At 43.0% G+C, this 60,948-nt stretch overlaps 1 protein-coding gene and 3 long non-coding RNA genes across 4 annotated transcripts; 3 read left to right on the plus strand and 1 right to left on the minus strand.

Moving 5' to 3' along the window:
• The first annotated feature begins 11,506 nt into the window (after nucleotides 1-11,506).
• On the plus strand, nucleotides 11,507-13,157 carry LOC120711615. Its single transcript, XR_005690358.1, has 3 exons — nucleotides 11,507-12,551; nucleotides 12,752-12,883; nucleotides 13,057-13,157. It is a non-coding gene; the product is annotated as an uncharacterized LOC120711615 (long non-coding RNA).
• A 22,061-nt stretch (nucleotides 13,158-35,218) lies between these two features.
• LOC120713205 lies at nucleotides 35,219-36,102 on the minus strand. The gene is made up of 5 exons (XM_039999210.1): nucleotides 36,052-36,102; nucleotides 35,857-35,968; nucleotides 35,650-35,765; nucleotides 35,494-35,575; nucleotides 35,219-35,405 (listed from the first exon to the last, which is right to left on the minus strand). The coding sequence occupies exons 2-5, from the start codon at nucleotides 35,916-35,918 to the stop codon at nucleotides 35,219-35,221; spliced, it is 447 nt and encodes a 148-aa protein (XP_039855144.1). The 5' UTR covers nucleotides 35,919-35,968; nucleotides 36,052-36,102.
• Nucleotides 36,103-50,987: 14,885 nt separating this feature from the next.
• Nucleotides 50,988-52,100, plus strand: LOC120711616. Its single transcript, XR_005690359.1, has 3 exons — nucleotides 50,988-50,997; nucleotides 51,094-51,306; nucleotides 51,420-52,100. It is a non-coding gene; the product is annotated as an uncharacterized LOC120711616 (long non-coding RNA).
• A 129-nt stretch (nucleotides 52,101-52,229) lies between these two features.
• On the plus strand, nucleotides 52,230-56,480 carry LOC120711617. The gene is made up of 4 exons (XR_005690360.1): nucleotides 52,230-52,405; nucleotides 55,775-55,822; nucleotides 56,023-56,154; nucleotides 56,328-56,480. It is a non-coding gene; the product is annotated as an uncharacterized LOC120711617 (long non-coding RNA).
• The last annotated feature ends 4,468 nt before the right edge of the window (nucleotides 56,481-60,948 follow it).

Raw genomic sequence — 60,948 nt, forward strand, 5'->3', positions numbered from 1 at the left:
TCCGTGGCGTGGTCGCCTGTATTTAAACCGGCGTCCCATCTCGCCTCCCTCCACGCCCCGATCGAATCCCCAGCTAGCCACTATCCGCCGGATCCGGCTGCACGGCGAAGCCTCCGGCTAATGGCCGCCTACAACAACTCCAGGGACGAGGACGCGGCGGTGGCGCTCCTCTGCCCCGGCGCCGGCGCGCGCACCGCCAACGCAGCGGCGAACAACAGCGGCGCGGCGTACAATTTTACCTTCTCGGCCGGCGGGCGCACGGCGACCCGGAGGAACGACGGCGCCGCGGACACCGCTGCTGCGCCCACCAAGAACGGCGCGCCGCCGTGCATCTCCTCCGGCGTGCGCACCACCGCGGCCCAGGACGAGGACGGCACGGTGTACCTCGACTACGACACGCCCGCCGAGGCAGCTAGGAACAGCAGGCACGGCGCGGCGGTGGCGCTACACCGTCTTGTCGCCGATGAGGTCCTCCCGGTCGCTTCTCAGGTGAGAACGTGAGAGCCCAAACTCTAGTACTCAATGCGCGCTGCTGCTTCCTGCCCGCCTGCTCTGTTCTTGCTCTCTGTTTTCTTTGCATCGCACAGCCGCTTGTTCCCCCAGTATAAAAGACAAGAAATGCTTGCAGGTTTCCGGCGACAAGACGGCGAGCGTGGTCCCGGCCGTTGCCGTCGGCCAGGGAAAGGTCGCCGGAGCGTTCACTGAACTTCTGCGCCGGGGGCTACCCGTCCTCGGGCTTTCTGTTGCTTCCCTGGCGGTGGCCGGCCTCGCCGCGGGCGAACCTACGCCGGCGGCGGGCTTTGGGCTGTTCCTGATGCTCATCGTTGGCCTGTCCGGCGTCACCATCCGTGCGATCCGCGCCTAGGAGAGCGTATGGATTCATGCCGCGGGATCGTAGTATACAGTTTTTTTCCCCCCGAATATGTCCTCAGAATATCGATGCCAACGGTCTATCGTTTTGGTTGCATCGTACGTATGTTGGTGTCAGCAAATGAGTATCTAGTGTTGCTTTTCGTTTATCGACTTCAGTAACTCGACAGTGTAAAATTTGCCGTTTCAGATGAATGGGAGATCCCAAGAAAAAGCTGAGGATTTACTGAGTTTTATATCTCGAGCTATCTGATTATTTTGTTCATTTTAATAATGGAACAAATAGAGGGTGAAAAAAAAGAAAGAGAAAAAATGGGAAAAAATATACAAAATAATGCATTCTTCCCTAACGATGTTTCACAAAATTTTTTGTACTGATATAATAGCTAGTTCCCTCAATTCCCTGTCTCATGTGTTGGGGTGCCACTTGTGTACTTGGTTATGTCCTTTTGTTAACCTGGATGTTGGTGGTCACTGTCAAGTGTCAAAGCAGATAAATTGTGACTTGTGAGAAGTCATGCTTGAAATTCTTTTTTGGCACATTGTGCTGAGCTTTCATCAGTTTCATGTTCACAAAAAAACAATCAATCAGGTGCCTTGTCCGCAAATGCATTCATCACAGAATCATTCTATATTGTCAAGCGATTGGGAGAACATGTTGGTTGGGATCCGTGCAAATATGAAACGTTGACAAGCCCTTTCCTTCTTGTTCTTTTCCAACTCTGGTCTTCCGCAATGTGCAAGTGAAGCTCAAAAAATATTGGGCCCCATCGTGAAAAACAGTTCACAAGCTGCCACGTGCAGGCATCGCTATAGGGTCCACATGGGTAATAAACAAAAGATATACACAAGCAAAATCAGCTCATCTCCCTTGGCTCACTGACGTCTGGACAGACACAAAAGCACGCAAAGCAATTCTTGTTTAATGCGTGGCCTTAGAAGTAGCTTTCTGTTCGACCAATATTGTCAGCGTGTCATCAAAAAGAAAATATTGTCAGCGCGGTTGATCCGAAACATGATCAAACTAGGGGCTCGTTCGGTGAGACGAATAAGGTTCAACCTGTCGTTTTCAGAAAAAAAAAGGGGTTCGATCAGTCCACGCTGGACCCTGACAAGCAGCAAGTCGACATGCGTGCGTGTCCTCTTCAGACAGCGACGGGTTTGATAGCTCCCGGACCTCGGGGAGTTGGTTTCTTTTCTTCTTCTTTGATAGCAGCAGATCAGGGAGTTTGTTTACTCCAACATCTCCGAGACCGAGATACACGCACGCCGTGGGAAGTAGAAACAGGATTAAATTTATTTAACGATAAAAATTTAATCTTTTTTACTACTGCTCCAGGTTCCTGCGATTTCAGCTCAGACGCGCGCACGTGGTCATCTATGACTCGATGACCTCGCTCGTTCGGTGAGACGAATAAGGTTCAATCTATCGTTTTCAGAAAAAAAAAGGGGTTCGATCAGTCCACGCAGGACCCTGACAAGCAGCAAGTCGACATGTGTGCGTGTCCTCTTCAGACAGCGACGGGTTTGATGACTAATCGACCCGGCGCAGCAGCAGCAGCTGAGCTGGTAGTAGGAGAGGAGGGAATCAGGGAAGAACAGCGACGGTTTGGCGGACTCGAGGACTAGACGACGCCGCGCATGCGGAACCAAGACTTGCACCGGTGGTTCTGAATGTTTGATCTCTCAGACGTGTTTCTCATCTCTGGCAGGACGGCGATCATGGCGAAGGACGCCTTGGCCTTACAGGCGCAAGACTTGACTCTCCCCTCTTCTCTCCTCTCGCTGTTTGTCTCGTACTCCTGTTGTTGGACCCCAGCACATGGACGGGCTACCCAACTTTACAAGCGACATGTGGGCCCTGTTTGGTTTCCTATCATACCTATCGCACACGATTTTCGAGAAAAAAATCTCACATGCATGGAGTACTAAATATGCATGGAGTACTAAACGAAGTTTATTTGTAAAATCTTTTCCCGGATGGGTGTAACTTTTCACAACGAATCTAATGATAGGAATTAATCGATGATTGGCTACAGTGATGCTACATTACCATCCTCTAATCGTACGGTCAAAGACCTCATTAGTTTCGTCTCGCGAAGTAGCGCAGAGTTGTGGAGTTAGTTTTGTAAATTATCTTTATTTAGTACTCATAATTATTGGTCAAAATTTTTATAGTACTTATGCTACTTCAAACCAAACAGGCCGTGTTCGGCAGCAGGTTCGTCGAGAGCACGCGGGTGTTGACTGTTGAGCAGATAGAGGCCGGGGGATGGAGACCACCGGCGGGATGCCGCCATACACGATCCTTTCCGTAAAAAAAGAAAAGAAAAACAGAGGTGATATAATAATCTAACTCCAAATCCTATGTTAAGACGGCACTTGTGCCTTTGATCGAGCTTGTTGTACATGTGCATTTGTTATTTGTCCAAGTATCTCTCCGGAAGACACCTGTGCGGCTATTTTATTTGCGAGCCCAGACTCGCTCGTACGCTGCATCTGTCTGGCAGGTCAGACGTGTCCTGTTCATTGGATTACAAAAGAGTAAAATGTGCGCCTGGAGATTCCGTGCTTGACTCCCGGTGAAAGCGACGGCCGGCGGGCATGTCGACCGAGGGCCGGTGGATTTTCTTCCAAGTTGCGGAGTACTTCGGGCACAAGGGATGATAGGAAACGGGGAGATCTATTTACCGCATATTCGAGCTCGCGTTGATCCATCGTACAAAGTTTCTTCTTGCTTTGACTTTGTGATGGGGATGGCCGCCGGGGTTGGGTGGTTGGATGGGTGGAGGGGTTGCGAGCTAAGGCAGGGCGGAGGGGGTGGAATAGGAGGTCGACCGCGACGGTTCTCCTTGGACCAGGCGATCGACGCGCTTAGGGTAGGTACAGCAATCGGCGAATCGCCGAACACATCAGCTGCCTGACTGAGCTGGAGGAGAGTCTGCGCCGAGCAGGGCCGTCCCGCAAAATATATGGGCCCTGTGCCACATTTCAATTTAGGCCCTAACTATAGAAATAATATAACTAAGGTTTATTTTATAGCCACTTCAATCAAATAGTTTAATATAATGATTGTGTATGTTGCTTAATTGAATCCATTTGTTCAACGTCTTATGTTAGATAGGCTATTTTTTAAGCTAAAAGAATCTCAAAATCTAAATTTTGGAGTGAGATGAAGATTCTTTAATAATAAACCTACAGCTCCTTTCTGAGATTTAGTCCGCTCCTCTACTATTTTCTTATTTTTACTCTTTTTCTGGAGTAATATTTCCTAATGCGACTAATTAAATACTGGTGAAAAGTATAAAAAAGGTCAAATTAACATGGCCATTTCAAGAAGAAAACCATAATTTACAGTCATATCCATTCTGTACTAGTACGGAGGCCCTGAGATGCTATTGCTCTTGATGGGCCCGATCTAATACAATCTGATCCCTTTGGATTAAATGAAATGTTGGACCAAGACGTAAGAAACAAAAAATAGAGGAAGACTATGCCTAGAGCTCACGCGCACACAAAAAAAATGCTAGATTGGATTGGCGGCGATTTATGGTCCACAGGTCCAGGTGATCTTCTATGGGTGAACTCAGGGATTAATTAGGGGAGGAGAATTATGCGCACGGCTGTTGATCTAAAGCAGATTGTTTGTATGCTGCAGGAAAAATTGGAAGAGATTTAGGAAGAGGAAGAAAAGTTATCAAATGCTAAGGTTGTAGAGTACTAGCACTAGTAGTTTTTTTTTTGAGAAATAGCACTAGTAGTTAGCACATAGTTTAATTTGGGGGCCCTGTGCAGGTGCACCGGTTGCACACCCTTGGGGACGGGCCTGGCGCCGAGCTTGTCGCCGCTTCCGTCGCTGAGCGTGTCCACTGTCCATATCACTGTTCATTGTACTATTCACTGTCCATATCACCTTGAGTATATCTCTCAGACTTTTGTCTAGTGCCTCAAAGCAATTCCTGTTTGCCATTGGAGCTTCATCCCAAATAATTATTGAGGTTTTCTTTAGCAGCTCTGCGAGATGGGTTCCTTGTTTGATTTCACATGTGGATTCTTCTGTTATGTTAAGTGGAATTTTGAATCTGGAGTGTGCTGTTCTTCCGCCTGGTATGTAAGGCGGCTATAGCGCATGATGCCACAGCAAGTACTATCTTTCCTTCAGATCGTAGCTTTGTTGTAATGGCTTTCCATAGGTATGTCTTTCCTGTACCACCATGGCCTTCGACAAATATTTGCTTTCCAAGTCCATTTTCTACCGACTCCATTATCGTATCGTATGCTTTTTTTTTTTGCTCAATATTTATGTTTTTGAGTATTGTTTGTAGTTCTTCTTTCAAGCTGTCCCTGTCATAGTTTAGCTCTTCATTTATCAATCTGTTCCCAAGTTCTTGTAGCTCATCTGCATTTGGCAATTCTATATCTGGGTAATTTTTTAGGGACCTTCCTGCTTGTTGCATCAGCTTCTCTATTTCAATCAAAGTGTATGTCTTTTTCTGAGATGCAGTTAACTGCAGTGTCGGGAAGTTTAGGATTAATCTTCTCTTGTGTTGTATGTCTTCGGATAATGCCTCCCAGGTTGACTCCCAAAATCTTTTTGGTTCAGTTACTTCACAGTGGCACAAAATGGTCGCGAATGGCAGTCTTAATTGGATTCTAGTAGCCCAGTTAGCTGCTTCGTTCACACACTCGATCCATTCATTTTCATCATCAAGAAAACCCATGGCCTGGCATGCTGCTTTAAATGTTGCATGTACAACTCCAGCCACTGTTCTTATTTCTTCATATGACGTGCATCCTTTGACAATGTTCAGCAGCATCCGGAGGTAGTACCTTTCTCCACTTGTTGGATGTGCATAGTAGATCCATCCGATTGCATATCCTTGTTTTCTCTTTTCCCATTTTTTTTCTTTTGCTTTCCATACCCATCTATTAGGGAAATCTGCATATGTCAATTCTCTTGCTTCTTCGTGATGTTTATTTGCCTTCATCCATTCAGTGAACTTAGTTTCCTTGACTCCCTCCTTTCTGACTATGTTTCTTATATCGGTAGAGTCAGGAAGATAATCTGTTGTTCATTCTCGAGATGGAAATTGAGCCTCTCAACAGGCGGATCTCGATAGTTGAGATCAAATTGGAATAGCCTCCAGCATGCCTCTGTTGCTGATATGTATCTCATCTCTAAGTATTTCTTGATCTCGTCAGTTTCATTTTTTGACGTGTTTTCCTTGAGTAATCCAACTACATAGTTGTAACACCCCTGTGTTAATCGTCCCGCTAATCACGATTTATCTCGCTAATCGTGGACTCAAGTTTGTCGTTAGCGCTAATCGCGTTCGTTTAGTAACTTTCGACTTAGCGATGTTCGTCTACGTTTTTCTCCTTGATCCGAGCTCCAAATCAACTTTAGCCCAAAACGAAAGTTGTAGATTTTCTTTTCCTCTACAACTTTTGTTTTGGCCAAATTTCATGTTTCCATATGGAATTTGGAGTTTCAGTTAGTCAGTTTTGAGTCAAAATCATTCAAACGAAGAAACAGTGTCTCCACTGTGTTCGTCACTGTGACGCCCCCGACGCCATACCGGCGACTGTGGCCGGCGGTGAGCTTCCACGCATCGGCCATCGCGTCTGAGCGCCGCTCTTCACCTCGCGGACGCCCTCGAAGCTTCCGTCCAGTCCTCTCCTTTCCCATCCTCGCGTTCGCATCGCGCAGAGGCGAGTTCGAGCCGCCGTCGCTCGTCGCACCGGCCAACCCTCACCACCCCGCCTCGATTCGTCGCGCCCGGAGCCGCGCAGACTCGTCGTCCACCCACTCCGACCATCCGCGAGCGCGGCCGTGCACAAATCCGGCCGAAATCAAGCTCAGACCGCCGCTCGCCATCACAGTCCGACCGCCGGAGTTCGCTCTCTTGTCGACGACCCATCTCCGGTCCTTCCCCGCCCAAAACGAGCCCCCGGTGAGATCCCCTACGACCTCCTCTCGCTCCCCGACCCTCTCCCCACCCGAATCCGTGGCCGCCGCCGCCGTTTTGCAGCCGCGCCGCCGCGGACGCACTGAGCGCCGCCCGCGTGCGCCGCCGGGCCTCCCTGTGCCCGCCCGCGGGCCAACACCGCGTGCCCCGCCGCCGCTTGACCTCCCTGGTGCTCGCCCCGCCCCGCCTTGCCGCCGGAACGCAGCAGCCGCCGCCCGTGGCCATGCGCCGCCGTGAGCCGCCGCGCAAGCCCCCCTGCGCCTCCCCATGCGCCGCCGGCCGCCCTGCCCCCTGGCCGCCTGGGGACTCGGCTCGGCCGCCGCAGCGCCAGCCAGCGCGCGCCGCCCTGCGACCGAAGCAGGGGAGCGGGAGCAGCTGGGCCGGCGCCCACTGTCCAGTGGGGCCCGGCTGTCAGCACCCCCCCCTTTTACCTTTTATGTTTTCCATTTTATTCCTTTATTTTCTGCTGAAAGTTCATAATTGTGTAATAAATCACAGAAAAATCCTAAAAATGCAAACCCAATTTTGTTAGGTTTCTAAAATCATGATCTTTAGAGGAAAAATACTTAAGCATGCATTTTATCACTTTTGCTCTGGTGAAAATTCAATTTGTGTTTAACCTAGTTTATTTTATACCATTTGTTCTATAACTCTAAAAATTATGAAAAATTCACAGTGGCTTACTTCTTGTATGTGCAGTCCACTGTAAAAGTTTTAGATGCATGGCCTAAGCGCTTGGTTGTGGATCTGTTAGTGTTTGTTTTCCTTTCCTAGGGCTAGTAGAAATGTGTTTCTATATCAGTAAATGTTGGAAAAATTTGTGAGGCATGTCTTACTGCTTTCACTTTGAGCTGGTTAATTTTGTGTTGCTAGGTCTTGTATGCAAGTTAAGTTTTTACTTATAATTGCCCTAGCTTTGCTCTTTTCTTTATGCAATGTTGTTAGTTGTTTGTTTCATGCATGCAAAACAAACTCCGGTTTTAATCCATGCTGCTCTAAGCAAAGTTAGTAGTTGTTTTTGGTAGGAAACACTTCAGGCTAATTTGAGTTGAATTTTGGAATCGCATCATAAGCACTCGTGCATTGCACTGTGTTCTAATTGTTGCATGGCATATTTTATTCGTGTAGACGCCGCGAACAAAGCTATCCACGAGCTAGTTGCTGAGCCGGTCCGGGAGCCACGAGCAAAGGAGCAGCAGGAGGTCGCCGTTGAGCCCGCTCCAGAAGACTTCGTTAATCCCGCTGACCTGCAAGGCAAGCCCCGGTGCATAACCATAATTTAAATTATTCAATGTTTATTTAAGTATTGTGCATTTATGTTCTAGGAGTTGAATGGAACCATAGTATGTATGTTTTCCCTAGGTACCGTGGGCCTATACTAGTATGCAGGTGTCGATAGAAATGCTCTGCTAAATAGGATTTCGGTAGAAGTCGAGTGATTACTGTCACTCGCGAGTTTAGGATCTTGAATCCTTAGTTTTGGCTTGAAATGAATTGTTGAATAAAGAGAAATGGAGACCGGGCGGAAATGAGTTGGATTAATGGTATAGAATGGATGAAAAGAAATCATCGCCTGTGTCGATTGAGGACCGTTCCGTTGTTGACAGTGATGACTGAGTTTGAACAGTACTAACCACATGCCGGAAGTAGGAGGTAGTCGAAACCAGTAAGCTAATTACCTGATTTGCAACGATACTTTGAATCGCGACCTGCTACTCTGGGAGTGGAATGATGGCGGGTGTGGGATAGTATGTCGCCTCCGGGTTCTCTGGGAGTTCGCCGTGAGGGACCCTTCACCCGGGTTTGGGCAGGCATGATTCAGACATCGGGGTGATGATGGGAACAGTTGACGTGTGTGGCCCGACGGGGTTTACGCGTGTCGTGTGAGTTAGGTCCACCTTGCAAGGTTAAATCGGATCGATTCGCCGTCTCTCTCGGTTAAGAGAACCTTGGTCACTTTGTCACATCGTAGTAAGAAAGTGAATTGAAAACGGAATGGAAAAGGCTGGTTTGTGAGTTCTGAAAGATAATCTGCTCCACCATGCGTGCTCTAGATGATTAGGCGAATTTAGTTAATACTTGGTATACTAAAGGGAGCTAAAATATTGAAAGTAAAGATTCACTTCTAGCGGCCTTTCAGCAAAAGAACTCCAGAGCCAAAAAGCTTTGCATGTCTAGGTAATGGGCTAAGTATACCCAGAGTCGGGTAAGCCTTGCTGAGTATTAGTATACTCAGGGTTGTTTTTGAATCCTTTTAAGCAGGTTGTGTCCCCGCTGACTTCGAGGAGATCTGTGCGTCCTGGATTGAACAGCCGCTTCCTCCGGGTTGGATCGTCGAGTGGGCCCCATCTTCCCTGTGAAGACCGGGCAGGTTGGCATCACATCGGTGGGCAGGATGTGGAGCTCACCTTTTATCGTCGTCGTGGCTATCGTATTGTATTTCGAACTCAGTTTTCAACTTCCGCTGTGCGTTTGAACTCTGTTGTTTGTATTTAAACCTTTTATGTAAAACCTGTGTTGTAAATTAATTTGAAGATTTCTGTTTGCTGGTATCACCTATGCTCGTTTTCGTACGGGTCTAAGTGCAATTGTGATCCTGGAGTACAGTAGTTTTATCGGGATTTTACCCGACAGCCTGTCAGGTTACACCGTTTTAAGTGCACAGTAACTTGATTAAGTATTAAGATGATGGTTAGTGCATTTAAGCTAGTTTAATTTGGACGGTGCTGCTACAATAGTCAACTCCTTTATGAATGTACTTGAATAGGTATTTGATAGACCTAGATCTGTTGCACCATTCCACATTAATGTGAGCTTAGAATTTGACCAGGAGATCCCTATTATATGGTACGACAAATCTGTTGTCTAGTGTAGCTTTTCCCTTTTTGATTTGTCTCCCATCGTCTCTCCTCTTGTACACTGGAAACCCTTCTTCATCAATTGTTGTTTCTGAGTTGTATTTTTTTGGAAAATGTTTGGTGCATCTGTTTTCTACCATGCATGGAGATTTTGTGTTTGCCTCTCCGTGCATCATATAATTTTCCACAGCTGCATATGCTTCAGGGTCCTCATCCTTGTCTGGTATCTCTGCACATATTATATCATCTATCTGCGATGGATCATGGCATTTGCTTTTGTCCTTAAGAAATATCAATATATGTGCATGCGGGAGACCTCTTTTTTGGAACTCAATTGTGTACAGGACTGCATTAGAATTTAAAATTTTTGTTAGTTTTCTAACATTCAATTATATAGATAACATAAAACATAGTAGTATATTAATATTTTATTGGATCTCACCTGATGTAGTTTCTCCGAATCTTTTTCCTTGCACTATGTCCCGTAGTAGCTCCTTTAGTTTAATCATGAACACTCGGTCTACAATATCGGGCCGTTCAGTTGGTTTTTGTTTGCTTCCTGTTTCATCTAGCATGTACTGGATTTCTGGCCATTTTGCGTTGCTAGTGAATGTGATAAATAGGTTTGGGTATCCAGCCCAACGGCAGATGGCCATCGCATCTTGGAAGTTTTGCATCTTGATTCGTATACTCCCTGTGAAACTTGAAGGTAGCAGTATCCTCTTTTCAACATATTCTGCTCTGGTGTCACCCCTTTCAATTGCGTCTTGCAATCCGTTGTAGAGTTCAGTACGTAATTTCCCTTGATTGTGCCTTATCCAGTTTAGAGTATTCTACTCGATGCATGTGTAAGCAGCAGCAACAACAACAACGACATAGCCTTTTTTCCCAAGCAAGTTGGGGTAGGCTAGAGATGAAACCCGAAAGAAATAAGTACAAGGTTCAGGCACATTGATAGCTAGACTCCAAGCGCTCCTATCCAAAGCTATCTCTTTAGAGATATTCCAATCCTTAAGGTCTCTCTTAACCAACTCATCCCACGTCAGTTTAGGTCTACCTCTACCCCTATTTACATTATCGACCCGTTCAAGAACCCCACTACGCATATGCGCCTCGGGAGGCCTTCGTTGGACATGTCCAAACCATCTCAGCCGATGCTGGATCAGTTTCTCCTCAATTGGTGCCACCCCGACCCTATCCCGAATAACTTCGTTCCGGACTCTATCCCTCCTTGTGTGCCCGCAAAACCACCGCAACATCCGCATCTCTGTTACACTCAGTTGCTGGACATGTCGCCTTTTTATAGGCCAACATTCAACACCGTATAACATCGCCGGACGAATTGCTGTCCTATAGAACTTGCCTTTTAGCTTTTGTGGCACCCTCTTGTCCGATGCATGTGTAAGCATCGACCCAAAATTGCAGAGATAAGTGTCCAGACATCAGCAATGACATAGATTGGTTAGGGCGATGGTGCAGGTAGTATGCGCGAAATTCAAGCGTAGATACTTTGTTCCTTTTGTATGTTATTCCATCTTTTTGTTGATATGGTATTTTAATGTTGAATCCATCTTCTCCGTATGGGAATAGCAGTGGGTATTGCAGAGACATGAATTTTGGGTGGATTTCTGATATCCGTTAGGCCCCATATCTTTGTACTCAATGATGATGTCACGCCCTTTGGCTTCATCTGTTGGATCTTTTATGACCAGTGCTGCAACCTCATCTGCTCCTGGCAAACCGTGTGTCCCGTTTCTATTTCGATATGCTATTAGCTTTAGAGTGTAATCATGGTAGTCTAGGTTTTTTAATCTTTCCTTTGCCATTCGGAATGATTGAGCTAGGACATTGTTCTCATCTAGCATGCTCTGAAGACCAGCCACAATAGTAGGGTTAATCAGTGTTTTTCCATTGGTACTTCTCGATGCGTCTATCCTGTTTTGTACCTCATTCTCTGTATCATAGATGTATAGCTGTGCCCAGCGTGGCTTGCTACCTTCTTCTAGCAGCAGAGTTCCAATATGATGATCGTTTTGGCCATGCATGCGGAATACGTATGGCCCATGGCCTTTGTTTATGTCTTTGTCTACAACCCCTCCTGTGGATGTGAATGAGAACATTGAGTTGTAAGACCGGATGTTTTCTCTGAAGTTTTTAGAATCTTCTCCTTCACCATTCAAAAGATTGTCGAGATAATTCGGTGGATTTTTGCGTGGAGGCAGTCTGATTTTTCCTTGCTTGCAGCACATTCCGAAAGCTGGTTTTTTTAGTTTTGACTTTGGGTCTTAGTCTTTCCTCGTACCATAGGAGAGCATCGCAGTGTTCACATCTGTATTTTGGCTTTCCGAAGTTCCATATATTACTTTCAGCATCGCCCCTCTTCTATGTTTCGCCAGATGCATTGCTACTGTTATCTTGATTTGCATCTTCATTGCATGTTCTTGAACGCTTTGGTTTTCTCTTTTCTTTAAGTATTTCTTTTCTCATCAGTCTTGCCAGTCGATATTTCATCTTGGTCGTTTCCTCTATAGTGCATCCTCTTTTTTTTTGCCCCTTTTAAGGTTTAGTTGTTCTTTCCTCCTCTTTCTGTTTTGCGATGCTTCTTCCTTTCGATGGTTCTCCATTAGTTTTTTTGCCTGTTTCAGATGTAAAATTAAGGCAACATGAAAGAGAACATGTTTCTTGTTATAGACTTCAATGTGTAGTAGCAGGCATTAAAGAAAATTAAATTTTGATGTATTTTAAATTTATATGTAGTAATTTTATTGTTTCGACTAACATAATTATGCATGATATGTATATGCACTGCACTAAAGGCATGAAAGAGAAGAGGTCCGCATGATACTTGCCAGAGGTACATTCCAGTTTAGATTTTTGTCTCCCACGAACTGTTGTGCTTCCCGATGCTTTTTTTAATGAACTGTAATGCTACAAATAAATATGTTCGCATAAGCAGCCAGTAAAGAATATGGTTTTTGATTCTTGGAGCAGAATGTATAATAAAGGATGTTTGATAATTCATTGTCCTTATGGTAACTCCTCTCTGTTATGCAGGATGCAATTGAAGAATGCAGAAAGCTCTGTGGTGGACATGGTTACTTGAACAGCAGTGGGCTTCCTGAATTATTTGCCGTCTATGTTCCTGCATGCACTTATAAAGGAGACAATGTTGTTCTGCTTTTGCAGGTTTGTATGGTACCGATGATACTAATCAACATAAGTACTTTTGGCTACTGTTATTGGTTGAGTATGTGTGGCATGGCATATTGTATTCCATAGAAGCGGTTTTTGCCTTTGCCTCTACTACATTTTGGCTAATGGTGTATTAATAGGCAGCCTTCTGATGGTGATACCTGCAGGTTGCAAGGATTCTAATGAAGACTGTTTCTTAATTGATTTCAGATGTAAAATTAAGGCAACATGAAAGAGAACATGTAAATATTTTCTTGTTATAGGCTTCTAGCAGTTGCCGCCAAGGTATTAATAGAATTTTCTTTAACCTGTTTTAGATTGAGTAAAAATACTAAGTACCAGAGCTAACTGAGCTAACAGAGCTTTCACATTGACAGCTAAGGACTGGCCTGATAATAATCATGATTTAATTCTTAAGCTTTTTTATCCTAAGTTGTCCATGTAGATTCATAATTTTTATTGAATATGTAATGTGTGGTTGCGTGGACCCAGATACACTAGAACACAATATTATTATGATGTTTATAACTTAGAGCCTAGTGCTCGTGTAATCTTTTGTTTCTTTAATTATGTCTGTAAATTGGTTAATTTGCTGGATTTAAAAATTTCCTGTATCATGTTATTTATCCGGATGTATCCGAGCTTTATATTAGGAGGTTTTGATTTGTTATTTTGTTTCGGCAGGGTGTCGCTGACAGCTCGTTGGATAGGCTGTGGCAGAAGAGGAAGGCTGACTAACAAAATTATGCATGATATGTATATGTAGTGCACTAAAGGCATGAAAGAGAAGAGGTCCGCATGATACTTGCCAGAGGTACATTCCAGTTTAGATTTTTGTCTCCCACGAACTGTTGTGCTTCCCGATGCTTTTTTTTAATGAACTGTAATGCTACAAATAAATATGTTCGCATAAGCAGCCAGTAAAGAATATAGTTTTTGATTCTTGGAGCAGAATGTATAATAAAGGATGTTTGACAATTCATACACTCTAGTTTAGATTTTTGTCTCCCACGAACTGTTGTGTTTCCCGATGCTTTTTTTAATGAATTGTAATGCTACAAATAAATATGTTCGCATAAGCAGCCAGTAAAGAATATGGTTTTTGATTCTTGGAGCAGAAGAGGAACATGGAAAATACCTGTCTTTGATCGTTTGTTGATGGTTGAATCTATTTTTTCAAAAAGGCTACGGAATTAGATTAGTATATGTAAATATTGGGAGAAAGCATGAACTGAGGTTTGAGTTATATAGTTTCTATTATAATAATGTTTTGTATCTGTTTTGTTTACAACTTTACATAAAGTTGTCCGTTTTGAACACGTATTGACTTTAAAGAGTGTTGTTAGCCCAATGTGTACATCTTTTGTCAAAAATAATTAAACCTGATCCGTTACTGATATGATTATATCCTCCTAGCTTTACACTGTCGGAGAATGGTTTATTAGTGCCGGTCACAGAACGTGTTAGTGCCGATCCCTGTGACCGGCACTAAATGGCCGGCACTAACGTGACAACACGTTAGTGCCGGCTACTGTGACCGGCACCAACGTGCGCTGCCATGCCACGCCACGCCCACCCAGACATCCACTTTAGTGCCGGCTGGTATTACTAGCCGGCAATAAATATTTTTTTTCTTTTTCTTTTTATATAAATTGCTGTGGGTATTTGTATCGTATTAGGACCGTATTACAGACTAATATTAGGACCGTATTAGTACCGTATTGCACACTAATATTAGGACCGTATTAGTAACTTATTGCACACTAATATTAGGATCGCATCACACTAATATAATATTATATATATATATATAATATATGTACATACATATAGAGTTCATATATGGAACACTGCGGAGTTCAAAAGTACTTGAGATATTACAAATTATTAAGCATCAACTATAGTAACGTATCAGCTTCCTCGTCGTCGGATCTTCTTTGGCGACGCTTGTACGGAGATCGCCATGAAATTCGCCCTTAGGATTTATGACTTCATCGAGTAGGAATCCGCATATAGCTTCTTGAATTGCCCTGACCCGAGCCATTTCAATGAGTTCTTCTTTCATCCACCAACGCTGTCACATTTTCCGATGAAGTCATGAGAATAAAAAATAATGAATTAAAATAATGAGCAGATGTGATTGTGCTCACGTACATTGAATGCCTCCACTGTCATTTGACTTTTTTCACTTGCAAAAGAGTTGATCCACTCGCATAGGTAGTATCCACATAAGTTGTTTCCTTGGTCCTGTCTCCAACACTATGGACAAATGTGGGTTACGATATAGAATTTTTCTGATGTTTATTGCGAATGACATTAGTAGCGAGAGTATATTCATACCGGAAAATCAGTGAACCAACGAAGAGGCTCGATTTCACCTATGGGCAAGCCTATGTGTTTGCAGAGGTAGCGACTCCATGCAATATTTACCACCTCGATGAGATTTTGGTACTTTGATTTATCTTGTCTTAACGAGTTGTACACCAATGAAAGCTGTGCATATACATACGCACAACCAATTAATGTAAATTATAATAGTTATTAAATAGTATTATTAATATGAAGGGATTGAAAAAAAGAGGCTAACAAAGAACAACTCACTGATGGTTGTATGGCAAGAGAATGAAGGGACACATGCTATTCTTACGCAATCCCATGTATATAACATTGACTATGTCTTCAGGCTTTTGCGCTACCGATTGCTCGTGTATAATATCGGGGTCGAAGAACCCGACGTTATGGAAGTTCTTCTTTCGGCAAATTTGAATTTTTGACCTACGGGACACAAGAAAAACAGAGATCAGTCAACACACAAGGCTAAAATAATGAAACGAGAGACAATACTTACATGCACCATACACTGACGAGGGACTTGTGATGGGCATCTTGATGGTATAAATCGTAAAGTGCTGCAAACTCGATATATACATCATCTGCCCCCCGCCAGAAATGCTCATCTTTAATCCGAGCTGGGAACATCTCTAATTCATTAGCTTTAGATTGCACGGCATACCATTTGTGTAACTCGGCCATTCTCGTTGGTAGGAATGGTAGAAACTCTGGCCATACCAAAGGTTCACCAAGTACAAACTTTTTCTTGCCGCGGGCATTCTGTAGGGCCTCCCCAAGCAATTGAACCCTTGTTAGATCAGTTTGCAATATCATCCCAGCCATGGTCAATGGAACTCTTGATTCATCGGGACATTCTTCACGCGGCACTATCAACGGAGGGATCGATTGTTTGGACTGCTCTCCGAGCTGGGGAACAGTCTTTGCATTAATCCGCCGATTCTTGGGGTTGCTGTAGCACTTTCTGATCTGCCGATCATAATCCGACTCCCTTTCTTTCTCCTTGGTGGGATCTTTAATGAAGTGTTTGATGAAGTGTGCCTTTGCAACCGGATCTATTTCTGGCTTCTTGTTCGCAGCCTCCCTCAGTAGGTTGCGCTTTAGCAAGAAGGTTTGAAACGATTCTTCTGCCTCTTCCTCTTCTAGAGCATTCGCTTTCTTCTTTCTTTGCTGCTTATGAGATGGCTGGACCGAAGGTGCCGTGTATGCCTTCTGTCGCTGACTCTGATTCTGTTGTGCGGCTGGTGATGATGCCGGAATTGGCTCGCTTTGTGCGGCTGGTGATGGCGGATCCATGCTGGGGTCCCGTGCAGGCGGTGGAGAAGGTGGGCCATCACTAGGATTCCTGTCAGCTGGCGTTGGTGATCTTTGCCTTGAGCACCGAGCGGAATCTGTGGCTGCTTGCACCAATCTTATGTCGCGCTTTGGCCACGCGATCCATGTGTGTACGGCATGTTGTAGTTCTGTTTCTTCAGGACCTACAGGGATCGGGAGGTCCATGTCTTCCCAGCGTTCTTCAATAATTCGGTCAACAAAGACTCTGGCGAATCCTTCAGGAATCGGCTGGCAATGTATTGCCCCGCCTTCTTCTTGGACTTCCGCATAACCCTCAGCACAAACTTTGAGCTTTTTCCCATAAAGAACTAGAAGCTCACATTGGGTCCTAACGGTGATGTCGTCAATGGGGTCCCTCGGCCTGTCGGCACCCAAATTAGGGAGCTCTGTGGAAGTAACACTGCTACGACACTGAGATGGGGGGCTGATCTCCACATTGGTAGCTGGTTGGTCCGAGCGTTGCCCAACTGTTGCCTCAAGTGACATTATCCGGTTTTCTAGGCTACGGATCTTCTCTGCCACTACTGCCTTGCTTCTACATCGGCTTCGGTAGGTTTCGAGATCTCCGGAAAAGCCATATTTCCATGGAACTATGTCCACGCCTCGGGTCCATCCAGTGTGTTCCGCATTCCCAAGAGCGTAAGTCAGCTCGTCATTCTCTCTGTTGGGCTGGAAGGTTCCTTCTTCCGTACGCCTCATTGCGTCGTCGAGTCTTTGGGCAGCCTCTCTTCGTTTATGTTAGGAGTCTAGTGTGCCTCCATGAGCATAGAAGTAATACCTTGCTCGTTTGGGCCAACTCAAGGTCTGCGGTACGATTCCTTTTACAATTAAATTATTTTCCATCTTTTCCCATTTCGGAACAACAACCTTATAACCTCCAGGCCCAAGTCTATGGAAGTTTGTCTTTTTGCTAGCATTCATTTTGCCTTGAATCGAGGCTGCTATGCTGTCAGCACTGTGCTTGTAATTCACGAATTCATTCCACCACTCTCGTTGCTTCTTCCAGACTTTATCAAAATCTGGTGTGAGACCCTTGTTGACAAAGTTTGCCACCAATTTTTTCTTGAACGAGCCGAACTGAATTGCCATCTTCTTAAATGCCCATCCCTTTACTTTGTCAGCTTTACCTGGGGGAAAGTTGAAGTGCAACGACACCTCTTTCCATAACAAATCTTTCTCTGAATCTGGCACGATATCTTCAGGTCGATCAGAGACTTTATTTTTCTTCCAAAGCTTGTACTTTATGGGGACGCTTTCCCTAACAAGATATCCCAATTGATTTACAAATGTCGTCTTAATTTGACCAGGGGCTAGTGGCTCGCCGGTTGCTTCGTTGATCTCCGTGATGGTCGTACATCCTACCATCTTCCTCTTGGAGCCACGTTTCCGTTTAGGCTTCGTCGATCCTCATGCCTGAAAGAATCGCAAATTTATCAAGCGGGTTGCTAGCAACTAGTGGACGTCGCGGCAGGTATGCGTCACCTTCATAACCCGGAAGCAAGGGTTTCAGATCGAAAATTATCATGATATTAGGTAACTTATTGACCGAAACATTCATAATATTTTTTAGCTGGAGCACGACTGCTTACACAAGGACTGAAATCATCAACAAAGCTAGCAACATAACACAAATAGTTCGCAGCTGGGCCGCATGTGTCACAAACAATATCTTGCTCCTAACATATATATATTGACAAATCGTTTATCCTGATGCCTGAAAGAATCACTAAACTTTTATACCTCGGCTTCCTCGACATTTTCTTCTTCCTCCCCACTAATATCTTGCTCCTCGTCGCCATGATAATGCAAGTTTAAAAATTGGCTGCCATCGTTCTCGTCCTCATCAAACTCTGGAGCTATGTGCCCAGTACTACCACGAATGAGCTCGTGCATTAACTCGTCTTGGTTGTCCGTAGGATCCATTTCCACTACCTGAAACAATAAAAAAACATTAAGTATTTTCTAGTACTAATAAAATGTGCATATTTGCAAAAATATTGTACACATGTTTATATTCATAAATGCTCACATGGTTATTTAGATCCATAAATCAAAACACCAAGGCAATCATAGCAATCATACAGAGAAATCGAAAAATAATCCGGAGCCTAACAGTCATGGGGAATGGAGATGATTATGAGGAAATGGAAGACGACGATGAAGGTGAAGAATTCGACACTAGTCCAATGAGTATAAGTACCAGGAAGAGAGGTTGCAGCACCAGTAACACCAGTAACACCAGTAACGTTAGTGCCGGCTATAATTACCAGCCGGCACTAACATGTACCTGTAGCACCAGACTATGCTGTACCTGTAGCACCAGACTATGAGACTAATAAGCTAAAAGAGCAAGAATGAGACTATGAGACTATGAGTCAAGATTATAGTTTTCCATCAGGCCCATGGGCCGTGGGCCGGCCCGAAGCACGAGAATTGGGCCCGGTACACGGCCCGGCCCGGCACGGAGGTAAACGGGCCCGGGCCGGCCCGGCACGGGCGTCGTGCCGTGCCTGGGCCGCGCCGCAGGCACGTGGGCCGGCCCGGCCCGGCACGGTTAGCGGCCGGCCCGACTCGGCACGTGGGCCGGCCCGTGAGCACGAAGCCCACGAAGCCCGCCAGCACGAGCCGGCCGGCCACATAAGAGGGAGGGGGCGGCCGCGGGCGCCGTTAACCCTAGCCCCCCTCCATTCCCCGCCCTGGCTCCTCCGCGGCTCCGCCTCGTCTCCTCCTCCGCCCTCCGCCTCCCCCGCTCCTCGCCAGATCCGCTCCACGCGGCCACGCCTTCACCCCGAGTCCCCGACCTCCACCGTCCACCCCACCTCTCCGGCCCCTCCATTCCCGCCCGCCTGGCCGCCGCCTCGTCTCCTCCGCCTCCCCCGCTCCTCGCCAGATCCGCTCCACCCCGACCTCCACCACACCTCTTCGGCGTAGATCCGCCGCTCTCCGACCTCCTCCTGTCGCACGGATCGCTGGTAACCCTAGCCCCCTCCATTCCCCGCCCGCCTGGCCGCCGCCTCGTCTCCTCCGCCTCCCCCGCTCCTCGCCAGATCCGCTCCACCCCGACCTGCACCCCACCTGTCCGGCGTAGATCTGCCGCTCTCCGACCTCCTCCGCCTCTCCTCGGCCAGATCCGCCGCTCCAGTGGACCTCCTCCGACTCTGCTCGGTCAGATCCGCCGCTCCCCTCAGGCCCTCACCTCCTCCCCTCTCCTTTCTTCTACTTCTTCCTCACGAATCCTCCTGTCCCCTCTTTGCGAGTCTGTGTGGCCTGCAACTCCGGTGAGGGCGTCGACGGCAACTTCGGTCTTCGGTGCTCCGGCAAAAGGTAAGTCAGAACTCGCCTTTCTTCTCATTCTTCCTCACGAATCCCCCTCACAGTCTCTCCTCCTTGTGCAGGCCGTGAGGGACCGAAGACCGGCGATGGCCGCCGACGACTCCTACAACAATGAGTTGCGGTCGATGGGCTTTCGCGGAGATGATGAGGATGACCTGTCTGCGGATGCCGCTGAGTTGTTTGGGAGCAATGCTGCCATCGACCTGGATCCAGAAGGACTTCCTCAGGGGACGGCCGCTGGATCTGGCACTGGCAGCGCGAGCACCGCCGCTGCCACTGAATCTGGCTCGACCAGGAAGAGGAGGGCGTCCACCTCCAAGGTCTGGAAAGACTTTGATGAGATCTATGAGGTAATTGATGGTAAGGAACGTCGAACTGGTGCTAGATGCAAGCATTGCAAGAAAAACCTCACTGGTAAATCAACTCATGGTACTGGTCACTTGAAGCGGCACATTCCTATATGCCCTGTTTTGAAATCTTGTAATGCCATGACTCAAACTCAACTTAAGTTTAATCCTGATGGCTCTGTGCACCTTTGGGAGTACAAACCAGAAGTAGCTCGTACTGAGTTGTGTAGGTTAATTGCTCGTCTTGACCTGCCTATTTGCATTGGTGAGTCTGATGCTTTTGAAGAGTACATTACTACTGCTCATAATCCTAAATTTGCTAAGGTGTCTAGGCAAACAACCACTAGAGATTTTGCCAAGTATTTCACTGAACGTCGTGCTCAGCTTGTTGAGTGCTTGAAGTCTGTATCCTCTGTTGCTCTTACTTCTGATATCTGGTCTGGCAATGCTAAGGAGGATTACCTTAGTGTGGTTGCTCATTTTGTGAATGCTGATTGGCAACTAGAGAAAAGGATCTTAGGTCTCAGGTTGATTGATGTGTCTCACAATGCTGAGAATATTGCTGAGCGTATTACTTCTGTTATTGCTGATTATGGGTTAACTGATAAAATCTTTGCTGTTACACTGGACAATGCTGCTGCTAACACTAGGGCTATTAATCAACTTAATCCTGTTTTGTCTGGTTATGTTGGTAGCTTGTTCCTGCATCAAAGATGTGCTTGTCATATCATAAATCTTATTGTTAAGGCTGGTCTTGAAGTGTTTAAGCCAATGCTTGGTGCATTTAGATCTGCTATATCATTTCTAAACTCATCTAACCAGCGCATTGCTGCATATAAGTCATATTGCATTGCTGTTGGTGAAAGACCTCGCAAGTTTGGCTTGGATATGGATGTGAGATGGAATTCTACCAATCTTATGTTAAAACATCTCCTGCCCCATAAGGCCACATTCTCTGTTTTCATCACTACTCAGCATCCTTTGGTTGATGGTCAGCCACTCCTGACAGACCAGCACTGGTATGTTGCTGAAAAATTTTTTGAATTCCTTGAACAGTTCTATGATTCCACTGTTGTTATGTCTGGTGTTTATTACCCCACATCTCCATTAATATTGCATCATGTTCTTGAGATAGCTAGCCATCTAAATAATTATGAAAATGATAGAGACTTAAGATCAGTTGTGGTTCCTATGAAAGATAAGTTCTTGCAATACTGGTGTGACATACCCATGCTCTACTCCTTTGCATTTATACTAGACCCTAGGGCTAAGCTGAAAGGTTTCACCAATGTTCTTAGACTTCTATCTCAGCTTAATGGTAATGATTACTCATGCTACTTGACTGAGGTAAGGGCTGAGTTGTCTGTTATTTTTGCTAAGTATGATGAGAAGTTTGGTGGTGTAAGGTTGCAAAGGGTTGCCCAACCAGGCCCTACAGGTAAGAGAAAAACTGCTTGGGGAAGAATCTTTGGTGGTGAGTCTTCTTCTTCTGGTTCTAGTTTGTCTGGTACTACTCTTGGTTCTGTTACTAGTCTTGGTTCTGGTTCTACTTCCTCCTTGTATAGAAGAACCTCTGCTAGTGCTCTGTTGCAAGCTGCAACTTCTGGTGCTTCTCTATCATCTGGTTCTGAATTGTCTGCCTACCTGGACAGTGATACTGTTAACCAGTATGATGATGATTTCAATATCTTGAACTGGTGGCATGAGCATAAGCTATCATATCCTGTTCTTTCAATTCTAGCTAGAGATGTAATGACTGTTCCTGTTTCAACAATATCATCAGAATCTGCATTTAGTATGACTGGCAGGATTATCGAGGAGCGACGACGCCGTCTGGGCCCTGAGGTCGTGGAGATGTTGGCTCTGATCAAGGACTGGGAGCAAGCCGATGCAAGACTTCAGCATCTCATAGAGGATGAAGAACTTGAAGAATCATTTGAAAACTTATATCTAGATGTTGAATCTGTATAACTATGTAGTGTGGACTGTGGACTGTGGACTTAAACTTGTGATGAACATTTGAACATTTAGAGCTGGTTGTACTCTTTTCCTTTGTAGGGTTTTGTCCTCACGAGGTGTGGGGTTTTACCTACAAAGGTTTTTAACGGGGCAGCACCCAAAACAGCTCAATAAATTTGTTATCATGAAATGTGCTTCTGTTTTGTGATCTTTTGTGAATTTGAATCTTAGATTTGAAATCTTGAAATCATTCTGAGTTGAGGGAGTGGCAGCCTGGTGCAGATGCCTAGCCGGGCTCGGGCTGGCACGGCCCACGAAGCCCGCCTGGCATATCGGGCCGGCCCGGCATGCCAAACAGGCCCCCGTGCCATGCTCGTGCACAGAGCTGGGCACGTGGGCCGGCCCGGCCCGGCACGATTAGTTATCCGGGCTAATCGTGCCGGGCCGGATCGTGCCGGGCCGGATCGGGCCCGTGCCGGGTCGGGCCGGGCTCGGCCCGTTGGACATCTATAGTCAAGATCACAAGTTGAATTTGAAACAGTCGCAAAGAGCGAAGCTTTCCGCCCAATAGGTAACGGTTAAGACAAGAAAACATTTCAAAAGAAGGATAAAAAGAACAGGAACTGTGGGCACATACAGAACATTCACCCTTCTCTCACAAAAGACGGAAACAGAGAATGGGACACACAGGTCTCAATGGTCAACTATCTAGCAGAGTTCATGTGTGGCATGGACAGTGGACTGCAAAACTTTATGCTTTGTACACAACTACAAAACTCCTGAGACACCCATTCTCTCTCAGATGTTCACTCCACTCCTATGATCGATTTCAGTAACTGGAGTTTCATGTTGATCTCTACCAGGTCCGAAGTGTCCCTTGAGCTGACAGGGGGTTCCACGCCGACGAATATGTATAGCCCGGCAAGCTCGGCTTCCAGAGTCAAAGATGCCGCAGGGCGGTACCCAGTTATTGTTCTTAGTGTATCAAGCTGCTCCCTCAAATGTTCCTCTGTGTAGTTGCCCTGGTGGAAACAAGTGATAATTAAGATGATTTTAGATCATGCTAGACAAATTATGGTTTCGAACAAAAGCACAACTAATCAGTAAATTGTTCTATAAACTGCCCAACGGGCTTGTTCATGTCCGCGACTAGCAGTTAGTTACTTCAACTTTTTCATGTTATCCAATGGCATCAAATTGTTAAAAAAAAAGTTAACAACACGCCAAGCTTTCAACTGCTCTTTTTTCCTCGTGCCATAATCGATACATGCTTTTCTTTACACTGTTAATTCTGGTCATGTGGCTTGTCTTTTGCTCGACTGCCTCTACCAAATGCAGATGCTATTAGTTGGTGCCGCTCATTTTATCCGTCAGCAGTAGCAGCTAACTTCAATACTTCTTTGCGATAAGAATTGTGGTGCTGCTTTGGCAACTCTGTTTCCTCTTGGGTTTTGTGATTAGTGTTGCCGGCTCAATGATTTTTGTTTCAGTTATATGATGATGTCCAACTGGGAGGGAACGAAAATGTCATTTGCTTTGCTACTTGCATGGCTTGGCTCCAAGTGAATAAATCACATGGTGCTTTCAAATGTGAAATTTCTGCTGTGATTCATGATGTTCCATGTTCAGATAACTCAAATATGCCCCGTATGCTTTCCGTTTTGCTATACTTTCTCTGGAGCAGGGCTAACAATCTTGAAGACTGTTGGATGTTTTCTGAATTCCTTCATCTTGTGCTGCTCTCATCTATGTGCATAGACATGGTCAGTCTGATCTGTAGCATGCTAAGTTATTGATTACATTTCTGTTGAAACTTTGTTGTTGAGGTGGTTATTCAGAATCTATACTCCTTTGGAATGCATGTGTATAAATTTTTGAGCCAGTCTTTTTTTTTTCATATTTTGATTCATGATTAGCATGCAGGGTAAGTTGTATAATACTATGAGTGATATGCCCACTGTTGGGACGATTCAAACATTTCGTAGTTTAAGAATGCAAATTGCATGCATTTTACTTTCTTTTTTTCAGTCATATGAAAAGAAATACAGACCTGAAAGAGAGGCATCAATTCTGACAGCATATATGGCTTCAGATATTTCAGGTATATATCTCAAGATATCCTTTATCTACCTTATCTAATCATTGCTCTTTCAAATAACTGCAATTGGTGTCTTCTCCAGCTAACAGGAAACCTATGATGATATGCTCGTGAATCTCTCATCGTTATTTGGTCCTTGGATATGCCTTGGGTAGGATACGAGAATCGTGAAGACAGAAACCCACAAAGAAGAAGAAAAAAAAATCCTTGATTCTACTCTTCATAATTATATTATTTGATTCCACTTGCAGCTAGATAGTTGAAACAGAAATACTAAGGTTCTTTTATTTGCAGGGGAGGCGCAGGGGAAGACCTCGAGGCGGCAGGGGCAGCCGGGCGGCCGGGCTGCGCGGAACGGGCCGCGCGCGAGGACGACGAGGTGCGCGGCGGCGGGGGCAGGGACGATGTGGTCGCGACGGCGGGGGATGACCTCGAGGGGCGGCTGCACGGACCGGGCGGCGAGGACGCCGAGGTGCGCGGCGGCGCGGGCGAGAACTACGAGGCGTGGGGGTGGCCGGGCTGGGGACGACCTCGAGGGACGGCGGGCTGGGGACGACCTCGAGGGGCGGCCACGGTCGAGCGCCGGCCGGGGACCCACGCGCGGCCGGGGAAGAAGGCGGTGGCGCACGCGGGCGAGCGAGCAGGGGCGGGTTGGGCGACGTCGGGGCGGCGGGTTAGGGGCGACGTCGATCTGAATTTGGCGAAGGGGGTAATTTGTTGAGGGGATGGCTCGGTTAGTGCCGGCTGGCCTTACCAGCCGGACACATTAGTGACGGCTGGTAATCCTAGCCGGCACTAACGTGCGCACGTTAGTGCCGGCTATAATTACCAGCCGGCACTAACGTGTACCATCTGGGGGAATTGAAAATTGGCCACGCCAGTTCCCATTTACACTAAATTTTTAATATTCATAAATTTATTCATAATAGGCTTAATAATTAGAATAATATAACAAAAATTTATATCTTATTTTTTTAGCCACACAATAATTATAGTAATTATATCTACACAATAATAATAGTAATTGAAGTAAATTAACGAATATGCAACCATTATCAATTATGTGTAGCGTATAGGGTTTATATGTGTATATGTTTCTGTTATTCATAATAAATCGAAAATATTTTATTTTGATCCATGCCAAAATATTCAAAAAACTTTTCAATAGTAGCCTATACAATGATGTAATCAATTCGCATATTACTTGATTATTTGTTTGTAATTTAATGTTTCAATGCTTCTAGAAATGCAAAATTAGTGAATGTAAATAATATTTATACCATGCAAAAATATAATATTATCTGAAGATGATATTATGTCATAATTGGACAAATAGTATCAAGAATTGAGATAAATACGACGCTGTGCGTTACATTACATCACTGATTGAGAGAATTCAATATATAACTTATATAAAACTACTACTTATTATCATTATCTATTGGAACATTGAAAATCTTCCTTTTGACGAAAGTGCATTGAGCATGATCACAGCGTAAGTAAGGTGTGTCCTCTTTGGATAAGAGGATGCTAGGGTCAACGTCAACTGAGAATGCAGGAAGGTAATCAATCTGGTCATAATCTTCCGAATTGTCCGAAATATCCTCAACTCCAATAACTTTTCTTTTTCCTGGAAGAACTATGTGCCGTTTCGGCTCATTTCCAGCCTTGTCTGCTTCAGGCGTCTTATCCGACTTCTTCTTCAGTTTGCTCGACATGTCCTTCACATAGAACACTTGTGTCACATCCTTAGCTAGAACGAATGGTTCATCTTTATATCCAATCATTTTAAAGTCAACTATGGTCATCCCATACCGGTCTTTCGTTACGCCTCCTCCAGCCACTCATTCGCAACGAAATAAAGGGACAACTATGGGTCCATATTCAAGTTCTCATATCTCCTCTATGACACCATAGTAGTTGTTCTTTTCTCCATTACTGTTTACTATACACATACGGACACCACTGTTTTGGTTGGTGCTTTTTATGTCTTGAGCTCTCGTATAAAATGTATACACATTGATTTCGTATCCTTGGTAGTGCTGGATAGTGATTGATGGTCCCCTAGCCAGCCATTGAAGTTCTTGATCAACTGTGTTGTTGCCCAATAATTTTCGTCTGAACCAGCCGTCAAAAGTTTTTATATGTTGGCGTGTAATCCAAGAAAGATTCTTCTGTGAATTTTCAGACTGTATAATATTCATGTGCTCATCAATATATGGAGCCACCTTGGATGAATTCTGAAGAACCGTGAAGTTTGCTTGGCTGAATTCACTACAAGGGATATTCACATTACATTTCTTTCCTAGTGTGTCTTTTCCCTTTATTCGCCCCTCATGATGTGACACGGGGAGCCCAATCGGATTGAGATCAGGAAGATAGTCAACGCAAAACTCAATGACCTCCTCTGTTCCATAGCCCTTAGCAATGCATCCTTCTGGGCGAGAACGTTTACGCACGTACTTCTTCAATACTGCCATGAACCTCTCGAAAGGGAACATATTGTGTAGAAAAACAGGACCCATGATAGTTATTTCTGTCACAATATGAACTAGAAGGTGTGTCATAATATTGAAGAAGAAAGGTGGGAAGACCATCTCGAAGCTGACAAGACATTCAACAATGTCTTTCTGCAGCTTTATTAGATTATTTGGATCAATTGCTTTCCGTGAAATTTCATTCATGAACGCACAAAGCTTTACAACTACCAATCTCACATTTTCCGGTAGAACACCCCTCAGTATAACCGGAAGTAATTGTGTCATCAGAACGTGGCAGTCATGGGACTTCAAGTTTTGGATTTTCTTCTCTTTCACATTTATTATGCCCTGTATATTTGAGGAGTACCCAGACGGGACCTTGATACTGTTCAAGCAATCGAACATACTTTCCTTCTCCTCTTTGCTCAGATTATAGCTGGCAGGTTTTAAATAGTGGTGTCCTTTGTCTCTCTTCTCGGGTTGCAAGCCTTGTCGTCCAGCTAGCATCCACATGTCGCGCTTTACTTCCAATATGTCTTTTGACTTACCATACACTCCCAGAAAGCCTAGTAGGTTGACGCAAAGTTTCTTCGACAGATGCATCACATCAATTGCGTTGCGAACCTGTAAGACTTGCCAATAAGGTAGGTTCCACAATATAGACTTCTTCTTCCACATTGGAACATGTCCCTGGTCATCCTTCGCAACAGGTTGGCTACCGGGACCCTTTCCAAATACTACCTTCACATCCTTGATCATCGAGAACACACGCTTTCCATTATGGAACAGAGGCTTAGGACGAGTTTCGGGCTCTCCTTTGAAATGCTTCCCTTCAGTTCTTAGGGGGTGATCGGTAGGAAGGAATCGGCGATGGCCCATGTATACGCACTTCTTACAGTGTTTCAAATAAATGCTATCGGTTTCATCATAACAGTGGGTGCAGGCCATGTATCCCATGTTCGACTGCCCCGAAAGTTTTGCAAGTGCAGGCCAATCATTGATGCATACAAAAAGCAAAGCTCGGAGGTTGAAAGACTCCTGTTTATACTCATCCCACACATGTACACCTTCTTCTTTCCAGAGCAGTAAGAGATCATCAATCAAGGGTTGCAGGAACACATCAATATCGTTGCCAGGTTCTTTTGGCCCTTCTATAAGCACCGGCATCATGATGAACTTACGCTTCAGGCACAACCAAGGAGGAAGATTGAACATACATAGGGTCACGGGCCATGTACTATGAGCGCTGCCAAACTCACCGTACGGATTCATTCCATCCGCACTTAGAGCAAATCTTATATTCCTTGGGTCGTTGTCAAATTGAGGATACTCTCGGTTAAGGTTTCTCCACTGGGACCCATCTGCTGGGTGTCTGATCATGTGATCCTCCTTACGGTCTTCTTTGTGCCACCGTATCAACTTAGCGTTATCCTTGTTTTTGAAAAAACGCTTCAGACGTGGTATTATAGGGAAGTACCACACCAACTTTGCGGGAACTCTCTTCTTTACCGGCTGCCCATCAACATCACCTGGATCATCTCGCCTGATCTTATACCGCAATGCGCTACAAACAGGACAAGCTTCCAAGTTCTCGTATTCGCCGCGATACAGGATGCAGTCGTTAGGACATGCGTGAATCTTCTGCACGTCCAATCCAAGAGGGAAAACCATCTTTTTAGCTTCATATGTTGTTGACGGCAGTTCATTACCCTCAGAAAGCATGTTCTTTACAATCTTTAATAGCTCACCAAATCTCTTATCGGTGACACCATTAGTTGCCTTCCATTTCAGCATCTCTAGCGTGGTACCCAACTTCTTCTGCTCCGGTTTGCAACTAGGGAACAACGGTCTTTTGTGATCCTCCAACATCTTCTCGAACTTTAATGCCTCCTTCACAGTTTCACTGTCTTTCTGTGCATCAAGCAACGCCTAACCTAGCTCGTCAGGTGGCTCCTCTTGTGCAACATTTACTTCACCCTCATCCATTGGTTCATGTTGAAAGCCACCTGCTTCATGAACCCATGCCCAATCTAGAAGATTGTTATCACCATCGTCATCTTCATCATTATCTTCCATCATAACTCCAACTTCGTCGTGCTTAGTCCAAAGGCTATAGTTACTCATGAAACTATTCAAGGCCAGGTGATTCCATAGAGTATCTCTTTTCCAGAATTTCTTTTTATTTTCGCAAACACTGCATGGACAACACATCAAACCCTTTGGCGACCTATTTGCCATTGCCGCCTTGAGAAAAGAATCTAAACCCTGAATCCACGCCGAGGTGCTCCGGCTTCCGTGCATCCATTGCCGGTCCATCTGTACAAATTAAAAAAAATCATGCTCATTATCCCTAAAAACAGGTTACTATGAAGTAATTCAAAAAAAATATAAATGTGTCATAGGCCACCTATCTAGTAAATTTAAACTAAATAGCAAAATAAATTGGCACAATAACATATACACATGTCACCATGAAATAATTCAAAAAACTCATTCTAAATGTGTGATAGTCAAACTATATAGTAATCATTCTCTAAAAACCAACAAATCAATTCTACCTTACTCAAATTAATGAACAAATTAATAAATCATGCTCATTTTCCCTCATCCTTCAAATCCTTAAAATTTTGCATAATAACATATACACATGTCCCCGTGAAATAATTCAAAACAATTACTCTAAATGTGTCATAGTCAAACTATCTAGAAAACCTTCTCTAAAAAGTAACAAATCGATTCTATTTTGCTCAAATTAATGAACAAATCAGAAAATTATGCTCATTTTTCCTCAACCTTAAAATCACTATTTTCTTTATCTAGAAAGCATGAAACAAAGAATAAACACCGTGAAAGAAGAGTGGAAGAAGCTACTAACCTTTGGTGCACTTGGATGGGTGAAATCCTCACAAATTTGGGGGAAAATGGGCAGCACCTCCCCTCTAACACACCATGAGAGAGAGGAGGAGGTCGGCCAAATGAATTGGTCGGGCTGGGGAAGAAGGAGTGTCTGATATATACGGGCAAGTTAGTGCCGGCTTGTGGTTTTAGCCGGCACTAAGTGTAGACGTTTAGTGCCGGCTAAAGCCACCAGCCGGCACTAACAGACTTCTGACCGTTGTGGGTTAGATGTTGACCGTTGGGGGGATGGCACGTTACTACCGGCTGGGGTTTATAGCCGGCACTAACGTGCCCGCGGGTTACTGTTTAGGCACGTTAGTGCCGACCCCTATTTGACCGGCACTAACGTGCTGGTACCAATGTATATTTCTCCAGTAGTGTTAGGAACCAACTTATGACGTGTGATTGGTGCATCGGATGTGGTCAGGACACGCGTCGTCTCCGGCTAGCTGACCAGGAGGCGTGGTGTCCGGCGGCCGCATGGCTGAGGCACTTGCGTGTCTATTCCGGCCGGCGGTCAGGACACGCGGCGCACGCCTGCGGGGATGCGGCACTCTGGGCGGCGCCCAGGACGTGTGTTACTCGCCCTCAAGCCTCCGCATCCGAACGGAAGCAAGCAGACTGAATGGTCCTCTTTGTATCGCGCGCACCGCAGCTGCGTATCTTGACGGTTGGTGGCGTCTGTGAGGATTGGGCTGGAGATGGAGGCGATGGCAGCGTCGATTTGGCGACGGCTCCGGCAAGTATGGAGGGGTTTGCTAGCGATGAACTAACTGCAATCCAATGGTGTTTTCCTTTCTTTCGCCGAAAAGTTAAAATGACTTCTCAAGTGTGGCCAGGATCTGTGTCCACTTTTGGCCATGATAATCTAGTGGCACGGTTCAATTCAAATTGCCAGAATTTAGAGCATCTTGTTGGTGACACTATGTTTAACTGTGGTTGGCTCAATGGTGCGACTCTAGTTTGCCAAACCTTTTAAGTCCGTGCCACTTTTGCGCCCTTAAAATTTCCCCGTAAAATTCAAATGCAAAGATCAGAAGAGACTGTTTCTACCGCCCCGTATGGACACACTCCAAGAGTCCACGAATCAGGCTTCCTAGAATCCGATGGCTGAGGTACCTACGAAAGTGCAAATCCACCAAAACTCTACGCTCTCTGCCCCCCTCCTGGCCTCCCCTTTTCCGACTCTCCCCCGAGATCCCATCCATGGGGTATCCGCGGCTCGCCTCCGGGTGTGATCCCGTCAGCGTGCGGCGTGCCTATGCGCCTCCCAATCCCCACCTTTTGGCCCAGTCCGGAGGCCCGGCCTCTCCATCTCCCGACCGCACCAGCTGGCACTGAGGCGCAGCAACGACAGCGGCCGGGCGGCGGGCGAACCCTAATGGCGGCCGGCGAGCGACGGCGCGGCACAGTACGGCTCGGCTCGGCTCGGATCGGTGGGCAGCCGGTCTAGTGGGCACCGGGCGGACGGCGAGGTGGAGTCTCGCGGCGAGGGCGCATTGTCCGGTGGCCTGCGTGTGGCGACTGCAGCTCGGCTTGAAGCATTGGACGGACGGACGGAGCGGAGCAGAGCTGCATGCCTGGGCCCACGGAAGTAGTGAGCATTTCTCTGCAGGGAGCGATTTCATTTCTATGCGATCAGAGATTTCAATTCTCTGCATTGCGGCAGTGAGCATTTCTTGAATTTGAGGTACATCTATTATCTTTATGTTCAACAGTTTCAAGTTATGATCTTTTTTGTGATGTTGGTACTGAATTGTCTATTATGAATCCATACTTGAGGCAGCTAAAAAAATTCACTTGTACAAAATTTTTAATAGCCAGCCCCAAAATCCTGGGCCCGCCCCTACTCGCCGGAGGTGGAGAGGAAGCGGCAGGTGCTCGTGTCCCTCGTGGATCGGGAATGCGGCGACAGCGTGTCGGCTCCGGCAACAAAGGGCGACGGTCAGCCCAGGGCTGCGGCATCTTGACAGTCAGCTCCGCTCCCGCATGCATGATTAATGGTTGAGTAGTTTATTTTCTAATTATTTTTACCTTTGGTAATTTGATTCTTCGAAAGCAATAAATTTTATTTTTTATGTACGGAAATTTGGTGACTACCTGGTGTTTGATTGTTTTCTAATGTAGCGTAAATAAATAAGCGGGTTTGACGCAATGTAGGAGGTGCTCACTGCTAGAGCTTTAATTTTTTTTAAGGCACTATCTCTTAGTAAATAGTGTATAAGATCTAATTCTTTTAAGTTGCAATTCCATTTAATAGCATAAAAGATGAGATGACGATAGATATAACTTGAATATTTTTATTACTGTACTGTATCTTGGTAAATAGTGTTGAAGATTGAATAATTTTCATTGTGTTAGGTAATTAACATTGCCAAACACTGATTCTTCAATACTTGTTTCGCCGTCATGCAGTGTTCAAGTTAATTATTTATGATAACTAAAAAAATTACAATTCTGGAAAACTATGAAAAATATATTATAATGGCACTGTAAGAAGGCATACATGATGATGTTTATTACTATATCCTGATATTTTCTATACTACTGTTGTAGTGCTGCTTTTACTCGTAGCTTGCACGGGACACTACTATAGATTCAGCCTTTTGTCCCAGTTCCAAACTGGCTTTTGTCCCGGTTTTGGAACCGGGACAAAAGCTGCCTGACGTTAAAAAAAATTTTGCACACCAAGGGATTTGATTCCAAGACCTTTTGTTTAGCACATGGTTTCCTTGCCAACTCACCTAAGTAGTACACGTGACTCAGTATAGAATAACTTCATTTTGAACTATCACATGGAGGGGCCTTTTGTCCGGGTTGGTAACACCAACCGGGACAAAAGGGTCACCCGACCCTTTTGTCCCGGTTGGTGTTACCACCCGGGATAAAAGGGTTGGGCCTTTTGTCCCGGGTGGAGCCATCAACCGGGACAAAAGGGGGGGCCTTTTGTCCGGGTTGGTGGCTCCATCAGGGACAAAAAGCCCCTGTCCCCCACGTTGGCCCGACTAGCCGTTGGACCCGGGACAAAAGCCACCTTTTGTCCCGGGCCCAAAGGTAACTGGGACAAATGGCCTGGAACAAAGACCTATTCTGTAGTAGTGGGAGTGATTCTTTGATCTTATTCTTCACATCTTCTCTGACTGCTATGTGTGCACACCTACACAACAAAAATAATTAATGTATGGTAGTTAATTGACCATTGTAATAAATGATAAATTATCGTTATTGCATAAATTTTTATATACCTAAGATTTATATCTTGCAGGAATTCTTCTAATTCTTGATGATCTGTAAAGAGTTGGACGATCATCTCCGTTCAGGGGTATGTTGTTGACCTTATTTTTGCTTTCAGAATTCTCCTCTGTTAGAATGAGGTTGATTTGACTAATGCTCTGATCATTTTCCTGTTCTAAACTATTTGATTGCTCTTCTTGCTACATAAGAAAAAAACTTGTTAGTTTAAATATCTATTGAATCAATATAGAAGAAAAATGTGGTTGTTGCAGTACCAGATCATTCGTAATTCCTGTGTCCATCATAGTTATTTCGCCCCTCTTTTTTCTGTAGGAACATTTCTTCAACTTTCTTGTTGGTCTTTTTGTATCACTGTCACTATTGTGTTGAACAATTACATCCAATGGGACAGAATCGAATTCCATGTTATTTTCAGCATTTTTATTTGATGGATCAGATTTCATATCTCTGTTGCTTTCATAAATCTCCTCTGCTGGACTAATTTTGGTACCAATGTCGCTATGATCATTTTCCTGCTCTGAAGTACCTGTTTGTTGTTCTTGCTACATAAGAGAAAAGCTTGTTAGTTCTAATATCAATATAATCAATATAGAATATGAAACCTGTGGTTCTGTAGTACCAGATCAGTCATAGTTTCTGTGTCCATCACAATTATGCTGCCACTCTTTTTTCTGTAGGATTTTTTCTTCAACCTTTTGGTTCGCTTTTTGGAACCTTTGACACCATCCTTTAACACGTTAGATTCGCTTTGTTTGACTGCTACATCATGTTTTTGCCGCTTGATTTTCCTGAGAATAGATTTCCTATTGGTATGGTCGTAGTTGATATCATTGTTGCCATCAACATCTATCTCTTTTGAAACAGGTGAACTTTGCTGTTATTAGATAAATAATTAGGACATAACTCAGGTAGTTAATTAAAAATAAATAACATTTGAAATTCATTTGATACCTGTTTAGTAGAAAGTTCCATGTTGACGGTATTTTTTTCTTCTTTTTCTTTTTCCATGAGCAATTGTTTCTTCTGACCTCTTAAAACTTTTGTTAGCTCTTTTCAGTATCTTAGTCTTTTGGGGTATTTCTGGGACATCACAATTCATTTGTTGGGTATGATTGTAATCAACATGGGCATCTTCTTCCGGTCTTTGTGATATGTCTCTTGATTTGGCATGAGCTCTTTTAACTTTCTTCCAGGAAACTTTACTCCTTTTTTTATTTTGCATTGTTGCTATGCAATCTTCGTCTGAGTCATCAACTACTATCATAGCTCTGTGCCTTCTTTTACTGCTAAGGTTGTCTTCCCTTGATGCTGGAGATTTTTCTCTACATTTGATATCTTTGCCACTATCTTCCAAATCAATTGATTTTGATGTATTTTTGCGAAGTGAAGCTTTCATCTTACATTCGTGTCAAATGATATTGTACATGGTTTGGTAACTTAGCATGAAAGTAGGAGAAAAAAAATATTATTTTCACATTACACAAAATAACTTTACCTCCAGAATGGGATCACTTGTATGCTTCAACTCAAAATTTCCATTTTTGTATTTGCTATGTTTTAATTCTTCTTCATCAAATAAATCTGATATTTTTTATCATGTGTATCTTCGATGTTGTGATCCTGCAAACAAATTTATAGGGATAATTGGTTCTGTACAAAAGAATAAACTAATCGTTGTAATGAAAATAACCTTACATTCTCCGCTTGATGATTTGAATATTGCAACTCTAGCTTCTCATCTGGCTCAAATGTTTTCTTCACCAGATAGTATCCTTTCCCTTCAGTCAAATTTTGCTCCTTTAGCATGAAACGGAAGATAAGTGTTTTCCCACATAGTTGTTGAATAACCTTAGGGATTTCTTCAGATTTCCCATTAAGTGAATCTAGCAGATCTGTGATGGTCATCTTGAGCATTTTTTGTGCTTCATCATCAAATATACTACATGTAGTGGTTGCTGTGTGGTCACTAATTTGGAGTCGAATCCAATACCTGTTACAGCGTGTTTGTAAGCGGAAAAATGTAAATATATAGGCAATTTTTGAAATAATGATAAGATTACCTAGGAGTTGTTGCTTCCGGACATGCATTGCACTTTCTACAATGATACTTGCCATCTACTTTAGTGCACATTTTGTTGCAACCATTGCATGACATGTACCACCAAGAAGAATTTTCTAGTCGTTCAATTGTAGCTTTCGATGTGAACACAAAATCCTAAAATTTTAATATCATGTTAAGGATAAGAAAGGCTTAGTGCTCATTAAAAAATTAAAATCATGAATTTTCAACTAAATAATCAGATATGTGAATAGTGTATTGTACCTGATCTGTTGGGTTGTCGTGTCTCATCTGAGTAATGTCTTGTAAAGTTCTTCTGTTATAAAACATTTGTTCCTGAATGGTACCTTTTGTACTTTTATCTACCTCCATTAATTTTGGTACAGTTTCTTCATATGGAACACTACAGATAAGTGTTATAGGGTACCATTAAAAGTCAGTTCTGAATTTGAACTTTGAATAATGAATAAAGACATGAATGTTTTGCATACCTGTCAATAAGCTTCCAGGTTTCAGGTATATCTAAGTCTATATATAATCTTGTGCCATTTGTTGACTTTAGAGATAGTGTACCTATTTAATTCATAAAAGTATATTAATTTTCATGAATGTAACTATCATTGTGTATATTTAAAATAATAATTTACCTTGCAAACCTTCCACCATTGTTGATGTAACAATCACGACAGTGTGTTTTCCAACAACATCCTCATTCAGAGAATGAGCTAAATGTCCCCATAGAGTTATCCTGACTGTATCATCCCTGAGTCGTGCCATAAAATACTTTAATAGATCAAATGATGGTAATATTATTTCATGGTCCTTATTAATTTGAAGCAAATGCAGAGTCTTACTTTGATATAAGAAGTTCAATCTCTCGAATATCCCTTTTGCGTGGATTGGCAGTATTTTTCATTATGATCCTAGATTCAAGTTTCTTAATCTTTGTGAGTAATCCAATAACATCTGCAAACAGTAAAGAAAAAAAGATTAATATATTAAAAATCTAGAATGTAGATATAATTTTAAGACACTTATCATAGACATACCTGAGCATTGTTTATCTATATTTTTTCGCTCTAGCAGTGTATCTCTAGAAGCAAACTTAAAGTAATATTTTTTTTTAAATTGACTAAATCTGCATCCAATGCCTGAACATTTGTGTTATAGACAAAAACTACTTTAAATAGATTCTTTACTGGATGATATCTGGCATCTTCTTGGACTTTGAAATTGCTAAGTGCATAGATAGAGCCCTCAATGATCTTTGGCTTATAACTGTCAATAAGATTCTTCCAAATAGTAGCACGAATTGTATCACCCTGTAAAAGACAATAAATGCTTTTACAGTGAGTACTTAAACATGTGATAAGATTTATTGCTGAAAAAAATATGTTACAAAGAACAATACATGTTCATCCATAAGAATCATATCTAAGCTCATAAGTTCGTCTGTTGCAAAATTAATTGATTCCCATATTCTTATAACTCTCACTTTAATGTTCCATGACTGCCCAACTGTTGTCAATTGTCTAATTTTTTTGTATGTCATATTGTTAGGACCTGTACGACATGAAGAAGAGGTGGCATGAGGTTGATGGACAAAAGATAGGTTGTAGAAGTAATCAGATTGTTAATACCTCGGTCGCAAGCAACAGGTTGGCAGAGGGAGTATCCGACTCGTCGTGCCCCCCGGCATCGAGGCGCTGCCTCAGCGTGAAGGGATGTTGAAGATGGAGGGAAGCTGTCTCCGGCAGCTGACACACAGAAAATAAGCCCATAGTAATTGTTGTTTGAATCTGCTATTTTGACATCTATTTATTTATAAAGCTGCAATCCTTTTTCTTGTCGGAGTTCTATACATGTTCTTTTGTCATGGTTGTACTCCTTTTCCTTATCACGTTCATACATGTACGTGTAGTTTGCCATCTATTTATTTATATTCCTTATCACGTTCAATACATTGATTGACATGGACTCGTATGATTATTCTAGACCGTTAGATCTTTATAAAATCCAATGGTCCAAATTCTTTTTCTTTTCGAATAAACGTGGGAATTTCTTGACCCTCTCGGCGAACGTGGTGGCTTCTTTTAGCTTCTTCTAACACTCCCTTATTAATATAATAGATAGATTATATAAACTTTTGCAATTATGTTCAACATTTTAATATAATTAATTTAATATTTTATTGAATCGGTTCAATATTTGACAAAATGTTGAAATTATGCAAATGAAATGTTGAAATTGAAAGCATGAAATGTTGAAAAATTAAATTCAAAAATGTTGAACAGCAACTTCTTCTCCGGCAGCGGCGGCGCGGGGCGGGGCGGCGGCGGTCCGCAGCGCAGCAGTGCGGGCGGCGGCGGCGGCGGCCCGCAGCACAGGCAGCGGCGCTGCGCGTAGCGGCGGCGGGCCAGCAGCACGCAGGCACCAGCGCTCGTGTAGGCAGTGACATGCATGCAGCGCAGGGTAGCGGCATGCAAAGCAGCGGCAGGTAGGCAGCGGGCAGCTGCTGGTAGCGGCGTGCAAGCAGGGGCAGGCAACGCGCAGGTAGAACGGGGCAGCGCCGTTACGGCGGCGGGGAGAGGGAAACTTGGGAGAGAGAGGTAGCTAGAGTTTGGAATAAATTAAAGATTGTGATTGTTTGTATGAATTTCAATCAGTGGAAGATGGAGAAGAAAAAAATCTTGTAGAAAATAGATAGGATTGGCGACGAGGAACGATGGCGTTGGCCGCTGAACGCCTATGGCCTGCAGCCTTCCACCACCTGCCTGCCCGTCCAGGGATAAATGTCAGGGCTCTAGTGAACTATTAGTCCACTATATTCCGTCTCCAAGGCAAAATTGCCAAGTTCGTGTGAACGTGCCAAGATATAAGATTCCTTCGAGTCGATCAGTTGCTTCTATAGTTTTTCCCTAGTTTTCAACTAACGATTTGTTAGAAAAAAATGGCAGAAGACAATTTAAGATAATATTTATAATATATTTTTTGATACATTTACTAGTATATATATTTTTGTTATTAATACTCTTAACTTATAGTTCATATTAAGGGCCCCATTTATAATTTCGCCCGGGCCACCAAAATCTCAGGACCGGGCCTCGGCTGTTCCTGATGCTGATCGTTGGCCTGTCTGGCATCACCATCCGTGCGATCCTCGCCTAGCAGAGCGCATATATGAATGCATCATGCATGCTGCGGGATCGTAGTATACATTTTCTTTTTCCCGAATATGTCCTCAGATTCGATGCCAACGGTCTTTCCTTTTGTTTGCTTCGTATGGGTATTACTAGTATCTTTGGTGTCAGCAATGATATAACAATAATAATAATAATAATAGTATCTAAAGTTGTTTTTCGTTTATCGACTTCAACAACTCAACAGTGTAAAATATCACGCAATTCGCTGTCTCATTGCCTGTGACGCCACTTGTGCACGCATGTCGTTATCTCCTTTTGTTTAACGGCCAAAAAAGAAAACCCAGAAAGAATTTCAAAGGGACTGTACTGGGGAAGGTCAAAGCAAAGAAACTTTGATTTGTGAGGAGTCATGCATGGTTGGAGTTCCTTTTGGCACATGGTGTTAAATTTTCATCAGTTTCATGTTCACAAAAAAAAAATCTATCATCAGTTGCCTACTTGCCTTGTCCCAAATACATTCATTCATAAGACGTCAAGCTAAAGCCACGTTCAGAAAACATGTTGGTCGGGATCCAAGCAAATTTGGAACGTTGACAAGCCCTTTTTTCTTTGTTCTTTCCCAATCGTGAACTACTCTGACGGTTGCACGCCGTGCTAGGCCAGATAACGAACGAGATGCGCAGAGGATCAGGCACCGGTCCACATTGAACTAACCTGTGTGGTGCAGTTAAACTCAATAATCCAACCACAGCACATGCAAGTCAGCAATAGGCTGCTGAATGGATTACCCTTTTGATACTCGTATAGTTACTTTATGAGGACTTGAACAGAGTACAGAGGCTGAACTTTGCTGAAACAAAAGTTGCATATTGTCGAGATAGAGAAGCACAGTTTTCCCGCAATTAGAAAAAGGCAGATCGAAACTGTAACCGCAGCCTGAAGGAGGTGCAGACAAAGCGATTGCTCGGTCGTCATTACATTTAACTCCGGACCAAAGGCAATGGCGGATCAAAGCTAATTGCTGGAATCAGTGATGGTGGACCGCACGCTGAAATGAAGTCGGACGGCGAGTAGCGGCGGGGGAGGGTAACGGAGGCGCCGGAGGCAAGGGAGTTGGGGAGGCCGCCGGAGGCAGGGCACGTGGAAGAGCGGGAGCACCACCGTCAGACTGCTGTACGTCTAGCCGCCACAGTTGTCGGCCACAACTAGAGAGGAGAGCTGCACTACGGTCCACGGGCTACCTGTTCTGGGCCTTTTCACGGTTCCGTGGCGGTGACTGGGCCTACGCTAGGAGGCCCGTGCGAAAATGCCTTGATTTTCTCCGCCCATTGATCCGTTCATGATTAGATTGCGGTTATAATGTGTAAAATCTAAAAAATTTGCCCACTGAATCTTCAAAGATGTTCATAGGGGTAGAATTTGCATATGTATATTCCTAGAAGTGTGAGTGTGCGTGCGTTGTGAGTGTCTGTCTTGTACTGTATAATCTTAAAAAAAATATCTTCAAGAGGGCAAGAATGCCTAATATACACTCTCAAAAAAAAGTTTTGAAAATAAACTAAAAAATATTAGCTCCAATAGTTTCCTAAACTGATGCCACACAATATTCCGCACGCCCAAACCTGACAGAAATCCAAGCCGCAAAGTGACTGGGATGCTGAGGCCGTGAGACGGAGCCGCAAAGTGTGTGTGTTGGGAGGGTGCGGGGTGGGGTACGTGGATTCTTATGGGGCCTGTGGGCGACTGGCAACGGGCCACGTATAGAGTCCAGATGTGCAGCAGCAGCAGCAGCTGAGCTGGTAGTAGGAGAGGAGGGAATCAGGGAAGAACAGCGACGGTTTGGCGGACTCGAGGACTAGACGACGCCGGTGATCTCTCAGACGTTGCACCGGTGGTTCTGAATTTTTGATCTCTCAGACGCGTTTCTCATCTCTGGCAGGACAGCGAACATGGCGAAGGACGCCTTGGCCTTACCGGCGCAAGACTCGACTCTCCCCTCTTCTCTCCTCCTCTCGCTGTTTGTCTTGTACTCCTGTTGTTTTCACCCCGGCACATGGACGGGCTACCCAAGTTTACAAGCGACATGTGGTCGGCAGGTTCGTCGAGAGCACGCGGGTGTTGACTGTTGAGCAGATAGAGGCCGGGGGATGGAGACCACCGGCGTGGATGCCGCCATACACGGATTATCCACCGTCGCCATACTTGTACATGAGAGGGGGTTTCAGTTTCAGCAGAACTTCAGGTTGTTAATTCGTTGGGGCTGCGGGTTCATGCTCCGCCCGATATACGCGCCGCGGAATACTAATGGGTACTCCAACTCCGATCCTTTCCGTAAAAAAAAAGAAGAAAAACAGTGGGGATATAATAATCAAACTCCAAATCCTATGTTAAGACGGCACTTGTGCCTTTGATCGAGCTTGTTGTGCATTTGTTATTTGTCCAAGTATCTCTCCGACGACTTAGAGTTAAAATTTTGAAGCAGGATGTTAGAAGCGACGGCGAACAAAACGATGAAAAATAGAAAGATCAAACCGCAGAAAGACACGAAGATTTAACGTGGAAAACCCCTCCAATGCGAAGGGTAAAAACCACGGGCGCCAGCCAGCAAGAACTTCACTATATCGGGTGTTTGTGTACAACGCCTAGCGGCGGCTTACAAGAGGAATAATATGATTGATATTCTCCGGTGAAGCCTATGGGTTAGATATATAGGAGAGTCACGTGGTCTCCTCAACTTCTACTAGCAATGTGGGATTAAAAGTTTGCACCACATGGGCCTTAATGGGCCAAGCCCAAATTCCAACACTCTCCCATCAGAATTTGGATCACAATATAACATACTCCACCTTGAGACTAATTCCTTCTTGTAGCATATCAAAATCATCACCTGAACACAACAAAGAACAGAACTTCTGGCGCCAAATAGCCTCTTGGGCTAAACTGTCAAACCAACTAAGCTTGAGCAAAGCTCAAACTTAGGTACAGGAACTGGTTTAGTCATCATATCAGCTGGATTATCATGAGTACTGATCTTGCATACCTTCAATTTACCTTGTGAAATAACATCACGAACATAATGGTACTTGACATCAATATGCTTTGTCCTTTCATGAAACATCTGATCTTTAGTGAGGCAAATAGCACTTTGACTGTCACAGAATAGATCAATGCAAGAATCAACTCCACAAAGCTCAGTAAACAAACCTTTCAGCCAAATTGCCTCCTTGCACGCTTCAGCAATAGCCATATATTCTGCTTCTGTGGTAGACATAGCAACAACAGGCTGCAAAGTAGCCTTCCAACTCACAGCACAACTGCTAACAGTGAACACATAACCTGTGAGTGACCTGCGCCTATCCAAATCAGCAGCATAATCTGAATCCACATAACCAATGAGTCCCTGATCAGTTCTCCCAAACTTCAAACAAGAATCTGCTGTTCCTCTGAGGTACCTGAAAATCCACTGAACTGCCTTCCAGTGTTCTTTACCAGGATTAGACATGTATCTGCTAACCAAACTCATAGCATATGATAAATCTGGGCGAGAGCAAACCATGGCATACATCAAAGAACCAACAGCACTAGAATATGAGACTTTTGACATGTATTCAACATCCTCCTCAGAACTAGGGCACTGAGCAGCTGACAATTTAAAGTGAGGTGCAATAGGAGTACTAACTGGCTTTGAATCATGCATATTGAAACGCTGAAGAACCTTGTTAATGTAATTATGCTGACTAAGAAATAATAAATCAGATTTTCTGTCTCTAGTAATCTCCATACCTAGAATTTTCTTAGCAACACCAAGATCCTTCATATCAAATTCACTACTCAACAATTTCCTTACTGTAGTGATTTCTTTTCTGCTCTTGGCAGCAATAAGCATGTCATCAACATATAACAGCAAGTATATAGGTGATTCCTCAACAATCTTAATGTAAACACAGCTATCATATTCAGATCTTTTAAAACCATGTAACAACATAAATGAATCAAACCTCTTATACCACTGACGAGGAGACTGTTTCAAACCATACAAGGATTTCTTTAATTTGCAAACATAATTCTCTTTGCTTGGCACTATGAATCCTTCTGGCTGATCCATGTAAATTTCCTCCTCAAGCTCTCCATGTAAAAATGCAGTCTTCACATCTAACTGCTCAAGCTCAAGATCATGCATAGCAACAATACTAAAGAAAGTCCGAATTAAGCTATGCTTCACAACTGGAGAGAACACATCATTATAGTCAACACCAGGAATCTGACTGAAACCTTTTGCAACTAACCTTGCCTTAAATCTTGGAGGCTCACTAGAAGACAAACTCTCCTTTCTCTTGAAGACCCATTTGCAGCGAACAGTCTTCTTTTTCTCAGGCAAGCTTACAATCTCCCATGTGCCATTCTTCTCAAGAGACTGCATCTCCTCATGCATAGCTGAGATCCACTTCTCCTTATCAACTGAATCAATGGCTTCAGAATATGTTGCTGGCTCACTAGCATCCTCCACCTGTTCAGCACAACTCAAAGCATAATAAGTCAGATTACACTCCTCAATTAAACGGTTTGGAGGTCCACAACTCCTCTTTGATCTGCGAAGAGCAATAGGTAAATCTACATCCTCCTCATGCTGCAAATCAGACTGTGAAACTGGAGGTGAGTGCTGAACAGTATCAGGAACACTATCTGAAACATCATTACCAACAACTTCATTTTCCTGGTCATCCATAAGTTCCACCTGCACACTAACTTGTGACTGCAATTTCTCAACTAAAGCATCATCTGTGGACAAACTGTCAGTAAACATCACAGATTCATTGAAAACAACACTTCTGCTCATAAAAGTCTTTCTAGTTTCAGGATTCCACAATTTATATCCTTTGACTCCCGAACCATAACCAAGAAACAGACATTTAATAGCTCTAGGCTCTAATTTTCCATTATCAACATGAGCATAAGCAGTGCAGCCAAAAACTCTCAAGTGTGAATAATCTGCAGGTGTACCAGACCATACCTCAATAGGAGTCTTCTTGTTGAGTGGAATAGAAGGCGATCTGTTGATCAAATAACATGCTGTATTAGCAGCCTCAGCCCAAAAACGCTTGTTCATATGGGCATTGGACAGCATGCAACGAGCCTTCGAGATGATAGTCCTGTTCATACGCTCGGCCACACCATTCTGCTGAGGAGTGTATGGTATGGTGTGATGCCTAACAATGCCTTCTTTTCTGCAATAATCATCAAAAGCATCCGAACAGAACTCTCCACCATTATCAGTTCGAAGCACCTTGACCTTCTTCTCAGTTTGCCTTTCTATCATAACTTTTCATTCTATAAAAGCAGCAAAAGTATCATCTTTGCTTTTCAGAAAATAAGGCCAGACTCTTCTAGAGTAATCATCAATAATGGTAAGCATATAACGAGCACCACCATATGAAGGCTTACGTGAAGGACCCCACAAATCAGCATGAACATAATCAAGTGTACCTTTTGTGGTATGAACAGAGGTATTGAATTTGACCCTCTTATGCTTACCAAATACACAATGCTCACAGAACTTCTTGCCACTCAGAATGCAGCCATCCAGCAGGTTTCTCTTCATCAATTCTGCCATACCGAGTTCACTCATGTGTCCAAGACGCATATGCCAAAGGTCAGTCTTACTAGGTTCAGCATTAGCAACATTAGCAGCAGAAACAGAACCATGCAAAGTACAACCTCTGAGAACATATAAATTTGAAAGATTGAGATCACCTAGCAAATCTGACATTGATACCTGCTCGTAACACTTAGAGCAAAGGAAACATCTGGGCGCGTGCAAAGCATAGCATACATGATTGACCCTATGGCTGAAGCATAAGGAATCGTACTCATCCTCTTTTGCTCATCAGGTGTCGTAGCATAGTGACTCTTGCTTATAGTAATGCCATGTGACATTGACAAGAAATCTTTCTAGGAATCTTGCATATTGAACCGATTCAATATCTTGTCAATGTACGTGTCTTGGCTTAATCCAATTAGCCTTTTTGATCTATCTCTATAGATCCTAATACCCAGAATATAAGCCGTCTCTCCTAAATCCTTCATCGAAAAACTCTTTTTCAATGAGGTTTTAACGGCTTCAAGCATTGGAATATCATTTTCGATCAGTAATATGTCATCCACATATAGGACCAGAAACACAAGTGCGCTCCCACTAGCATTTTTGTAAACACAAGGCTCATCTTCATTGTTGATGATGCCAAACCCTTTGACTACTTCATCAAAACGAATATTCCAACTCTGAGATGCTTGCTTCAATCCATAGATGGACCTCTAAAGCTTACATATTTTCCCAGCATTTTTAGGATCGACAAAACCTTCAGGCTGTGTCATATACACATCCTCAGTTAGATGTCCATTAAGGAAAGCGATTTTGACATCCATTTGCCATATCTCATAATCATAATATGCGGCAATTGCTAGGAGAATCTAAACAGACTTTAGCATTGCGACGGGCGAAAAGGTTTCCTCATAGTCAACACCTTGAATTTGTCGGAAACCTTTCACCACCAATCGTGCCTTATAGATGTGAACATTTCCATCCATGTCTAATTTTTTCTTAAAAATCCATTTACAGTCGACAGGTCTTACACTGTCAATTTGATCGACCAAGTTTCAAACTTGATTATCATGCATGGATTTTAACTCGGATTCCATGGCTTCAAGCCATTTGTCGGAGTCAGGTCCCATCATTGCTTCTTTGTAGGTCAAGGGCTCATCATTTTCCATCAATAATATGTGGCGCTCCTCCGTAATAAGGAGGTTGAGCTTGTCATAGCGCGACATGCCCTTATAGACCTTCGTGGGGCTGGTGCCTCAACTACGGGTTGTGCAACATCTTGCACATCCCGTGGATCTTCAGTGGGTGCTGAAACAGTTTCGGGAGTTTCCTGAATTTCTTCAAGTTGCACCTTGCTCCCACTAAATCCTTTTGAGAGAAACTCATTTTCTAAGAAAACACCATTGCGAGCGACAAACACTTTGTCTTCCACCTTATTGTAAAAATAAAATCCTTTGGTTTCCCTAGGATACCCCACAAAGAAGCATTTGTCTAATTTTGGAGTGAGCTTATCTAACATCAAACGTTTGACATAAGCCTCACATCCCCAAACTTTGAGAAAAGATAATCCGGGATGTTTCCCAGTCCATATCTCATATGGTGTCTTCTCAACAGACTTACTTAGAACCATATTCAATGTGAACGCAGCAGTTTTAAGTGTATAACCCCAAAATGACAATGGAAGATCAACTTGACTCATCATGGACCTAACCATGTCCAACAAGGTTCGGTTCCTCCGTTCGGATACCCCATTCCATTGAGGCGTTCCGGGCGGAGTTAGCTGCGGAATAATTCCACATTGCTTCAAATGATCACCAAATTCAAGGCTCAAATATTCTCCTCCACGATCAGATCGCAGAAATTTAATTGTCTTGCCTAATTGATTTTGTACTTCATTCATAAATTTTTTAAACTTTTCAAACGATTCAGACTTGTGCCTCAATAAGTAGATATAGCCATATCTACTAAAGTCATCAGTGAAAGTAATGAAGTACTGAAAAACACCTCTGGCTATTGAGCTCATTGGTCCACATACATCGGTATGTACAAGTCCCAACAAGTCACTCGCCCTCTCACTATGACCAGTGAAAGGCGCTTTGGTCATCTTTCCAAGCAAACAAGACTCACATGTGTCAAATGATTCAAAATCAAATGAGCTTAACAATCCATCTTTATGGAGTTGTTCAATGCGCTTCTCATTTATATGACCTAAGCGACAATGCCAAATAAAAGTGGGATTCAAATCATTTGGTTTAATCCTCTTAGTATTAATGTTACAGACAGATTTATCCTCAAGATCAAGAACATATAATTCATTCACCAATAGACAATGAGCATAAAAAATACCATTGCAAAAAATAGAACAACGTTTGTTCTCTATTACAATCTTAAAATCATTAACTTCTTCCAAACATGAAGAAGAAATAATGTCCTTGCTCAAAGCAGGAATGCAATAACAATTATTTAATTCCAAAACTAATCCGGAGGCTAGAGACAAGTGGTAGGTGCCGACCGCCAACACCGCAACCTTTGCGCCATTGCCGACACGAACGTCCAACTCGCTTAGACCCGGCAACGATTTGCAAGTGTGAATCATCGATCCAGTATTAAATACCCATGATTCACAGGAAGATAATGCAATATTAATTTCTATAACATTTATACCTGAAGTGGAAGTCTAACTTCCCTTCTTCTTCTTCTTTTCTTCCAAGTACTTCTTGCAGTTCCTAGACCAATGTCCCTTTTCATGACAGTGGAAGCATTCATCCTCAGAAGTAGGGCCAGATTTGGCCTTAGGTGCTGGCTTTAGCTTAGAGCCCGAGGACTCACCACTGGAACTCTTTTCCTTGCCTTTACCTTTGGGATTAGGAGGTGTCCAATGCTTCCTCTTTTTGTTTCCCTTCTGAATCATCATCACATGATTGGGATTCTTCTTAATGCTCTCCTCTACTGTCTTTAGCATCACATGCAATTCACTCAATGTTTTATCTAAGCCATTCATCTGAAAGTTCATGATAAAAGGCTCATAGCTCGCCGGGAGTGACTGGAGAATAACATCAGTAGCCAAGTCTTGGTGAAGCTCAGAACCAAGTCTGTCCAAAGTCTCAATGTAACCAATCATTTTGATCACATGAGGACTGACTGGGCTACCTTCTGACAGCTTGCACGCAAACAAGGACTTTGAGATATTGAACCTCTCAGTCCTGGCTTGGCTCTGAAACATCCCACGCAGCCCCTCGATCATGGTGTGAGCATCTGCATGCTCATACTGCTTCTGCAGATCAGGAGACATGGTGGCGCGCATCAGACAGCTGGTATCAATTGAGTTATTGCAGTGCTTCTCATAAACTCTGCGATCAGCAGCAGTTGCATTGTCAGGGAGATCATCAGGATATGGCTGCTCAAGAACATACTCCCTTTTCTCTTGCCTGAGAACAATTCTCAGGTTGCGGTACCGATCAATAAAGTTTGTTCCATTCAACTTTTCTTTCTCAAGAACAGAACGCAAATTGAAAGCGGAATTGTTACTGGCAGACATGATCTACAACATAAAAGTAAAGCAAGATTTCAGCACTAAGTTTATGTAAAGACTTTCATTAACTAATTTAACAAAAGACAACCTACTATATCAAAGTCATCTTCCCTCTAATGACATATAGTGGTTCAAGATCCATAATCATTAAAATCCTAGTGAGTTTTAACATCACGGCTAGAAAAGTAGTGATATAGTTAAGCAACAAATTACTAATCACATCTCTATGCGACTCTTGTTTGTTGGGTGGCATCCAAAGCCCCGACCCCAACCCTATGCCTTAAAGCCCAAAATTGTTTTGATAGCTTTGTTGAGTAAACCAATACTATGCTTGTGAATGTCAGACATCCACCCTATACAAAAGTGATAGCTGAGGGTACTCTACTTTGGTAAACCTACCACACAACGATCAAAATTTATAGGTGCATCTATTGGTAAAAGGCATCAAAAACTCAACCTTTTTCTGAGGGAAGCTATTCTATCATGATTAAAACATCCACCATATGTAAAAGCATGAAAGAATAGTATGACAGAAAAATAAACATCACAGTCATATAATCATATTATATTGTGAATAGTATGGCTTCTTACATCACAATGGGCTCCATCGCCATGGCTCCAAGGTGACCTCCATTGCCATCCGTCCTGTCTTGTGGTGATCATCATCGCCATCATGATTGAAGTCTCCATGAAAAGATACTAAGCTACTACATCTAATAACTAGTGAAATAATTACATGAGGATTCAAACATCACAAGTCGACACGCAGGTCGTTATACAATAATGGTGCAACCTCAACTCGGTTGTGTTAACTTGCGACACGCAGGCCGCACAAATCATCACATACATCATCACATGACATTGAGGCCATACCATTCACATCACACCCTGTAAAAACAAGTTAGGCGTACGACGTGTTCTACCAAAGTAGCGCTTAGGAAGCCGCTATAGCGAGAAAGCAACGACGGTAGGGACATGTCGTATGCATAACAGAGAAAGAACACGAACTAATTTTTTTGTCACATGCAACGCAATCAACTCGCTCTAGTTTTAACCCCTTATTACCAATTGATCTAATCAAACTGTGTAAAAGTAATAGATTCAATCTACTACAACAACATATTATCTATATGCTAATGATCCAGACCAAAAACTATGCAAGATGGCTGTGGTACCACTGTAGGTAAACGGGTAGGCTACGCTAGCATCACTACCGCATATACCCAAGATACTTGCGAGTAGAAGATCATAGATCGTTACCACTAGACGCACGGTGCAGCGAAAGAAGTCGCGCGTCGATGTAGAGGAAGTAGTCGATCACATCCCACGAACCGAGCTCCTCGTACTTGATCCCAGCAGCCGATCAGCGCAGCAGTCGCAGCAGCGCCTCCACGGAGTCCACACGTACGAGGATGAAACGCCGGGCGTCGGTGTGCTAGCACCGCACGCACGGCAAGGGCGGCAGCCAAGAGAGGGGGGGGGGGCAGCTAGGGAGGTGGCGGGGCTCACCGGTTGTATCGCCCCGCTAGCCCCTCCCTCGTATATATAGGGCGTACTAATGAACTTCTATCTCATAAGCCCATTAGTAATTCTAATCCCTCTTGAATTAATATTTTTTTAGGCCTTTAAATCATATTATGATGATGGGTTTTTGGACAGATCACCGACAAGATCGAGGTCGACCGCGATGGTTCTCGTGGGACCAGGCGATCGACGCGCTTATGGATGCAGACGAAACCTGCTGGATCATCGACTCGACGACTTGACTGCCTTTGTGGGTTCGGCGCTTGCTTCTGTCTTGTAGCTGGGGCCGCACATGGGCGCGCCTATGGAGTTGAATTGATTTGCAAGTAAATTGTGCGCGTCCTTTTCCTCGTTCATTTTGTATCCGCGAGACATTGAAGGTTTGGTCGAAAACATCTCAATATTGTATTACTAGTAAGGTGGCCTGTGCTAATAACGCAGGTAGCTAGTTTTTTTCATTTAATAATAATAAATCAGCAAAAAAGTTGTACCTAGTAATAGCATAAAAAATATATTTATCTATGTTTTTTATTTAAGTAATTTGCTTCAAAATATAAAGAAACTGCATTTCGTATATTTTTAACTTGAATTTAAAAATATATTAATCATATTCTACGATCTATTTGATTAAATGAAATTATTATTTTTCAAGTATAATTTTTTAGTATTAGCATTTTGTTTTGAAGCTATACTTTTAAACAGAGCTTAAATAAATTTACGTGAACAAATATTAAATAATATTTTGATTTTTGTGGATGTAGTTTTTAATTTTGCCAACCCGTTTTTTCCCACTTTGTTTTTTGTTCTTTGGTTTTTTTATTTAAAATAAATCGAAATGAATGGGAATTGACCAATTACCTCCGCAGCCTAAAACCATCCCAATTACATTCGCATTGAATCTCAAGAATATCCAAACTGCAGGCCTCCGTGCTGCTCCGGCGTGCGGCGGACCTCCGTCTTGCCTCTGCTCCATCGAGCGCTCGTTCCTGCCGGCGGCGCGCTGCGGATCCTGTGGGGACCGTGGGGGTTCCTGCTGCCTGCCGTGCGGGGTGCCACGCCTGCTGCTGCTTCGGTTGGTGGGGCACCAAGGTCTTGGCTTTAGCTGCCCTGCCGGTGGCGCGCTTGGGCCCTACGGTTGCCCGCCTGTTGCCGCTTCTTTTTGTGGGGGCACTGGAGCCTCGGCCGGGGCTCTTCTGCCGGCGGCGCGTTTGGTCTCTCCTGCCGGCTGCCCGTGCCGCCGCACCGGTCGTCAGTTCGATCTGCGTGGTTCGGTGTCTCCGGCCGTGGCGCTGCTGGTGCCGCTGGTGCCGCTGCGGCGGCTTGCGCGGAGTTCACCTGCGATGCTGCGGCTGCATCATCGAGGCTCCCGCACATAACAAAGGTAAACTCAAGAATATCTCTTGATTTATTAGCAGCTCAGATTCAGAAATGCTTTACATGACCGCCCTCCAGGATTCCCTTGGAATTTATATTATTGGGCAGATATTAATGACATAAGGAATATGATTTTCACTATCAGTTCACACAGTTCTTTATCACTGTCCAGTTCATCCTTATTTTTTGCTGCATATGTTTGAGATTACATTTCACCTGAGAGATATGCCTGACAGTAATGTAAATATGTAGAGCGTGTATCTATTACTCATTAGAAGATTTCTTTGTAGACAATGTTTTTGGCTTTATTTTCTCCTGGACATTCTGTGTCATCGATTAGAACCTTCAGTCCTTTCCTGTTTGTCACCCTTGATAATGCCACATATAACTGGCCATGGCAGAACACCTGTTTAGATAAATATATGCCCACCTTGTTAAGAGACTGACCCTGACTCTTATTGATTGTCATTGCGAAGCAGACAGACAGGGGGTATTGCCTTCTTTTCAGCACGAACGGCCAGTTTGAGTCATTTGGCGACATGACGATTCTGGGTATGTATACCTTTTCTCCCACATGAGTTCCTGTAATTATTTTTGCCTCTATGTATTTGTTTCCAAGCTTAGTGATTGTCATTCGCGTACCATTGCATAGACCTGCTGATTGGTTGATGTTTCAAAGGAGCACGACCGGCATGCCTACTTTGAGCTTAAGCTCGTGGTTTGGGATACCAGGAAACTTCAAGCTGTTTAGAAATTCTGTAGGATACATCTAGTTCATGCTCCTGTTGTTTGTAGATGCTTTGCACATGTTGTCCGAGCTATGGTATGTTACTTCCTCACCTTCTATTTGATTCATTATATATTCATTTATCTCCTCGACTGTTTCATTCCTTGGGCATAATATCGCTCTTTCTTTTAGGAATTTTGGATCTTTGTAGTTGGACATCAAGTTTGGATATATGCTGTTTACGATTGTCTCTCTTGGGTCATTTCCTTTCTCTAGAATCAAGTCCCTTGGAATTTGTATCCACTCTTCTCCTTCATCTGATGTTGTTTGCCTTCACCAATATTCAGTATCCACTCAGCAAATTCATTGACTTCCTTTTGTTTTTCTGTGTTGTGAGGCATACAGGTGAGCCGCATGTTTTTTGTCAGTTTGATTATTTCGAAATAGTTCCATAGGTATGAATGTTTGATTGAAGCGCTGACTATGTGTTCTCTCCTTCCTTTGGGGACTACCGGCAGGATTTGTCGAAAGTCTCCTCCCAGCACAACAGTCATCCCACCAAATGGCTTTTCATTGCTGTTCTGGTTTGTAAATCTGAGTATATCTCTCAGACTTTTGTCTAGTGCCTCAAAGCAATTCCTGTTTGCCATTGGAGCTTCATCCCAAATAATTATTGAGGTTTTCTTTAGCAGCTCTGCGAGATGGGTTCCTTGTTTGATTTCACATGTGGATTCTTCTGTTATGTTAAGTGGAATTTTGAATCTGGAGTGTGCTGTTCTTCCGCCTGGTATTAGTAAGGCAGCTATAGCGCATGATGCCACAGCAAGTACTATCTTTCCTTCAGATCGTAGCTTTGTTGTAATGGCTTTCCATAGGTATGTCTTTCCTGTACCACCGTGGCCTTCGACAAATATTTGCTTTCCAAGTCCATTTTCTACCGACTCCATTATCGCATCGTATGCCTTTTTTTTTGCTCAGGATTTATGTTTTTGAGTATTGTTTGTAGTTCTCCTTTCAAGCTGTCCCTGTAATAGTTTAGCTCTTCATTTATCAATCTGTTCCCAAGTTCTTGTAGCTCATCTGCATTTGGCAATTCTATATCTGGGTAATTTTTTAGGGACCTTCCTGCTTGTTGCATCAGCTTCTCTATTTCAATCAAAGTGTATGTCTTTTTCTGAGATGCTGTTAACTGCAGTGTCGGGAAGTTTAGGATTAATCTTCTCTTGTGTTGTATGTCTTCGGATAATGCCTCCCAGGTTGACTCACAAAATCTTTTTGGTTCAGTTACTTCACAGTGGCACAAAATGGTCGCGAATAGCAGTCTTAATTGGATTCCAGCAGCCCAATTAGCTGCTTCGTTCACACACTCGATCCATTCATTGTCATCATCAAGAAAACCCATGGCCTGGCATGCTGCTTTAAATGTTGCATGTACAACTCCAGCCACTGTTCTTATTTCTTCATATGACGTGCATCCTTTGACAGTGTTCAGCAGCATCCGGAGGTAGTACCTTTCTCCACTTGTTGGATGTGCATAGTAGATCCTTCCGATTGCATATCCTTGTTTTCTCTTTTCCCATTTTTTTTTCTTTTGCTTTCCATACCCATCTATTAGGGAAATCTGCATATGTCAATTCTCTTACTTCTTCGTGATGTTTATTTGCCTTCATCCATTCAGTGAACTTAGTTTCCTTGACTCCCTCCTTTCTGACTATGTTTCTTATATCGGTAGAGTCTGGGAAGATAATCTGTTGTTCATTCTCGAGATGGAAATTGAGCCTCTCAACGGGCGGATCTCGATAGTTGAGATCAAATTGGAATAGCCTCCAGCATGCCTCTGTTGCTGATATGTATCTCATCTCTAAGTATTTCTTGATCTCGTCAGTTTCATTTTTTGACGTGTTTTCCTTGAGTAATCCAACTACATAGTCAACTCCTTTATGAATGTACTTGAATAGGTATTTGATAGACCTAGATCTGTTGCACCATTCCACATTAATGTGAGCTTGGAATTTGACCAGGAGATCCCTATTATATGGTACGACAAATCTGTTGTCTAGTGTAGCTTTTCCCTTTTTGATTTGTCTCCCATTGTCTCTCCTCTTGTACACTGGAAACCCTTCTTCATCAATTGTTGTTTCTGAGTTGTATTTTTTTTAAAAATGTTTGGTGCATCTGTTTTCTACCATGCATGGAGATTTTGTGTTTGCCTCTCCACACGGTCCGTGCATCATATAATTTTCCACAGCTGCATATGCTTCAAGGTCCTCATCCTTTTCTGGTATCTCTACACATATTATATCATCTATCTGCGATGGATCATGGCATTTGCTTTTGTCCTTAAGAAATATCAATATATGTGCATGCGGGAGACCTCTTTTCTAGAACTCAATTGTGTACAGGACTGCATTAGAATTTAAAATTTTTGTTAGTTTTCTAACATTCAATTATATAGATAACATAAAACATAGTAGTATATTAATATTTTATTGGATCTCACCTGATGTAATTTCTCCGAATCTTTTTCCTTGCACTATGTCCCGTAGTAGCTCCTTTAGTTTAATCATGAACACTCGGCCTACAATATCGGGCCGTTCAGTTGGGTTTTTGTTTGCTTCCTGTTTCATCTAGCATGTACTGGATTTCTGGCCATTTTGCGTTGCAAGTGAATGTGATAAATAGGTTTGGGTATCCAGCCCAACGGCAGATGGCCATCGCATCTTGGAAGTTTTGCATCTTGTTTCGTATACTCCCTGTGAAACTTGAAGGTAGCAGTATCCTCTTTCCAACATATTCTACTCTGGTGTCACCCCTTTCGATTGCGTCTTGCAATCCGCTGTAGAGTTCAGTACGTAATTTCCCTTGATTGTGCCTTATCCAGTTTAGAGTGTTCTGCTCGATGCATGTGTAAGCAGCAGCAGCAACAACAACAACAATAGCATAGCCTTTTTTCCCAAGCAAGTTGGGGGTAGGCTAGAGATGAAACCCGAAAGAAATAAGTTCAAGGTTTAGGCACATTGATAGCTAGTCTCCAAGCGCTCCTATCCAAAGCTATCTCTTTAGAGATATTCCAATCCTTAAGGTCTCTCTTAACCGACTTATCCCACGTCAGTTTAGGTCTACCTCTATCCCTATTTACATTATCGACCCGTTCAAGAATCCCACTACGCACCGGCGCCTCAGGAGGCCTTTGTTGGACATATCCAAACCATCTCAGCCGATGCTGGATAAGTTTCTCCTCAATTGGTGCCACCCCGACCCTATCCCGAATAACTTCATTCCGGACTCTATCCCTCCTTGTGTGCCTGCAAAACCACCGCAACATCCGCATCTCTGCTACACTCAGTTGCTGGACATGTCGCCTTTTTGTAGGTCAACATTCAGCACCGTATAACATCGCCGGACGAATTGCTGTCCTATAGAACTTGCCTTTTAGCTTTTGTGGCACCCTTTTGTCCGATGCATGTGTAAGCATCGACCCAAAATTGCAGAGATAAGTGTCCAGACATCAGCAATGACATAGATTGGTTAGGGCGATGGTGAAGGTAGTATGCGTGAAATTCAAGCATAGATACTTTGTTCCTTTTGTATGTTATTCCATCTTTTTGTTGATATAATATTTTAATGTTGAATCCATCTTCTCCGTACAGGAATAGCAGTGGGTATTGCAGAGACATGAATTTTGGGTGGATTTCTGATATCCGTTTAGGCCCCATATCTTTGTACTCAATGATGATGTCACACCCTTTGGCTTCATCTGTTGGATCTTTTATGACCAGTGCTGCAACCTCATCTGCTCCTGGCATACCGTGTGTCCCGTTTCTATTTCGATCTGCTATTAGCTTTAGAGTGTAATCATGGTAGTCTAGGTTTTTGAATCTTTCCTTTGCCATTCGGAATGATTGAGCTAGGACATTGTTCTCATCTAGCATGCTCTGAAGACCAGCCACAATAGTAGGGTCAATCGGTGTTTTTCCATTGGTACTTCTCGATGCGTCTATCCTATTTTGTACCTCATTCTCTGTATCATAGATGTATAGCTGTGCCCAGCGTGGCTTGCTACCTTCTTCTGGCAGTAGAATTCCAATATGATTATAGTTTTGGCCATGCATGCGGAATACGTATGGCCCATGGCCTTTGTTTATGTCTTTGTCTACAACCCCTCCTGTGGATGTGAATGAGAACATTGAGTTGTAAGACCGGATGTTTTCTCTGAAGTTTTTAGAATCTTCTCCTTCACCATTCAAAAGATTGTCGAGATAATTTGGTGGATTTTTGCGTGGAGGCAGTCTGATTTTTCCTTGCTTGCAGCACATTCCGAAAGCTGGTTTTTTAGTTTTGACTTTGGCTCTTAGTCTTTCCTCGTACCATAGGAGAGCATCGCAGTGTCCACATCTGTATTTTGGCTTTCCGAAGTTCCATATATTACTTTCAGCATCGCCCCTCTTCTGTGTTTCGCCAGATGCATTGCTACTGTTATCTTGATTTGCTTCTTCCTTGCATGTTCTTGAACGCTTTGGTTTTCTCTTTTCTTTAAGTATTTCTTTTCTCTTCAGTCTTGCCAGTCGATATTTCATCTTGGTCGTTTCCTCTATAGTGCATGCTCTTTTTTTTTTGCCCTTTTTAAGGTTTAGTTGTTCCTTCCTCCTCTTTCTGTTTTGCGATGCTTCTTCCTTTCGATGGTTCTCCATTAGTTTTTTTGCCTGTTTCAGATGTAAAATTAAGGCAACATGAAAGAGAACATGTTTCTTGTTATAGACTTCAATGTGTAGTAGCAGGCATTAAAGAAAATTAAATTTTGATGTATTTTAAATTTATATGTAGTAATTTTATTATTTCGATTAACATAATTATGCATGATATGTATATGCAGTGCACTAAAGGCATGAAAGAGAAGAGGTCCGTATGATACTTGCCAGAGGTACATTCCAGTTTAGATTTTTGTCTCCCACGAACTGTTGTGCTTCCCGATGCTTTTTTTAATGAACTGTAATGCTACAAATAAATATGTTCGCATAAGCAGCCAGTAAAGAATATGGTTTTTGATTCTTGGAGCAGAATGTATAATAAAGGATGTTTGACAATTCATTGTCCTTATGGTAACTCCTCTCTGTTATGCAGGATGCAATTGAAGAATGCAGAAAGCTCTGTGGTGGACATGGTTACTTGAACAGCAGTGGGCTTCCTGAATTATTTGCCGTCTATGTTCCTGCATGCACTTATAAAGGAGACAATGTTGTTCTGCTTTTGCAGGTTTGTATGGTACCGATGATACTAATCAACATAAGTACTTTTGGCTACTGTTATTGGTTGAGTATGTGTGGCATGGCATATTGTATTCCATAGAAGCGGTTTTTGCCTTTGCCTCTACTACATTTTGGCTAATGGTGTATTAATAGGCAGCCTTCTGATGGTGATACCTGCAGGTTGCAAGGATTCTAATGAAGACTGTTTCTTAATTGATTTCAGATGTAAAATTAAGGCAACATGAAAGAGAACATGTAAATATTTTCTTGTTATAGACTTCTAGCAGTTGCCGCCAAGGTATTAATAGAATTTTCTTTAACCTGTTTTAGATTGAGTAAAAATACTAAGTACCAGAGCTAACTGAGCTAACAGAGCTTTCACATTGACAGCTAAGGACTGGCCTGATAATAATCATGATTTAATTCTTAAGCTTTTTTATCCTAAGTTGTCCATGTAGATTCATAATTTTTATTGAATATTTACATGATGTATCCGAGCTTTATATTAGGAGGTTTTGATTTGTTATTTTGTTTTGGCAGGGTGTCGCTGACAGCTCGTTGGACAGGCTGTGGCAGAAGAGGAAGGCTGACTAACAAAATTATGCATGATATGTATATGCAGTGCACTAAAGGCACGAAAGAGAAGAGGTCCGCATGATACTTGCCAGAGGTACATTCTAGTTTAGATTTTTGTCTCCCACGAACTGTTGTGCTTCCCGATGCTTTTTTTAATGAACTGTAATGCTACAAATAAATATGTTCGCATAAGCAGCCAGTAAAGAATATGGTTTTTGATTCTTGGAGCAGAATGTATAATAAAGGATGTTTGACAATTCATACACTCTAGTTTAGATTTTTGTCTCCCACGAACTGTTGTGTTTCCCGATGCTTTTTTTAATGAATTGTAATGCTACAAATAAATATGTTCGCATAAGCAGCCAGTAAAGAATATGGTTTTTGATTCTTGGAGCAGAAGAGGAACGATGGAAAATACCTGTCTTTGATCGTTTGTTGATGGTTGAATCTATTTTTTCAAAAAGGCTACGGAATTAGATTAGTATATGTAAATATTGGGAGAAAGCATGAACTGAGGCGCGCCTATGCGCCTCCCAATCCCCACCATGGGGTATCCGCGGCTCACCTCCGGGTGTGATCCCGTCAGCGCGCGGCGCGCCTATGCGCCTCCCAATCCCCACCTTTTGGCCCAGTCCAGAGGCCCGGCCTCTCCATCTCCCGACCGCACCAGCCGACACTGAGGCGCAGCAATGACAGCGGCCGGGCGTCGGGCGAACCCTAATGGCTGCCGGCGAGCGACGGCGCGTCACGGCTCGGCTCGGCTCGGCTCGGCTCGGCTCGGATCGGTGGGCAGCCGGTCTAGTGGGCACCGGGCAGACGGCGAGGTAGAGTCTCGCGGCGAGGGCGCATTGTCCGGTGGCCTGCGTGTGGCGACTGCAGCTCGGCTTGAAGCATCGGACGGACGGACGGAGCGGAGCAGAGCTGCATGCCTGGGCCCAAGGAAGTAGTGAGCATTTCTCTGCAGTGAACGATTTCATTTCTATGCGATCAGAGATTTCAATTCTCTGCATTGCGGCAGTGAGCATTTCTTGAATTTGAGGTACATCTATTATCTTTATGTTCAACAGTTTCAAGTTATGATCTTTTTTGTGATGTTGATACTGAATTGTCTATTATGAATCCATACTTGAGGCAGCTAAAAAAATTCACTTGTACAAAATTTTTAATAGCCAGCCCCAAAATCCTGGGCCCGCTCCTACTCGCCGGAGGTGGAGAGGAAGCGGCAGGTGCTCGTGTCCCTCCTGGATCGGGAATGCGGCGACAGCGTGTCGGCTCCGGCAACAAAGGGCGACGGTCAGCCCAGGGCTGCGGCATCTTGACAGTCGCTCCACTCCCACACGGATGATTAATGGTTGAGTAGTTTATTTTCTAATTATTTTTACCTTTGGTAATTTGATTCTTCGAAAGCAATAAATTTTATTTTTTATGTAGGGAAATTTTGTGACTACCTGGTGTTTGATTGTTTTCTAATGTAGCATAAATAAATAAGCGGGTTTGACGCAATGTAGGAGGTGCTCACTGCTAGAGCTTTAATTTTTTTTAAGGCACTATCTCTTAGTAAATAGTGTATAAGATCTAATTTTTTTAAGTTGCAATTCCATTTAATAGCATAAAAGATGAGATGACGATAGATATAACTTGAATATTTTTATTACTGTACTGTATCTTGGTAAATAGTGTTGAAGATTGAATAATTTTCATTGTGTTAGGTAATTAACATTGCCAAACACTGATTCTTCAATACTTGTTTCGCCGTCATGCAGTGTTCGATTTAATTATTTATGATAACTAAAAAATTTACAATTCTGGAAAACTATGAAAAATATATTATAATGGCACTGTAAGAAGGCATACATGATGATGTTTATTACTATATCCTGATATTTTCTATACTACTGTTGGAGTGCTGCTTTTACTCGTAGCTTGCACGGGAGTGATTCTTTGATCTTATTCACCACATCTTCTCTGACTGCTATGTGTGCACACCTACACAACAAAAATAATTAATGTATGGTAGTTAATTGACCATTGTAATAAATGATATATTATCGATATTGCATAATTTTTTATATACCTAAGATTTATATCTTGCAGGAATTCTTCTAATTCTTGATGATCTGTAAAGAGTTGGACGATCATCTCCGTGCAAATTCTTCTAATTCTTGATGATCTGTAAAGAGTTGGACGATCATCTCCGTGCAGGGGTATGTTGTTGACCTTATTTTTGCTTTCAGAATTCTCCTCTGTTGGAATGAGGTTGATTTGACTAATGCTCTGATCATTTTCCTGTTCTAAACTATTTGATTGCTCTTTTTGCTACATAAGAAAAAAACTTGTTAGTTTAAATATCTATTGAATCAATATAGAAGAAAAATGTGGTTGTTGCAGTACAAGATCAGTCGTAATTCCTGTGTCCATCATAGTTATTTCGCCCCTCTTTTTTCTGTAGGAACATTTCTTCAACTTTCTTGTTGGTCTTTTTGTATCTCTGTCACTATTGTGTTGAACAATTACATCCAATGGGACAGAATCGAATTCCATGTTATTTTCAGCATTTTTATTTGATGGATCAGATTTCATATCTCTATTGCTTTCATAAATCTCCTCTGCTGGACTAATTTTGATACCAATGTCGCTATGATCATTTTCCTGCTCTGAAGTACATGTTTGTTGTTCTTGCTACATAAGAGAAAAGCTTGTTAGTTCTAATATCAATATAATCAATATAGAATATGAAACCTGTGGTTCTGTAGTACCAGATCAGTCATAGTTTCTGTGTCCATCACAATTATGCTGCCACTCTTTTTTTTGTAGGATTTTTTCTTCAACTTTTGGGTTCGCTTTTTGGAACCTTTGACACCATCCTTTAACACGTTAGATTCGCTTTGTTTGACTGCTACATCACGTTTTTGCCGCTTGATTTTCCTGAGAATAGATTTCCTATTGGTATGGTCGTAGTTGATATCGTTGTTGCCATCAACATCTGTCTCTTTTGAAACAGGTGAACTTTGCTGTTATTAGATAAATAATTAGGACATAACTCAGGTAGTTAATTAAAAATAAATAATATTTGAAATTCATTTGATACCTGTTTAGTAGAAAGTTCCATGTTGACGGTATTTTTTTCTTTTTTTTCTTTTTCCATGAGCAATTGTTTCTTCTGACCTCTTAAAACTTTTGTTAGCTCTTTTCAGTATCTTAGTCTTTTGGGGTATTTCTGCGACATCACAATTCATTTGTTGGGTATGATTGTAATCAACATGGGCATCTTCTTCTGGTCTTTGTGATATGTCTCTTGATTTGGCATGAGCTCTTTTAACTTTCTTCCAGGAAACTTTACTCCTTTTTTTTATTTTGCATTGTTGCTATGCAATCTTCGTCTGAGTCATCAACTACTATCATAGCTATGTGCCTTCTTTTACTGCTAAGGTTGTCTTCCCTTGGTGCTGGAGATTTTTCTCTACATTTGATATCTTCGCCACTATCTTCCAAATCAATTGATTGTGATGTATTTTTGCGAAGTGAAGCTTTCATCTTACATTCCTGTCAAATGATATTGTACATGGTTTGGTAACTTAGCATGAAAGTAGGAGAAAAAAATATTGTTTTCACATTACACAAAATAACTTTACCTCTAGAATGGGATCACTTGTATGCTTCAACTCAAAATTTCCATTTTTGTATTTGCTATGTTTTAATTCTTCTTCATCAAATAAATCTGATATTTTTTTGTCATGTGTATCTTCGATGTTGTGATCCTGCAAACAAATTTATAGGGATAATTGGTTCTGTACAAAAGAATAAACTAATCGTTGTAATGGAAATAACCTTACATTCTCCGCTTGATGATTTGAATATTGCAACTCTAGCTTCTCATCTGGCTCAAATGTTTTCTTCACCAGATAGTATTCTTTCCCTTCAGTCAAATTTTGCTCCTTTAGCATGAAACGGAAGATAAGTGTTTTCCCACATAGTTGTTGAATAACCTTAAGGATTTCTTCAGATTTCCCATTAAGTGGATCTAGCAGATCTGTGATGGTCATCTTGAGCATTTTTTGTGCTTCATCATCAAATATACTACATGTAGTGGTTGCTGTGTGGTCACTAATTTGGAGTCGAATTCAATACCTGTTACAGCGTGTTTGTAAGCGGAAAAATGCAAATATATAGGCAATATTTGAAATAATGATAAGATTACCTAGGAGTTGTTGCTTCTGGACATGCA

The sequence above is a fragment of the Panicum virgatum genome, chromosome 6K, assembly GCF_016808335.1.
Source record: "Panicum virgatum strain AP13 chromosome 6K, P.virgatum_v5, whole genome shotgun sequence".
Classification (NCBI taxonomy): Eukaryota; Viridiplantae; Streptophyta; class Magnoliopsida; order Poales; family Poaceae; genus Panicum; species Panicum virgatum.

Coding starts and splice junctions, on each gene's coding strand:
- LOC120713205 (XM_039999210.1), bottom strand. CDS start 35,918: ATGAAAAATACTGCCAATCCACGCAAAAGGGATATTCGAGAGATTGAA. Junction 35,766..35,856: donor ATTGAACTTCTTATATCAAA/GTAAGACTCTGC, acceptor GGCACGACTCAG/GGATGATACAGTCAGGATAA. Junction 35,406..35,493: donor ACCTGGAAGCTTATTGACAG/GTATGCAAAACA, acceptor ACTTATCTGTAG/TGTTCCATATGAAGAAACTG.